The following is a 72,089-nucleotide window of genomic DNA, read 5'->3' on the forward strand; positions in this document are numbered from 1 at the left end:
AACAATGACTTCCAGTACATTGACTCTCCAATGAAAAGGATACGTACATGTAAAACCCAAACATTTTGCAAAATTCATTGAACTTCAGAATTCAACGCCCGTGCAACATTGACACAAGCAACCATCTGTTTCAGGAGATTAAAAGAAGAAAAGAATACTCCGCGCTCTATAAGGAGAGCACACAATCGAATGCATACAGACACAAATTTAGGCCATAGAAACCCTAAAAATTACTCTCCAGGTTCCCCATATATGGTTATTTTCAGTTCCAAAAATGACAAGATGGAAAGGAAGAGAAATTACCTGCTGGCTGTTGGAGTCGGAGATGAGAAAGAGGGAAGGAAGGGCTGAAAAAAATATAGAAGCTGGAAAGGTATATATATCAGCCTGATATGTTGTTGAATATAATAACATGAAAAAATCAACTAGGAAGCTTTTATAGTTTTGCCAAAGTTTTTTTTTTTTTTTTAATCTAAAGGAGACCGTTTACAGAGCTTGACCCAAATGCTGTAATTGCACCTCCCCACAATTTTTGAAAAAAATAGAGATCATAATCATAAGTCTCAACAGTTTGCAATCTTGATCTCACATAGATCAAAATTGCACCTCCGAATTTTACTTATCTCACTCACGTAGCAATGTTAATGGAGAAATAAACCAACAAATTGTTGCCTTTACATACAAACAGTGGACCATAGAGATACAGGGGCATCCATCCAGTAAATAGCAGAGAAAGGGCCAACATTGATATCTTAACTACAGATTCAAGTCTTCACGTTTTTAACATAAGAAAATTAAAGCTAACCATTCACAATCTGGGAAATAGATTGGCCTTCAGTGGATCCTTCATCACCATAGTGAACTCCTGCTTCTCTGACAAATCAACATCATCACCATTCACAGCCTTCCACTGAAAATTCCGTACTAAATTGGCAACAAAGTACTCCAAATGAAGCATTGCCAAACCAAGGCCAGGACAGATCCTCCTCCCAGCCCCAAACGGCATCATCTTAATCTCCCTGCTTCCCGTTATATCAAACACTTCCCCTCCTCCTCCATCACTACCTCTCAAGAATCTCTCTGGCTTGAACGCCATGGGATCTTCCCACACCTTCTGGTCCCAGCCCATTTCTGACACCATGAAATTCAAAGTGGCATTCTTGGGCACCGAGTAGCCTTCCAACACGACATCCTCCGTCACAGCATGTGGCAACACGAAGTGCGCTGGTGGGTGACGCCTTAAGCCCTCCAAAACCACTGCCTTCAAGTACGGCATCTTGTGCAAATCCTCTTCCTTCACCTCCTTTCCTGCATGCCCTCCGACGACCCCTTTTATCTCTGCCCAAAGCTTCTCTTGGACATGGGGGTATTTCACCAAATTCGCCATGATCCACTGTAACGCCGTGGACGTTGTATCCGTGCCCGCGTTGAGAAACTCCGAGCACAAGCTGACCATCTCCTCCGCGCTAAGCTTCCTCTTCCCCTCCGGCAACTCCAAATCCAACAAAGTATCCACGTACGACACCACAAACTCATTATCACCATTATCTTCCAGGGGGGCCTCCTCTTTTGCCTTGCTTAGCCTCTCTTGCTTCACTCTCTTCCTCGCTTCTATCAAAGGCCCTAGTATCGCATTCTGGTCTCTCCGAAGGTTGAACAACTCTTCCCAACGCTTGCGGAATAGTATCTTTCCAAGCCTCGGCCAGAAATTGAGCATGTTAAAGCGACCCAAGCTTAAAAGCAGGCGACGCTGGATGGCTTCGATTTCTTTTATCTGGGTCTCGAGGAGCTTGTCCCCGAAGCACATTAGAACCAGCAGGCAAAACATAGCGTATTGGAAGTGCTCAATCAGGCGGACGGGGTTAACCAAGCCTGATTCGGTCGTGGAGTGAGATTCAAGGCGGTTGAGAAGGATGTCCAATACCCACTTGCGCGCGCGAGAGTAGGACTTGACACGCGAAGGGTGGAGAATCTCGGAGGTGAGGTTTCGGCGGAAAAGTCGCCACGTTGGTCCGTAGAAGGAGGAGCTGATGTTGCACTGGTTGCTGGAGAGGATCTTGCCAGTGGGGAGGGCGGGGGGGCGATCAGCGAAGACGGCGCCGTTCTGGACCAGGGCTTGGTGGGCGATAGAGCGGTTGGCGATGAAGACAGCCAGACGGGAGCCGATATGCAGAGTAACGATGGGGCCATACTTGGTGTGGAGGTTGCGGAGTATGGGCTCGAGCTCGGAGAAGGACCTGCGAAGCAAACAGAAGTTGCCGATGATGGGTATGTTGAAGGGTCCGGGAGGGAGCTGCTTTTTTCCGGAGGATTTCTTGAAGACGAGAAGGTTAAGAAGGGCTGCGATACAGAGGGAGACGATGATGATGAACCAGGTCTCCATTATCGACCTCAACGATAAGATTATGCTCTGTTCAGTTCAGTATTCGACCAATTTTGTGTGGCAACGGTGTACATATACAGGAAAGAAGTACAACGCAAATGGAACTCAGAACAACTCACACCAGTTTTCTGGGCGAATAATACGTCCAAATTTCAATTCAGCTCAATGCAAAAAACGGATTTTAGCAGACCCTCACTCATAGAAATCTGATTTCTGTGAATCTTGTCACATCAACGATCCGTGTGAGTTTCGTATACGACGTCGCGATTAGCATGATTCTTTGTGAAAAAGAAGAAAAATCACGCCAACGGTGAGATTAACGTTATTGTCTTTACTCTTTATAAGGAGAGAGAATAGAATAGAGATCAATCTCCATTTGCAAGGGTTGATGAAACCCGAAGAAAGGAAACAGAGTGATGAGAGAGGTACTTGCTCAGGAATGAGGCATAGTGACGAACGAGGCCGTAGTGGTGGTCACTGGCCCTTGATCTTCGAATGAACGGCCAGGATTTGTCTAATTCCAGGGCTCTGCAATTGCTAGGAATTGCCGGGGACATTGATCCCTCAAATCTTTGCCATCATCTTCTAGAAGAACCACAGTCTGCGAGGTAACTGGGTCTTTGATCGAAACGGTTTGACTTATGTCCATTTTCCTCGTCTCTACTGCTGTCCACTCCTTTTATCCCTATTATTGGGTGTTTTCCTGCATAGCCGACTACTTGTGAAGAACTTCTTGTCGGTTTTGATAGTTCGAGGAGGGGGGTGATGTGTCCTTTTCCATGGAAATACACGGTTAAATGCACCCCAGATGTTTGATAAAAAATCTAAAACACATTTTGAATAAAATATTAACAATTTTAAGTGGGACTTAAAAGTGAGACAAATATATTTTTTTAAGTTTTGTTTTCCATGTACAACTCGCATATTATACGGAGATACTTTCAATATATTGGAGAACTCCACTGATGATGATTAAAGACACTATTATATGCAGAAGCAGGTAATAGATTATGGGTTACAATGAATCATAGACAAATGCAATCTCAAACAAGGAAATAATAAGGCCCCATAAAATTATACGATGACATGAGTGACTGTGATGTGCTTTAAAACCTGAATTGATGATAAATAAATAAAAAGACTGATAGGATGTAAGTCATCGGAGCAAGTAAAGCCACATGTTAAAGAAAACGAAGGCATGTGATGTTGAGATCGAACACGTTTTTTCTGCATCACTAACTAGTAACTACTAGTACACTCGGTTAGTAACATGGGTCTTCAACGGCGAATCAGGAAATATTTTATCACATAACTTAAATACGAGAGCATGTAGATTCTTCTTTTGTTTAGAAACATGGGTCTTCATTGGCGGAACATAAATTTTTTGTCGGTGGCATATTAACCATTAGAGATTTGTTGCCTTAATGGTTAACTTGATTATGGCATAGATGAAACTAACAATTCCAGTCAAAATAAACAAGTGGAAGACTTGGAAGTTTAAAAAAAAAAAAAAAAAAAAAAAATTGGGAAAATGACTTTGCGAATTTACCAGATGGTTTGTTTTCTTGAAAATGTATTGCTTGCATATGTACTGCACACCAAAGTAAAAGAACAAAAAAAGTAGTGAAAAGAGACCAAAAAATATTTTTTGTGAGATGTGAAAAAAAAAACTATAATATGAAATTTTATTAATGACAAAAAATAGTTACAAATATATAAGAAAGAATTATAAGGAAAATAAAAAATATTATAAATCTGAAAAATAAGTAAATAATAAAAGCAAGGATGCTACTACTACTCATGCTTTCTACCAACAGCGCATTTTGCACTTAGCTTTTTTATTTGCTTTTTTTCCAAACAGTTTTTAAGTTTCTTTAATTTTTTTTTTAAAATTTACAAACTCAATAAAATATACTTCATTAACTATTAAATAAAAAATATCAAAAAAATACAAGTAGATAGAAAGCCTTGGTAGAAAACCTCAATGGCTTTATCATTTTCCTAAAAAAACAATGGGCATAAGAAACTTGTTAACGAAATAAAGATATTTCAAAATAAAATTAGTGTGGTGATAGAAGTTTTCAGAAAATGATTTTTCGTTTATTTGGATCACTTAATAAATATAAATTTATAATCTGACGAACCATATCAAATCACATTAATTTGTAATATGAGAAGATCTATTCATAGGCCGGTCGTTTACTCCAACACCACACATCGTGACATGGCAAATCTAATTTGGTCGCCACGTCACAGATTTCCACCTGAATGTCTTCCCCTAATATCTTGATCTCACTTCCCCCTCAGGATCTAGGCTTGAGAATCGACCAAGTTAGAGTTAGTATGACCAACCTCCGACTCTAACTCTGAATCAACTTCGACTTTGTCAGAGGTTGAATTCGACCACCAACTCCAACTTGTCAAAGCGAAGTCGGATTTGAGCTTTTTTCTTTAACCCATTTGAAATTTCAATTTGGCAATTTTGGACTCTTACTAATTGGATTTGGGCTTCTAAATTTTATTTTTTATTTTTTTAAAAACTTACTTTTTCAAATTTCAATTTTATTAAATCATAACCAAAATTGCAAAAATAAATCATTCATACAAATTAATTATACATAACCAAAATTAACAAACTAAATAATTCACTAGAATCACTAAATGTAATACACACACGTATACCTACACATACAAACATACATACATAAATATGAAAATTCAGATTCACCAAAGCATCTACACATATTCATCATTCACCAAAGTATCTACAAAGATTCATCATTCACAACACAGATTCACATCTTTCATTTTCCATTTACACAAATTCACCAAAGCTTCACGCAGGACTTCACATTTTCCATCTCCACTTAGAAATCAAATCAGCAAAAAGAGAGAAATTAAAAAAAATTTAAAAAAAAAAAAAAAAAAAACTCACCCCATACCGTGATGGCACAACACGGATTTTCAAGACTGGAGAAATTTCACAAAGCTTCGTTGAATCGTTAGCACTTAGCCTTTCAAGACCCTAAAAAGATTTAAGAGAAAGTGAAGCTGAAAAGAGAAGAGAGAGAGAAGACGAAGGGTGTCACATGCCAGAAAGCTAAGCTATTGTTGTGGGTCAGTATTTGTATTGGGTTGTGAGTCTAATTATGTTTATTGAGTCCATTTATAATTCTGTTGAGTCAAGTGTGGGTATTAAAGTAGTGTGTTGAGATTTATGGTGGAAAGGGTCTTGGGTAGTTATTAAGCAGTTTCTAGCCACGTTATTTGTGGTCTGTTTAGTCCATTAATTGTTGTTCATATTGTTATTTTTTCTGTTGTATTTAAAGAACTTCCAGTAATGAAAATGGAACTCATTTGCAGTCAATTTGCTTAGTATTGGAGGCTAAGCCTCATCGAAGTGGTTGTATATTTCCAGTGCCTAAATTTTACACTTGAAATAGAAGAGAGAGATAGGCTTACCATGTCTCCGGAAGAGATAGAGGACGCACAGATAGAGGACGTGCGTCGTGTGGTGGGATTCTAAGAGAGAGGTTGTGCCAGGTTAAGCAAAAAGATGATGTTTCAACAAGCAGACACTTCATCACCAATGTCACTTTAATTATCTCATCGCAATCAATCAATGAAAATAAAGGCTGCATCAAATTTCAAATTCAAGATTTTTAAATTCTCCACTTTAATTTTAGAAAATGTTGAAGATAATATCATCATTGATTTGATTATTATCTTGATTTGATTACATAATTATAATTATCAAATCAACTTATTTGAATTCCATAATTATACTGTGAAACAAAATCTTGGCTCTGCCACACCACTAGTAGCAACATTTGTAACCATCTAATACCAAAAATCGCATGTATAACTTTGCCAGTAATTGATAGTATTCATTTGAGAAGGGTGGACCAAATTCTATTTGAGAAATTGCATGCAACACCTTCCTTCATCTCAGTCAGAAAATAAAATAACTGTTTGAAATACCCTAAACACAATATTATTCTTACATTAATGCTAGATAAAATTTTAGAGTGAAAAAATCTTGCACATGCCATTTCGAAAAAAAAAAAAAAGTAATACCCAACATTGAAAAGTGAGTTTTTCTTATGCCAGTCGCAGATTTGCTCACTATATTAAAAAAATAAAAAAATGCACGAAACTTGCACACCCAAATACCGTACAAATTATTTCTCTATTTTTTTTTTCTTTTTTTAAGATCTTGAAGGATCATGTTTTGGAAAATGAGATGGTGAAGAATGGTTAACCAGGACATACAAATTAAATGCCAGTTTCAAGAAAATACTGCCAAAATAAAGATGAAAAACAGATGGTGCAGAATGCAGATCAATGTCTCCCTACAGAAGTAGTACAAATTAAGAAGTTCTAGAATCTTAGACAAAGGAATGAAACACAAACAACCCAACAAATGGAGTTGCTATCAAAGGAAGGTTTAAACAAGATGGCATGACAGAAGCAACTTGGGCTTGCTTGCAAAGTAAGGGTAGATGGAGGTTAAAGCATAATCTTGACAGCCTAAAAATCCGAGCTACTAGATCGGATTTTTCAACGAAAGTATTTTAAAGATTCTTCCTTCTTAAATGCTTAACTGGGTGGCAGACCCTCTTTGATTTGGAAGAGTGTGTAGAAGGCATCAGAATTATTAAAAGAAGGGATGAGGGACGATAGAAGTATTAAAATATGGGGATACAAATGGCTTACATCCGACTTCCTTTTGTGTATAGGCTCCTGTTTCAAGGCTGCAAGAGGATGCAAGGGTGGAGGAACTAATTGTGCAAAAAAGTAAGGAATGGAACAAGACTTTGATAAATGAAATATTTGGGTAGGAGGAGGTGGAACAAATTTTGAGTTTACCTTTGAGTAAATTGAACTTTGGTGATAAAATGGTATGGGGACCTTCTAAGAAGGGAATATTCTTGGTGAGAAGTGCATACTACCTAGAGATGGAGAGAGAGAAAAGATTAAAAGGGGAAACATTGGAGGAATATGACGATGATTAGAGGTGGGTTAGGATCTGCGAGTCGAACATCCCAGAGAAAGTAAAACTGTTTTTATGGAAAGCTGGGAACAATTACCTTGCCACAAGGAGTAATTTGACGTCTAAGAAGATAGTGGACAGTGCCTTATGCCCAGTATGCAAATTTGAGGTGGAATCTACCATGCATGTGTTGTGGCAGTGTTCTGCTACCAATGATGTTTGACTTGAGTCTCTGGATAGAATTCAAAAATGGAGTATTACTGGAGACAACCTGCTGGTTTTAATAGAAAAAAATGATGCAAAAGCTGATTAAAAAGGAAATGGAGGAGGTGGCTATGATTATGGGGGGATTATGGCTGAGAAGAAATCAGTTTGTGTTCAAAAACAACTTCAGAAACCCTGGACAGGTGATTAGAGCAGCAAGGGATGAAATAAGGGATTTTCAGTTGGCTCATAACATGGCTCTCAAAAAGCAATCTAGCAACCCTGTAGAAAGGCAACGAAGGTGGAAGAAACCAAGTAAGGACTATGTAAAGGCTAATTGGGAAGCAGCTATTAACAAAAAACAAAGAAAAATGGGGACAGGAGTAGTTATAAGGAATGAGTGTGGAGAAGTCCTAATAGCTTGTTGTGATTAGAAGAAGTACGTGCAGCAACTAGCTACAGCAGAATGCATGACCCTCTAGAAAGCTATGGAACCGGATAGAGATCTTGGCTTCAATAGAGTGATCTTTGAAGGCGATACATATATATACCATTGTGAAGGCTGTAAATGAGGAAAGTGAAGACTACCCTGCTTATGGAAGTATAGTACAAGATGCAAAGCAGATGCTGCAACATTACAAAAACTGGAAGGTGCAATTTCTTAAGAGTAACTCAAATGAAGTGGCTTACATTTTAGCAAAGAAGGCTCTTAGCTTAGAGTCTAAGATAGTTTGGATGGAAGATATTCCAAGTTGTATTTCAGAAAGTATAAAAACGGATAACGAATGTATAGACAATATTGATTACAGATAAATACAGATCGATTTGATTCAGAAGAAAAAAAAAAAAAAAAAAAAAAAAAAAAAAAAACAAGGTGGCATGACAGGACAGTGCCGAATGGGGAAGAACATAGAAAAAGGAATTAAATGACTTACATATATACATGTTGAATGCATACGCACATGCCAATAAAAGATTACATTTCAACTGTGTAACAAATACCAAGAAAAGAATAAAATATGTATGCAATTGCAGTATAGTTTCCAGTGAAGCCCACAAAAAGTAATTGTTAGGACTTTTTTTTCTAAAAACAATAGACTTAAGCAAGAAAATACATGTAGATGACATTCGTTTACATACACTAACTAGGTTAATCGATATCACATTCACCCATGACCTTACCAATATAAATCTCACCAAAAATAGTTAAAAGTTAAAGCTATAATCTAAAACTGCTGCAGCACCGGCACCATGAATTCAAAGCCCACAAAAATTTGTAAGCCTGAGAGAGACTTGACCCTTTTTTTTAACTTTTATGTGCCCTTTTTGCGAGTAATATTCAACTAATTTTTTATATCAAGGAAATAACTGTAAAACTAAGATTAGTCAAGACTGCAGTGTTCGTTTCTGCTAAAAAAAAAAAACAGCCTCTATTCAGTGAACTTGAAAACTGTAATAACAATGGGTCTGCAACTTGCCGCAAATAATCAGCAAAAATGACTTCCAGTACATTGACTCTCCAATGAAAAGGATATGTACATGTAAAACCAATACATTTTGCAAAATTCATTGAACTTCAGAATTCAATGCCCGTGGAACATTGACACAAGCAACCATCTGTTTCATGAGATTAAAAGAAGAAAAGAATACTTCGTGCTCTATAGGGAAAGCACACAATCGAATGCATACAGACACAAATTTAGGCCATAGAAACCCTAAAAATTACTGTCCAGGTTCCATATATATGGTTATTTTCAGTTCCAAAAATGACAAGATGGAAAGGAAGAGAAATTAACTGCTGACTGTTGGAGTTGGAGACGAGAAAGAGGGAAGGAAGGGCCGAAAAAAATATAGAAGCTGGAAAGGTATTGAATCAGCCTGATCTGTTGTTGAATATAATAACATGAAAAAATCAACTAGGAAGCTTTTATAGTTTTGCCAAAGTTTTTTTTTTTTATCTAAAGGAGACCGTTTACAGAGCTTGACGCGAATGCTGTGATTGCACCTCCCCACAATTTTTGAAAAAAATAGAGATCATAATCATAAGTCTCACCAGTTTGCAATCTTGATCTCACAAAGATCAAAATTGCATCACAGAACTTGTATCTAATTTTACGTATCTCACTCACGTAGCAATGTTAATGGAGAAATAACCCAACAAATTGTTGCCTTTACATACAAACAGTGGACTATAGAGATACAGAGGCATCCATCCAGTAAATAGCAGAGAAAGGGCCAACATGGATATCTTAACTACAGATTCAAGTCTTCACGTTTTTAACATAAGAAAATTAAAGCTAACCATTCACAATCTGGGAAATAGATTGGCCTTCAATGGATCCTTCATCACCATAGTGAACTCCTGCTTCTCTGACAAATCAACATCATCACCATCCACAGCCTTCCATTGAAAATTCCATACGAAATTGGCAACAAAGTACTCCAAATGAAGCATTGCCAAACCAAGGCCAGGACAGATCCTCCTCCCAGCCCCAAACGGCATCATCTTAATCTCCCTGCTTCCCGTTATATCAAACACTTCCCCTCCTCCTCCATCACTACCTCTCAAGAATCTCTCTGGCTTGAACGCCATGGGATCTTCCCACACCTTCTGGTCCCAGCCCATTTCTGCCACCATGAAATTCAAAGTGGCATTCTTGGGCACCGAGTAGCCTTCCAACACGACATCCTCCGTCACAGCATGTGGCAACACGAAGTGCCCTGGTGGGTGACGCCTTAAGCCCTCCAAAACCACTGCCTTCAAGTACGGCATCTTGTGCAAATCCTCTTCCTTCACCTCCTTTTCTGCATGCCCTCCAACGACCCCTTTGATCTCTGCCCAAAGCTTCTCTTGGACATGGGGGTATTTCACCAAATTCGCCATGATCCACTGTAACGCCGTGGACGTTGTATCCGTGCCCGCATGGAGAAACTCCAAGCACAAGCTGACCATCTCCTCCGCGCTAAGCTTCCTCTTCCCCTCCGGCAACTCCAAATCCAACAAAGTATCCACGTACGACACCACAAACTCATTATCACCATTATCTTTCAGGGGGGCGTCCTCTTTTGCCTTGGTTAGCCTCTCTTGCTTCACTCTCTTCCTCGCTTCTATCAAAGGCCCTAGTATAGCATTCTGGTCTCTCCGAAGGTTGATCAACTCTTCCCAACGCTTGCGGAATAGTATCTTTCCAAGCCTCGGCCAGAAATTGAGCATGATAAAGCGACCCAAGCTCAAAAGCAGTCGACGCTGGATGGCTTCGATTTCTTTTATCTGGGTCTCGAGGAGCTTGTCCCCGAAGCACATTAGAACCAGCAGGCAAAACATTGCGTATTGGAAGTGCTCAATCAGGCGGACGGGGTTAACCAAGCCGGATTCGGTCGTGGAGTGAGATTCAAGGCGGTTGAGAAGGATGTCCAATACCCACTTGCGGGCGCGAGAGTAGGACTTGACACGCGAAGGGTGGAGAATCTCGGAGGTGAGGTTTCGGCGGAAAGTCGCCACGTTGGTCCGTAGAAGGAGGAGCTGATGGTGCACTGGTTGCTGGAGAGGATCTTGCTAGTGGGGAGGGCGGGGGGGCGATCAGCGAAGACGGCGCCGTTCTGGACGAGGGCTTGGTGGGCGATAGAGCGGTTGGCGACGTAGATAGCCGGACGGGAGCCGATATGCAGAGTAACGATGGGGCCATACCTGGTGTGGAGTTTGCGGAGTATGGGCTCGAGCTCGGAGGAGGACCTGGGAAGCATATATAAGTTGCCGAAGATGGGTATGTTGAGGGGCCCAGGAGGGAGCTGCTTGTTTCCGGAGGATTTCTTGAAGACGAGAAGGTTAAGGAGGGCTGCGATACAGAGGGAGACGATGATGATGAACCAGGTCTCCATTATCGACCTCAACGATAAGATTATGCTCAGTTCAGTTCAGCATTCGACCAATTTTGTGTGGCAACGGTGTACATATACAGGAAAGAAGTCCAACGCAAATGGAACTCAGAACAACTCCCTCCAGTTTTCTGGGCGAATAATACTTCCAAATTTCAATTAATTTCAATTCAGCTCAACGAAAAAAACGGATCTTAGCAGACCCTCAATCATAGACATCTGATTTCTGTGAATCTTGTCACATCAACGATCCGTGTGAGTTTCGTATGCGACGTCGCGATTAGCATGATTCTTTGTGAAAAAGAAGAAAAATCACGCCAACGGTGAGATTAACGTTATTGTCTTTACTCTTTAAGGAGAGAGAATAGAATAGAGATCAATCTCCATTTGCAAGGGTTGATGAAACCCGAAGAAAGGAAACAGAGTGATGAGAGAGGTACTTGCTCAGGAATGAGGCATAGTGACGAACGAGGCCGTAGTGGTGGTCACTGGCCCTTTTGATCTTCGAATGAACGGACAGGATTTGTCTAATTCCAGGGCTCTGCAATTGCTAGGAATTGCCGGGGACCTTGATCCCTCAAATCTTTGCCATCATCTTCTAGAAGAACCACAGTCTGCGAGGTAACTGGGTCTTTGATCGAAACGGTTTGACTTAATGTCCATTTTCCTCGTTTCTACAGCTGTCCACTCCTTTTATCCCTATTATTGGGTGTTTTCCTGCATAGCCGACTACTTGTGAAGAACTTCTGTTCGGTCTTGATAATTCGAGGAGGGGGTGATGTGTCTTTTCCCTGGAAATACACGATTAAATGCACTCCCGATGTTTGATAAAAAATCTAAAACACATTTTGAATAAAATATTAACAATTTTAAGTGGGAATTAAAAGTGAGACAAATAGTATTTTTTTAAGTTTTGTTTTCCTTGTACAACTCGCATATTATATGGAGATACTTTCAATATATTAGAGAAGGAAAAGTCTGAATGTAGGCACAACGCACACCCATTTGTGCACTACAGTTGATGTGGATTAATGAAACGAAGCGTTTTGATCTATTTCCATCTTCATTGTAAATGAAACGCCTCGTTTTAGTTTTGTACAGAGCGGGAATGAGTCTCTTCATTTTCACTTTGGTTTCAGAATTGAAATTATTCCCCCTTTCTATCGGCTTCACACTTTTCCGAAAAAAACCCCCTACACTCAGTATCGCCGAAGCTGACTGACGAAGACGATCGAAAAGTTTACAGGTAGTTTTTTTTTTCATTTCAATCGCATTTATCTTATGATATATATTCGATCTACTATATATGATATATATTGCAGTTTTTTGTCTTCATTTTGATTTCTGTTGGTCCTGAAATGTTATTGCAGGCGAGATTGATTGTTGGGGAAACCCTAAATCTAGTTTTCACTGATTAACAGCTCTCTCTCTCTCTCTCTCTCTCTCTCTCTCTCTCTCTCTCTCTCTCTCTCTCTCTCTCTCTCTCTCTCTCTCTCTCTCTCTCTCTCTCTCTCTCTCTCTCTCTCTCTCTCTCTCTCGCTTTATGTTATGTTAATCGATCTATCTTTTCTATCGGCTTTTCAATTCCACCTAGTTTTTAGTTCTTACGTTGTAGGAAAGAAAAGAAAGAATAGAAAGAAAAAAAAAAAAAAAAAGACTAAGAAACATCTAAAATTTTATGTGTGGTGGTATTATTAGTTTTTATGTTGTAGATGATTCCATACAACTGGTCATTTTACATGAAAGAAAAGAAAAGGCAGGCCATAACAAATCTTTTTAAAACAAAGAAGCATTCTCGTTCAGACTTGGTAACTTTGTTAGCCCAAGTTTTTTGGTCTGTTTTACCCCAATCTTATTATTTCTAGTGGAATTTCGTAGTTGTTAAAAAGCTTCAGTCCAACCATTTATCTTGACTATATTTAGATCCAGTTTGTGATTTCATATTGCCGAAACAAATATTCAGTATATATTTGTATGAAACCACGTTTTCAAATGAAATCTTGGTCATTGACTTGGTAATTGAGCTGTTAGACCAAGTTTTTTGGTCTGTTTTACCCCAATCTTGTTATTTCTAGTGGAATTTCATAGTTGTTAAAAAGCTTCAGTCCAACCATTTATCCTGACTATATTTAGATCCAGTTTGTGATTTCATATTGCCCAAACATTTATTCAGTATATATTTGTATGAAACCACGTTTTCAAATGAACTCGTGGTCATTGACTTGGTAATTGAGCTGTTAATCCAAGTTTTTTGGTTTGTTTTACCCCAATCTTTGTTATTTCTAGTGGAATTTCTTAGTTCTTAAAAAGCTTCAGTCCAACCATCTATCCTAACTATATTTAGATCCAGTTTGTGATTTCATATTGTCCAAACATTTATTCAGTATATATTTGTATGAAACCAGGTTTTCAAATCAACTCTTGGTCATTGACTTGGTAATTGAGCTGTTAGCCCAAGTTTTTTGGTCTGTTTTACCCCAATTTTGTTATTTCTAGTGGAATTTCTTAGTTCTTAAAAAGCTTCAGTCCTCTCCCCACCAATTTGCCATTTTGTTCAATGAACTATCTTTTGCTCAATTTTTAGAGGTTTGTTTCCTTCCTGTTGTTGCATACAATTACCATTAAATTTTCAAAGAATATGATGTCAGGTTCTTCACATGTCATTGTGACCAAGATGACATCATTGTAGCAATCCATGCCTCTAACCTAGGAACAAGTATGTGAATTGAATTGATGGACCACCCTTCCAAGCAGAGAATATCGGACAAATGGATTCTCCATGGTCCCCGACCATCTGATCTATCTATATATATATATATATATATATATATATATATATATTTTGTGAATAACCCGCTCCTCCTCTCCCCCCTCACTCAATATTTTGGTCTTGGGATGGGGCTTGTTTTGACTACAAGGCAGGATTATTATATATTATGGATGATGAGGTGTCTCATGTTCCTATTTGAACCCCTAACCAACATCTCACATCTCAATACACACAAGCGAGTCTACGGAAAATAGTGGAAAAAGAGGGGCCTTGATTTGTTTCAAAGTAGCTATTGTATTTGCTTCTTCACTATACAATAGAAGACTCCCTCTCCTCCCTCCCTCTCTCTCCGACTTTTTCTGGTCACTTTTGAAACTTGATTTCAACCTCTTGTGACCAAAAATACAAACTTGATTTCAACCTCTCCTACTCGCTTTCTGAGTTTGCCACATATTCCACACTACTCTTGACACAACAAACACATTATTGATTAAATCAGTTTGTACTCCTTGAGATCAGTCGATAGAAAGAAGGGGTCAGAGATACTTTAAACTCGTTGGCTTTGAGATTTATGAAAAATGTAAAGTTTATTGTAAATTTTATTATTAAAATCTCACAAACGTTGTTAATATCATACCATCAATCTAAAAATTTCATTTAACTTTCAATTCTTCCACATTATCCACACACACATATGAGTCTAATTATAAAGGATAGTAGTATTCTTAACATTAATTTTTTGACAGGTAAAAGTAGAAAATATTATTAACATTATAACATGTGACAAATTAAAAATGTCATCGAGAGAGAGTATTCAATAAGTAAAAGTGTTGGGAAATCAGTTTGATAGGTTGCAACATATAGTCTCTGAATTTCTTGAGAGAAAGAAAGAAAACCTCTATCACATATCTTACTACTTCAAAATGTAATCTGGAAAAAATTGAAAATGATGATCTCTAATATGCTAAAATAATCTATGATATGCTACTAAGAGAGAGAAAGAAAACCAACCGGAGCACTTGAGACTTCTTCTTCCTTGCTGTAACATGAAGATCCAACCACTAAGTAAAAGTCTCAGGTTTTCCAGTTTTGATAATTTTTGCAGAATTAAAGTGAGGATTTCGTTTTTCATGAGAATTGATTGTATTCCACTCAAGATGTATATATTCCACTTGTTAAGACATGGTGGTAATATTGTACTTGATTTGTCAGTAGTTTTTGTTGGATCTAATGCATTCTTTGACTTGGTGATAAACCAATTAGTTAAAAAATTACTTTACTACAACATAAATCAGTATATGAAATCATCCATCTTTTTGCTGGATCTATATATTCCATAGTTACTTGGGAACATGATGAGTAAAGAAAAGGTATCATCGCCGATTTTGTCATCTTCTATTGTTAATCATACATTGGAAAACAACCCTTTGTGCACCTGTGTATTCTTTGGGTGTTCAAACTACAATATGAAGGTACAAAAATTTTTATCATTCACTTTAACTTGCAACGGGTTTGACTAAAATTCTTTATATTTTATATTCACAAAATATGCTTCTTGTTTGTTTGTTTATACAGGGGTTACCACATTGCAACTTTTTTAAATGGGCAGATAGCGGTCAAGAAAGAGAACAAGAACTTGTGAAAATAGAAATTGAGCTATTAAGGAAAAAAGATGAGCTTTAGAAAACACAATAGGAGTTTCAGAAAACACGGGAAGAGCTTCGAAAATTAGAGGAAGAGGTTCGTAAAACTATGGAAGAAGTTCGACATTGGATGGAAGAGGTTCGTAAAAGAGATGGCAAAATTGTCAAGATGGAGTTAGAAGTTCGGCGTCAACACACACATCTGCGTATATGTTGGCCAATTTAAATATTACTTTATTTGTTGTATGTACGATCATATTGAATACCCGTAAAGCTAGAATTTTTTGTACTTTTCTGAACACTTGTGAATCACAAAAAAGTAGTAGTTATGGAAATGCCTACAATTTTGTATTAAATATATGTACAATATTTTGGAACTTGTGGGACAACACTTGAAAAAGTAGGCAATGTCTATATCTGAACTTTTTCTATGCAAAGTGGATGTAATTTTTTGCAAATTGTCTAGGGCTGGCCTGGCCAATGCATATAGTTCATACAAACGGACCTATCATGTCTGTTGTTAATCAAAATAACCAATTTATTCTTTACATTGTATTATATAAATCTTAGTTCAAACCTGAACTCCATATACAGACAGGGGACCTATTTTGCTATCACGAGTCTCATTAATTTTGCGATACCCCATTTTTGCCCCTTGTTAATCCTGCCAAGCACTCAATTTGGGCATTCAAGCATCAGGCAGTAATGGCCAACGTCAAAAAATGCCCAGCCTCAAAACGGTGCAAATTTTGGCAGGTTCCATTTATAACTGGAGTTTTCATGCCTGATGAGAAGAAAAATTATATCTTGTAAATTGACTTAATCGGAGAATCATGTAAAATATGCTCAACCGCCTGATCATGGGCAGATTAATGTGTCAAATCTGTTGAATCCAAGAAAACATAGTAGTCTAATGTAAAGAGCAGCATCATTCAAGTAAAAGAATACATAGTAGTTGTTAACTAATGAAAAACAGGGAGTAGAAAAATCATGATAAAAATCTCTACTCCCTGTTTGTGTATCCATTACAACTTCTAGTTCAAACCTGTGGTAATATGAGAACATACAACAGCTGATGCTCTCGTTTAATTACAACTTGGAAAACTACCCATCAAAAAATCATTACATGCGAACTTCCACCCATAAAAAAATAATTACAACAGCTCCACTAATGTTGCAATACACAACCCATCAAAAAATCTGCTCATGCGAACTTCCATCCATAAAAAAATACCTACAGCAGCTCCACTAATGTTGCAATACACAACCCATCAAAAAATCATTACATGCCTACTTCCACCCATAAAAAAATAATTACAACAGCTCCACTAATGTTGCAATACACAACCCATCAAAAAAATACATGTACACCATCAGCATAGATTTTTCCCAACTACTGCTCCACTAATGTTGCAATACATCATCACCCATGGTGGTCGGACGCTGCTTGACTCCCCTTCGTTCTTCTATACAGTACTCTTCCTCTTTTTGTACATAATTGCCATTAATCTATCCATTCTCCAACTGAAATCAAAGCACACCAAATCAAGTATATAAGCTAAATCAATAGCATAAATGAAAATACAACTCATTTAAGTTAATTTAAACCACAAAAAAATAACAAGCACCATGGCTTAGTGCCTAATCCCAAGCTAACACTCGACAATATTTAAAGAAAACTTCATTCTCCACCACATCAACAGGCCAAAGAACATTCCTAAGTATATTTATTGAGAATGAATGATTAATAATTCATTTTAAAACATATTAATATTTTGGCCATAGTCCTTAAAGTCATTTCTTGCCATTACTCCGTAAGCAAGGAAATTTAGAAAGAATAACCAAGTAATAAGCAATATGAAGGTACAAACCCCATAAAAGTGTCTCATTGTGACGGTTGTGTCTCACGCAAGCTATCCGGCTGGGTTCCATCCATCCCAAGCAAAATTTGTGAACATTACAATATCAGTTATATCATTAAAAATACAAACCATCAAAACACTCATTTGGACAAATTTACACAATATCACCAAGTTAAAGAAGACAATTTACACTTTCTTGAGTCTCATTCACTGCAAAGTCAAACTCGGTGGCACTAAAGTCCAACACTTCGATAGTGTTTTGTATCGGCTAACAATACATAAGCGGAATATTAGATCAATACGTAAAGCTATAGACTCGAATTTTCCAAAATGTATTAAAAGCTGAAAAAATTACTCATATCATTAAAAACCCGTAAAGCTACCTCAAGTGGGACATTTTGTTGTGTTCCAACATCTGTTTGGCCAAATAAATTTCTGCACGTTCCAACAATTTTGCCTTCTATTCCATGCGGCTACAAAGCAAAAAAAGATGGTATATATATATATATGAATAAATTTCTAGTTCTATATGTATTTTATAACAGTAAAATACAAAGTATAAAAGCATTAATATTCAGAACAGTGCACTTAGTTAACTTGTTTACGCTTTCCTTTTTTACTAGCCTTCTTCGTCGTGGGTTTCACTTTCTCAATCATTGATTTTTTTTTTCTAAGAGATGGCAGTCTACCTTTTCCTCTGACTACATTAAGACTCAATACTTTCTTAGAACTCGCAGCTGTTGTTGTGTCGGCATTAGTAGTTACAACCTTCGAGGGCGACTTGTTGGTGCGGTAGCTTAAGTCATCGCATCTAGTTTAGCTAGCATATCCTCCGTGTACTCATCACATGAAAATGCATTTGTGGCTACTTCGTAGCATTTCTTGATAATATGTGAATATCTGCTAACTTTAGGCCTTTGATCAACTAAGTCATAACTACTTCGTATAAGAGTGTATGTCTTTTTTATGTCTTTCCTCCATCGATCTAGTATGTACTTTTCATGAACCGAACAGACTTTGTTAACTCTCATAATGCCTAATACATGTCTACACAGTATCCCTCTCATCTCAAACAAGGCACATGAACACTTCACTTCACATTCGACCTCATTAAAGTACACTGTGTAGGTCACCTCCTTGATGAAATCATCAACATCCACTTCATCTTCTACATGGTACGTTACAATTACACCATCATTCTAGTGTAGAGTAGGAAGAGTTGCAAGCATCTCTATTACTTCTTTCTGAACTTCTCTAAATTTATTGCAAGTGTATATCCCTTGAAAAAGGAGAGGGAGAGACGACGGGAATTGTGACGTTGAATGATTGGAAGTCCGCCTTACTTTCACTCTCAATCTTCTTCCTCAATGCATTATCAAACTGATCGACAAACTCTTTTAAGTTTATCTTAGCATAAACATACCCGTCAAAAAAAGCATTCATACTCTCGCTTCGTTGGGTTGTACTCATTCTAGCCTAGAAAACTTGTTTCATGAACACCAGTGCCCAATATGTACGCTCAGCGTATAAACTCTTCAACCAAGCATTCTCCTGCAAGTTGTACTTCATAATCAACACTTCCCAAGAACCCTCAAACTCCTTTATTGTGTGAGAGTTATACATACAATTTAGCAACTGACTTTTCAAACCAATTTTGTATGCACCATATGAACCTAGCTTCTCTGGCAATTTTTTCAATATGTGCCATAAGCAAAATCTGTGTCGGCTGTTTGGAAAGATGAGACTACTGGCATTCTTCATGGCTCTATCTTGATCTGTGATAATAGCCTTGGGAGCTTCACCATCCATACAAGTCAACCAAGTCTGAAATAACCATGTAAACGTTTCTGTATCTTCACTAGAAATTAATCCTGCCCCCAATAGAATTAACTGGTCATGGTGGTTTACACCAACAAACGGTGCAAATGGCATCTCATATTTGTTTGTCAAATATGTCATGTCAAATGTGACATCTCCAAAATATTTGTAGGCTGCCCTACTTCGTGCATCCGCCCAGAATACATTCCCCAGCCGCCCTTTATCATCCATATCCATTAGTGAAAAGAACCTATCATTCTTATATTGCATCCGAGAAAAGTACTCACTGAGGGCTCCAGCGCCACCTTTTCCAAGTCGAAGGTGGCGTGCCTTGTCAATATAGTTACAGCTGTCTTTTTAAGTGAATGACAACTTCTCAAACCCACCCGCTTCTTGCACAAGAGAGGCAAAACTCTTGTTCATTCTGATTTCAACCTGATCATTTATATCTAACACTCTCTTAACAGACTCGTTAACTTCTCTATTGCAGCGAAAGAACCTCGACTTTTGTGGACTTATACCATGATTATGGGAATTGTTAACACTCGACACCTTCAACAATCCTTTTTTGAACATAATATTTATTCTTGCCTTACATTCTATCTTCGATGTCGGACGCGACCTCGCTACATTTGTCATACGGTTCCGTGCCTTCCCACCACGAGCACAACCCAATGTGACATATCTAATGCTCCCATCCTCAAACCTATGACTCCTTTGTGTCATAATCCCAAAACCACATTGTTGCCCATATCGTTTATAATAAGAAAGCAACTCATCTTCATATTTAAACACCATTCCCAACTTTGGGTCTTCAACGATATCGGCCCCATCAGTATGCATAGTATTTGTACTCTCAGACTGATCGGCCGGCATCGTTGGGTTCAACAGTATCCCCGGACTGATCGGCATCACCAAGCTCAACAGATTCATGAATGGAGGGCATAGACATACTTTTTCCAATAGACTCGAGTGATACATATTGGATTTCATCCACATGGCCTGAACTTGTCGACTGTAAACCAACCGGAGAGAAAATTGATGACTGAAATGGGGGCAGTGGATTTCCCTGCAATTACACCCAGCAAATGAATTAAATTGATACACACACAACCCATTGCTAAAATAACCGCAGTACTTAACAAATGAATTTATCACCTGACTAGTTCATGTAGATGGGTTTGCATCAGGACGCTCCACAAATGGTGGAAACCACGCATGTGGCATTGGTGGATGGAAACCATGCATATAGTTTGACAAGTCCAGATAAAATGGTATTAGTATTGCCTAACATATAAAATAAAAATGATTATGAAACAAAGATGTACTCGTGGCAACTATGGAACAACTATGGAACTGATAATGGTTTAAAAGCTGAATATTACAAAAGCGATAAATTCCTACCTGGGACATTGGATTTATTGCTGGATCTACAGTAGGAGGAGTAGAGGAAGATGCATGCTCCTTCCCTTTCTCCATCTATAGAAAATTTTTGCACATTAAAAATCAGCTTATATAAATTATATAAAATGCAATAAAGTCTTCCCTTTGGGGTTTGGCCATAGTTATTACTTTTATGTTAGTTTTCTTTTTTTAAAATCCAACCTCCTTGAAAATTATATTTGTTGAAATGTTTCTCACTTTTTTTTTAACAGAACTAATCACTGCCTCAAGTTGTTTGGGCTGGTAAATCTTGATGATCAATCTCTGATATGCTACTCAAATAAAAATAGCATTTATCATGGAAAACAAATAAAATTAAATTTATATTACGAATATACTATGTCATCTGAGTGATTTGCAAATTATATAATGCAGTCATTGATAGTCCTATACTAATCTTGTAATTTGAAGGTTAGCTTTATATGCCCTATTTCCATTGGTAGCAGTATACAGTAATAGATATTATATATGCTCAGAATAATGTATCATTTTGAAACTAAATTGATATGGCCAAAACTTTATCAAGAGGACTTAATACATACAACCATGCATGGTTGCCAATGTACAGTTTATGTGCAAGCTAGTTCTAGCTAAAATAGATATTAGAAACGAACTAAATATGGGAAATTATGTCTTCCACTAATGTTACTGTTAAGCACATTCAGCTTTTCCTAGTTTGATTAATGTGCACTTCCATTTCAATGCTTTTATGTATGAATAGATGCATTTATAGTTTTTTTCTAAGCAAAATGTATATTAAAAGAAGAGAAATATTTTGGAAAAATGAAAAAGTAAAATTAGCAATAATTAAAAGCATGAAAGAAACAACAACAACAATCATAGCAGCCAATATAATCACACATGAACTCTTATTCAAACCAAACCTTTACCTTTTTTTAGCTAGGAATTTGAAAGCTTGCAAACACCAAAACTAGAAACTACTCGTGCTCCCTCTCTTCCTCCACGTGATCAGAAACAAATGAAGGGATGATCTCACAATAAATCTAAGAGTCATTATGTCCAGCAAAATGTATATTAATATTGAGAAATATTTTGGAAAAATGAAAAAGTAAAATTAGCAATAATTAAAAGCATGAAAGAAACAACAACAACAATCATAGCAGCCAATATAATCACATATGAATTCTGATTCAAACCAAACCTTAACCTTTTTTTACCTAGGAATTTGAAAGCTTGCAAACACCAAAACTAGAAACTACTCGTGAAGACTATCTTCCTCCACGTGATCAGAAACAATTGAAGGTATGATCTTACAATAAATCTAAGAGTCATTATGTCCAGCAAAATGTATATTAAAAGAAGAGAAATATTTTGGAAAAATGAAAAAGTAAAATTAGCAATAATTAAAAGCATGAAAGAAACAACAACAACCATAGTAGCCAATATAATCACACATGAACTCTGATTCAAACCAAACATTTACATATTTTTAGCTAGGAATTTGAAAGCTTGCAAACACCAAAACTAAAAACTACTCGTGAAGACTATCTTCCTCCATGTGATCACACACTCGAACATACCACATGGATTCGAATGGAGACAGAGATCAAGCACAAATAAAACAGAGATACAAAAAAATAGTACAACCGAAAGGAGAAGAAAAATCACTACTTTACGACCAACATGAATTTATTCACTACTTTATGAATAAAATCAATGTGAATTTCCTCTTTTCATGTTCTAAAGCACCACAACAAGTGATTTTTTGCCTGCATATGAGAACAAATTCTAACATCATTTGAAATGTAGCATGTTGGTTCCTAATAATGCCCCTAAGACCATGTATAACACTTCTGTAATGTTTCTGAGATATGAGGGTCGATTATTTCACTACTTTCTACTTGACTAATCAACTATTATAAACTGTATAATCCCTATAAAATCCCAAGTTAGGAAAAATTACCTTGTATTCCAGCAAGCCTCCGACCCTCACTCTGGCCTCAATCTCCCCTGTGTTCAAGATACCAACCAACGCAGCCTCAACCCCCCCTTCTTCTATTGGTTTCCTCGATCAGCAACTATGTACATTATGTTTGGTTGTAAACCAAAATAAATAACACTTTGTAAGGTCAAGGAAAACACTACCTCGTTATACAAGAGCAAAAAATTGGTGAAAAGTTACATGCTTGTTTTCAAATAAACAAGAAAACTAAAAATACCTTTTCGGGAAGCATATTTTTACATGTGAAAGTCGAATGCTAGGTGAGATTCTCCTTCTGAGACTACCATGTACTCTAATGGTAGAAAATGGACCGGAACAGAGACCACTTGAGCAACCTATCAAAAAAACAGAGATCACTTGAGGATCAAAATAGAGAAAGTGAGAGATAGATGAAAGTAGAGTTAACTGATTGAGTACTTCTGTATGCAAGGCTGGTCGCCACACTGAAAATGGTGGAAGAGATCTGAAAATGGATGTGCGTCGTCAGGGAAGAAGCTCTCGCAGGGACTCGGGATGAAACGCTGAAGCTTCTAAAGGAAGCAACTTTCGCATTTCCCTCTTTTTCTCATTTCAGATTCTTTTTTTTCACTTGCCACGTCATCTTTCGTCCGCATTTTTGTCCGCTTGTCCCTGCATATAGAAGTACTCATTAGAGAACTCCACTGATGGTGATTCAAGACACTATTTACTCGGTTTGGTTAAATAAACCATAGAGTCCATAGCAGAAGCAGGTAATAGATTATGGGTTACAATGAATCATAGACAAATGCAATCTCAAACAGACATCATAAGGCCCCACAACATTATACGATGACATGAGTGACTGTGATGTGCTTTAAAACTTGGATTGATAATAAGAAAAGACTGATGGGATGTGAGACGTCGGAGCAGGTAAAGCCACATGTTGAGATCAAACACGTTTTTTCTGCATCACTAACTAGTAACCACGTGGCTAGGCATAACTTAAATATAAAAGCTCGCGTGTTCATTACTAAAAATCTATTCGAAAGTCTTAAAGTGAAAAATCATTACCAGACTCATTCAAAGTCGGATCGAATTAATAAAAAAAAAAAATCAAACAATGTTTCACAAAGCCATATTAACCATTAGAGATTTGTTGCCTTAATGGTTAACTTGATTATGGCATAGATGTAACTAACAAAACCAGTCTAAATAAGCAAGTGGAAGACTTGAAAGTAAAAAAATAATAATAATAATAATAAGAATTTGGGAAAATGACTTTGCGAATTTACCAAATGGTTTGTTTTCTTGAAAATGTATTACTTGCATATGCAGTGTGCACCAAAGCAAAAGAACAAAAAAAGTAGTGAAAAGAGACTAAAATATATTTTTTGCTATGAGATGTGTGAAAAAAAAAAAAAACTATCGAGAGAATATGAAATTTTATTAATGACAAAAAATAGGTACAAATATATAAGAAATAATTCTTAATAAAAGAAAAAAAATCTTATAAATCTGAAAAATAAGTAAATAATAAAAGCAATGACGCTACTACTGATGCTTTCTAGTTTCTACCAACAGTGCATTTTGCACTTTGCTTTTTTATTTGCTTTTTTTCCAAACAGTTTTTAAGTTTCTTTAATTTTTTTTTTTAATTTAAAAACTCAATAAAATATACTTCCTTAACTATTAAATAAAAAATATCAAAAAAATTTAAGTCCATAGAAAGCCTTGGTAGAAAACCTCAATGGCTTTATCATTTTCCTAAAAAAACAAGAGGCATAAGAAACTTGTTAACGAAACAAAGATATTTCAAAATGAAATTAGTGTGGTGACAGTTGTTTTTGGGAAATGATTTTTCGTTTATTTGGATCTACTTAATAAATGTAAATTTATAATTTGACGAACCATATCAAATCATATTAATTTGGGATATGAGAAGATCTACTCCTAAGCCGATCGTTTACTCCAACAGCACACATCGTGACATGGCAAACCCAATCTGGTCGCCATGTCACAGATTTACACCCGAATGTCTTCCCCTAATATCTTGATCTCACTTCCCCCTCAGATCTAGGCCTAAACACCAACCAAGTTGGAGTTAGTATGACCAATCTCCGACTCCAACTCCGAATCAACTTCGACTTTGTCGGAGGTTGAATCCAACCTTCAACTCCAACTTGTCAGAGTGGGGTCGAATTTGAAATTTTTTTTTTTAACCCATTTGAAATTTCAATTTGGTAATTTTGGACTCTCACTAATTGGATTTAGGCTTCCAAATTTTAGTTTTCTTTTTTTTTAAAAAAAAAAAACTACTTTTTCAAATTTCAATTTTATTAAATCATAACCAAAATTGTAAAAATAAATCATTCATACAAATTAATTATACATAACCAAAATTAACAAACTAAATAATTCACTAGAATCACTACACGTATACCTACACATACAAACATACATACATACATATGAAAACTCAAATTCACCAAAGCATCTACCTAGATTCATCATTCACCTAAGTATCTACAAAGATTCATCATTCACAACACAGATTCACATCTTTCATTTTCCATTTACACAAATTCACCAAAGCTTCATGCAGGACTTCACATTTTCCCTCTTCAATTAGAAATCAAATTAGCAAAAAGAGAGAAATTAAAAAATTAAAAAAAAAAACTCACCCTATACCGTGATGGCACAACACGGATTTTCAAGGCTAGAGAAATTTCACAAAGTTTCGTTGAATCATTAGTACTTAGCCTCTCGAGACCCTATGAAGATTTAAGAGAAAGTGAAGCTGACGAGAGAAGAGAGAGAGAAGACGAAGGGTGTCACGTGCCATAAGGTTAAGCTATTGTTGTGGGTCGGTATTTGTATCGGGTTGTGAGTCTAATTATGTTTATTGAGTCCATTTATAATTTTGTTGAGTCAAGTGTAGGTATTAAAGTAGTGTGTTGAGATTTATGATGGAAAGGGTATTGGGTAGTTATTAAGCAGTTTCTAGCCGCGTTATTTGTGGTCTATTTAGTCCATTAATTGTTGTTCATGTTGTTATTTTTTCTGTTGTATTTAAAGAACTTCCATTAATGAAAATGCAACTCATTTGTAGTCAATTTGCTTAGTATTGGAGGCTAAGCCTCCTCAAAGTGGTTGTATATTTCCAGTGCCTAAATTTTACACTTGAAATAGAAGAGAGAGATAGGCTTACCATGTCTCCAGAAGAGATAGAGGACGTCCTTCGTGTGATGGGATTCTAAGAGAGAGGTCGTGCTAGTGTGGATTGCAGGGTTTTTTTTGGGGGGGGGGGGGGGGGGAGGAGCCATGTGGCTAGGGTTAGGATTCGGAGGGTCACATGTCCTCACAGTCTCACAAACAGACTCGTAGGGAGAGAGAGGACTTGCATCGTGTCGATGCAGACTATTCTGGTTGGGGGGTAAGGCTAGGGTTATCGAGACTCACAAGGAGAGAGGCGACCTAGGGGGGCGGGTGAAAATAAAATTGGAAATTGGAAGGATAAGAGGTTAGGCACTTAGGGTTAAGTGACTAAGATGTAAAATGGCACCGTTTTATCCTATAAAGACGACACCGTTTTACATGGAGTGCGAGCTGGGCTGTGATTTTAGCCCTCTTGGGTTGGGCTTTTGGAGTTTTGTTTTGCTAAACCCTAACTCAAACCTTAAACTAAATCTTAAATCAGTTAATCTTTGTTTTAACGGTATTTTTTTATTTATGATTTTTATAGTTCTTTTATCATTAAATTTAATTGTTAGTATTTATTATTAACAATTATTATTTAACTAGTGTCTAATTACATGTTGTTATACTATCGTATTACATGTTATTATAATTTATTTATTTTTTTCAGAAAAAAGACTAATCTTATTAATTGAATACTCTCATCAAAGAGATCTCATAAGAGAGATTATGATATATTACTAGTACATGTTATTCTACTTTAGTTATTGTACATTATTATTATTATATGTTATTATAAATTTATACATTTTTGTTTATACATAATACATTAATATTAAATATTATTATACATTAGTTATTATATATTAATATTACATGTTATTATATAGTTGAGTTTATACATTAGCATTGCATGCTATTTATATATTAGTGTTACATAGTAGTAATAGTATGGTGTTTACATATACTAAATTATTAAAAGTCAATTTAGTCAATTTATATTATTGTATAAGAATATTATTTTATAATAATTTGCTCATACTAGTATATTATTGCATTTAACTAACTATAGAAGTTACAGTTACATAAAATAATGTGATCAATATATAAAAATTACATTTTTTTTTTTATAAAATATGTACAATATAGGAGTTGGAGGGTAAAGACAGAGTTGGAGGCAAATTGAACTCAGAATTGGTACAAAGCCACCTTCGACTCTGACATTTTGGGGGAAAAAACTCCGACTCTGACAGCAATAAGGCTCTGACTTATCAGAGTCAGATTTTTAGATTTTTGCTCAGCTCTACTCAGATCTCTCTCACTTGAAGCAGTTGCCTCCCGTCTAAGTACCCTGGAGCCCTCTCTCCCTCCTGTCTCTCGTCTAAGCTTTTTCCTGCCCGTCTCTCAAACGAGTTTTCTCCCTCCCATACCTCATCTGTGTTTTCCTTTCCTGCAACATCATATCAAATCTCGAAAGAAAATACGTCTAACCAGTTTGTACCAAAGTTGTAGCAAAACCATCCGAAGGCTCATCTTCACTTCAACCGAACCATATATCAGAACCACTTATGACTAAGCCACCTTTTTTCATGTTAGTAGAGACTACATTTTGGTCACTCCGAATCTTGAAATCCTCTAATAAACCATAGTCTTGCTCAATTTCATTCTGCCCAAAGAAAAATCCAAAAAACCCTGATTTACTTTCATCTCTACTTCATTTATTCCCCACATTATGACAAAATTCATTAAAAAAGAACCCAGACAACTTACGAGCAACAAATGCAAAGACTTGAGCATTCCAAGATAACTCATAATTTTTTATATGTACAAAAAAGTCCAAGAATCAACCTCATTAAACCATCGTTTTGTTCTGTTCAAGATGGGATCTTTCTTTCCTACTCCAAAAATTGTGCATATATATATATATATATATATGTACACTTGGTTCCCACGATGTACAACGAGAGAGAGAGAGAGAGAGAGAGAGAGAGAGAGAGAGAGAGAGAGAGAGAGAGAGAGAGAGAGAGAGATGGCAAAAAAGACAGACAAGAAGACTTGTAAAATAATCGTAAAAATAACCCAGTCATGTACAGCGAGAGAGAAAACTTAGGTGTGAGTTTGTTCGGTTGGTCATTTTTGTCGGTGGGGCTAGATAGTCGTGGACATAGTGCAAGTTGGAAAATGTAACCTAAACGCCGTGGGTGAAGGCCGGCGAAGGGAGAATGCATGGGAGGGGAAAAATAAGGATGATTTGGAATATTCAAGTAAAATGCGTGTTTTACTTTTAGGAGGAAAAAACAAAAAAACAAAAGCCACATCACCCATGGGTGTGTGGTGTAGGAGAAGGTACGACAGATGAGTAGAATTACTCTTAAAGGAAATATGCGGGACTTGCATATTCTAATGCCATACAAATCATTTCTCTTTCTTCTTAATATCTTTTAAGAATACAATTTAGGAGGAGGACTCCTCTTACTTGTTGGGACTCCTGAATAAATCTCGAAGAATACAATCTAGAAGAATACAATATCATTTTCTTCAACTTTTCTTGTATATTACAAATGATACTCATGCAATAATCATCGCTTTAGCACGATCTTGTATGTGTGCTTCATTTTCTTCTTAGATTGTATTTCCAAGATTCATTGCATCAAAGTGGATCTCAACATCTAAGATCAACTACAAGTAATTGTTGTTGGAAATATCAAGAGCAACAAATTCTAACTTTGAAAGATTTGACATTATTTATAACAAATATATTAAAAATCTAATAAGTAGGTATTAACAAGAATACAATGACTGTAAAATGTTTCACAAGTATCTTGCCGAAGATCCAAAGAACACAACGGTTGGTTAGTGTCTCATGCTGATAAGAAATGAAAGAGAGAAATAGCAAAGATTGACGTATTGCAAAGAAAAGTAAGAAAATTGAGAGAGATAGAACTATAGACTTGGCTCTTCAGGAACTCAATATCATTATCTTCAATTTTTTTTTGTATACTAAAAATGATGCATTGATGCTCAAGATATTATTTTATAGGCAACTCCATAGTAGTTGTTGTACCAACAAGTCTCATGCACAACAAACTATCAATGCACTAAATCATGTGTTCATCAAACCATCTTATGCACAACAAACTATGTGTTTAACAAAATTTCAAATGCACATGTGCTAACAAATACAATAAGATATAGTTTTCATGGTCATCCACCAAATATATATATATATATATATATATTTATAACAACCCTGAGGGATAGCTCAGTTGGTCAGGCCTTGGGTTTGCTCTCCAATAGTTACTAGTTCGACTCCCCTCAGGGTCACTGGAGGTTTACCTGACCGTTAATTTCAGGGTCTTGTGGGATTAGTCAATATGCGCACAAGCTGGCCCGGACACCCATGGATATTAAAAATAATAAATAAATGTATTCATAACAAAATGTTAGATTACTAGTTTTTTTTTTTATTAATATTCTTGAAAAGAAAAAGGAGGAAGGAGAAGAGAGAACAGTCAGGCTTTGGGGTGAAATGGGCTGGCTTTTTAGTGGATCCAGGGACTGTTAAACCCTCTCTTTCCATCTAAATCCCTCAATTTCTCTGGTTCAGAGAGAGAGAGGGAGGAAATTCATGTGAAAGAGATGATCTTTACCTTCAAAGCCCCATTTTCTTTTATATAAATTAAGGGCTTAATCTCGCCATGCGTTGGAGTCCTCATAAGCTTTGTTAGTCAGCCCCTTCTTTCTTTGGTTCTAATTTTCCTTCCTTAAGCAAAGAATTTACAATAAAAAAAATATGGTTTTTGTAACACTGCAACAATTGTATTGAAAATGTTTCTCCAATTCTAGCCTCCTTTTGAACGGACAAAATATATTTTTGCCTAAAAAATGACTTTTCGTAGAAACAAACAGACTGTTGTTTTGATAGATAATTGTTTGCTTGGTGATGAGTGTTGGCTTTGTTAGCCTTGATCATTTGCAGAGAAACAGAGAGATGAAATGAAAAATGTAGAGAAAAAGTTGGTTGCAAGAAGATACGTTGCTTACACCATTTCATTAATTGTTTACAGTGTACTGCGTTATCTATTTATAGTAAGTATAAAGGAATAGAAGAATAAGAATCCCTAACTAATTTGTACAGTTTGTATGAAATAGAAATACAGCTCATTGCATTCCAAAAGCATCTTTGTTGAGCTGAGGTATCCTTATTGAGCTGGAGCATTCGTCTAAGGTGGCTTGCTGTGGCAACTCTAACATCCCCCCACAAGATGGAGAGTGTATGTCAATAACTCCCATCTTGCGTAATAATGAATAAAACAATGGAGAATGGAGAGCTTTTGTGAGGATATTGGCTAACTGGCAAGAAGAGGGTGTGTATGCAGTTGAGATGATGCCCTCTTGAATTTTATCCCGAATTAGATGAAAATCTAATTCAATGTGTTTGGTCATTTCGTGAAAAACTGGGTTGGAGGCAATGTGTATACAGACTTGCTGTCACAGTGAAGCATGGCTGGTTGAGGATGAGGAACCATGAGTTCAGCAAGTAAGTACTTTAACCAAACAAGCTCACAAGAAATAGCAGCCATAGAACAGTACTCTGCCTCAGCTGAACTATGACAAATGGTAGTTTGCTTCTTATACTTCCATGAAATGAGAGTGACTGCCCAAGGAACACACAATAGCCAGTGGTGGATTTTCTTGTATCTGGGCATTATGCCCAATTGGAATCATAATAAGAGATTAATTGAAAAGAAGATGAAGTAGGGAATAATAAGCCTTGGCCAGGAGATTTTTTTACATAGTGCAGCACTTTGTAAGCTACTTCAAGATGTGGAACCCGAGGGGTACTCATGTATTGACTCAGTAAGTTAACAGAAAATGAAAGATCAGGTCGCGTGATTGTTAAGTAGAGGAGTCTCCCAATGAGCCTTCTAAATTCTGATGGATCATGTAGCAGTTGGCCTTCATCCTTGGCGAGTTTGAGTTTCAAGTCCATGGGAATTAAGCTAGGCTTGCAACCAATTAAGCCAACATCATCAAGTGTCCAGGCAATATTTCTGCATAATTGAATCCTAGTTGAGTTGCGAGCCACCTCCAAACCGAGAAAGTATTTAAGTGGACCAAGATCTTTGATCTTGAATTTTGGTTCTAGGAAGGCCTTGAGAGCTGAAATGCCATGGGGATCATTGGAAGCTACAACAATATGGTCAACATACACAAGTAGTGTTAGAAAGGATGAACCACTTCCTATAAAGAGACTGTAATCAGCTCTTGACTGAGTAAATCCAAATTGTAACAAAGAGGAAGAAAATTTGGCATACTATTGCCGAGATGCATGTTTGAGGCCATACAAGCTCTTGTTGAATTTGCAAACTTTGTTCTTTCCTTGAATTGAGTATCCATGGGGTATTTTCATGTATACTTCTTCTTCCAGTTCTCCATGTAAAAATGCATTATGAACATCGAATTGATGAAGTTTCCACCCTTTGATAGCAGCCACGGCTAGTAAAGTCTTTTTTGTGACAAGTTTTGCTACGAGTGAAAATATTTCATGGTAATCAAGACCCTCCTCTTGGGTGTAACCCTTGGCAACTAAATAGGCTTTGTGCCTTTCAATCTTGCCATCTGAATTGTATTTAATTTTGTAAACCCTTTTTGAACCAATAGTCTTTTTTCCAATAGGCAGATCAATAACATCCCAAGTCTTATTCAATTTTAAGGCAGTAATCTCATTATCCATTGCAATACACCAGTCTAAGCTTTTCACAGCTTGTGCATAAGTAGAAGGTTCAGTGTGATGAAGTATAGAAATGGCAAGAGCAGCATGTTTGGGAGACAATTTAGCATGAGACAAGACAAAATATAAGGGATATAAAAGATTATTTAGTGAATTACCTTTGGTCTCTGAGCTTGAAAAAGAAGTAATGGGTGCAATGACTTGTTGACAGGAATAGTGCTAGAGGTAAGCAGGTGATTTTTTTGGTCTTTTGGATCTGTGGGGAGGGACATGTGTTTGAGGTAGATTAGAAGAAATAGGTAATTGGGATTTCTTGAATGAGGTCAAATTGGTTAATGAGAGGGGTAGGATGTGTTAAAGTGTGTTCTGTGAGAGTGTTAGAGGGAAAGAGAAGAGAAGGTTGCTGTGATGGGAAATTTTCTATGGGAGGGTCGATATGTGATGATAGTTGTGGTGGAGTTAGTGCTGTTTATGTGAAGATAGTTGTGGTGGAGTTGGTGTTGTTGGAGGGTCGAAATGCTGTGATGGTGAATATGCTAAAGGAATGTTAGAATGTAAGGGTGGGAACTAGGTGATGGTATTGGTATTTAGAGATGGAAACTGAGATGTGGGGAGGGATTGTGTAGTGGAATAGGCAGTTTTATAGGGAAAGATGTGTTCATAAAAAGTGACATTTCTGGAATAAAAAATGGATTGGCTGAGTAAATCAAATAATTTGTAGCCTTTGATGCCAAATGGATATCCAAGCATAATGCATTTTCTTGCTCTAGAGTCAAATTTATGTCTGTTTTGTTTTAGAGTTGATGCATAGCAAAGACAACCGAAGGTTCTCAAGTATTAATAGGATGGTTTGGTTTGAAAGAGCAATTGGTATGGGATTTTTTCTTTTGCAAATTGGGGGATGGTGTTCTGTTAATGAGATAGGTAACAGTTAAAACACAATCATTCCAAAAAGATAAGGGAACACCGGATTGAAATTTTAAGGCACGGGCAACATTCAAAATGTGTTGATGCTTTTGTTCTACAACCCCATTTTGTTGCAGGCTTTCGACACAAGTTTTTTGGTGCACAATTCCTTTTTGCATGAAAAAATTAGTCATTGAAAATCCATTTCCATTATCAGATCAAAGGGCTTTAAGTTTTGTTTGGAATTGTGTTTCAATTAATGAATAAAAAGATTGAAGTAAAGGTTGAGTTTGGGATTTATTTTTCATTAAATAGACCCAAGTGGATCTGGTAAAGTCATCAATGATTGTTAAAAAATATTTTTATTCATCATATGTCATTTGGGAACAAAGTCACAATGGATGAGATCAAATGGTTTTTAGGCATGGTTGTTGCTAAGAGGAAAAGGTAGCCTGTGATGTTTTGATAAATGACATGTAGAACATGAAACAATTGAATTCATAGAAGTTAAAAGAGGTAAATATTTCTATAATAAAGATATGCCTAATCAAACATGTGCCCCAGTCTACAATGCCATAAGTTGTGAATGTTTTGTTGAGAAGTAACGGAGGCAGAAACAAGTATTTTATTGGAAGGTAAAGTGGATAAAATGGAGGATAAGGCTGTGGGAGACACTCCTGTTAGCCGAAGGTGGTAAAGACCATTGACAACCTCACCCTTCTCAATTGTGCTCCAAGAAGAAAGGTCCTGCACATAACACTCATTAGCAAAGAAAACAAAGCAAGAATTAATATCCTGAGTTAATTTTTTTTGCGTAGAGGAGATTGAATTTAAAAGATGGACTGCATAAAACATCTTTGAGAGTAATGGCAGAGTTAAGTTTAACAATATCGTTGTGGGTAACATTGGTGTGATTACCATTTGGAAAACTGACTTTAAAGTCAACTATTGTGGGTGAGGAAGTATAAAAGGAGGTGCAGCAGATCATATGATCTGTTGCACTAGTATCTATTATCCAAGGAATATAATGTAAAGATGTTGTATGAGAAACCAAGAAGCAGGAAGCTATACCAAACATGGTTGAAGAAGGGTAGACTGGAGATAGATCGATAGACTGAACCTGATTTGATGTTGGCCGTGTAGCTTGTGACTGGAGTAATGCAATGATATGCTGATATTGCTCCTTAGTTAGACCTGCTTGAGAGTTCTCATTGTTCTGTTCTTGGTAAGAGAGACTAATTTGATTAATAGAAGGGGTCAGACCCTTTGGATTGAGTGGCAAGCTTATGGCTAGGAGGGTAGTCATGCAATTTGTAGCACCTCTCTTCAGTGTAATCAACGAGATTACAATGTGTACACGTAGGTTTCTCAAGGTTTGGATTGGCCTTAAAACACTTTTCCAGAGAATGAACTGAGACGTTGCAAAAAGTGCAAAACAGTTTGTCTCAACGTTGGGAGGTAAAAGGTTTGAGGATGTATCAGTTGGGTAAATATTGAGTTTTGGTAGCCAAGGCCAATGTGTCATGGAGATTGGGAAGATTGGAGATCTGCTTACACTTCTCTTCTTGTTGGACGAGAGCATAAACTTCACTCAAAGATGGGGTGGGTTTAAGAAGAATAATCTGAGCTTTGATGTTGCTGAATGAGTCATTGAGCCCCATGAGGAATCTCATCATCCAGTCACATTGTTGGTTCTCAAGAATAGGTAAGGGTGTAACCGGTCCGGTTTGGTCCGGTTTTACCGGTTTTAATGTACTATATTATATATATTATAATATATATAATATAGTATATAATACTATAGTAATAATATATTATAGTATATTATAATATATATTATAATTGTGTTATAGAATATAATGATATATTATATTATATTATATTATAATATATAGTTATAAAGTATAAATATAACTATTAATATGCACTATATAATATTAGTATAACTATAAATACGATAAGCAAAATAATATAAGATTTTAAAATTTAATATTATATTAATTAGTAATTTATCATATAGTATAAAACTATTTTATATATAGTTATATATTATATATAAATATTATATATAATATAAAAAATTAAAAAAAATATATATAAATCGGTTCGGTCCGGTCCGGTTTTAGAAAAAGAACGGACCGATTTTGACCGGTTGTAAGAAAACTAAAACCGGTACCGGACCTAACCAACCTCGGAACCGGACCGATGCCACCGGTTTGGTCCAGTCCTTTCCGGTTTACCGGTTTATCGGTTTTTTTTTTTACACCCCTAAGAATAGGTTTCATGGCACCACAGGAACATGATGGAATAAATTCAGAATCGAGAAGTTTATCAAACAAACTTTTTAACTTGGAGAAGTAAAGACCGACAGAATCATCACCTTGGGTGAGATTGTGAATAGATTGTTTTAATTCATAGATGCGTGGCCCATTGTTTTGGGCAAAATGTTGCTCAAGTTCAATCCACAAATCATGGGCAATGTCAACATAAACGACACTATTTTTTTATTTCAAGGGACATTGCATTTTGGAACCAAGTTACAACCATATCATCACATTCAAGCCATGGTTCTACCAAGGCATATAGGGAGGAGGGTTCAAGAAAAGTACCATCAATAAAACCCAATTTCTTTTTGATTCACAGTGAACGACGCACGATGCATGCCTAGGAGTGTCAATTTTCAGCAATATGAGGATGATTGGTGAGTAGCGTTGCTGGACCATCATTTGGGTTAAGAAAATAAGGATAGAGGGGTCTTTTGGGTTGTGGGTGATGGAGGGTGGTTTGTCGATATTTTCAGTAGTCATTGAAGAATAGAGAAAAGAAAAAGAAAGAAGAAAGAAGAAAGAAAGAAGAAAAAAAAATAGAGAAGTTGATAGTTTTTCAGTTGGCTCTTGATACATTGTTGGCTTTGGTAGCCTCGATCATTTGCAGAGAAACAGAGAGACAAAATGAAAAATGCAGAGAATAAGTTAGTTGCAAGAAGATACGTTGCTTGCACTATTTCATTAATTATTTACAGTGTACTACACTACCTATTTATAGTAAGTATAAAAGGAATAAAAGAATAAGAATCCCTAACGAATTTATACAGCATGTATGAAACAAAATTATAGCTCATTGCATTCCATAAGCATCTTTGTTGAGTTGAGGTATTCTTTGTTGAGCTAAGGTATCCTTGTACAATGAGAAGAAGAAACTTGATTGTATATGCAAACACGCCTTTGGAACTGTAAAATGAACCCGTAGATAAATATATCACACATTCCGGGCAAATACCCAGCTTCATTGATGGTCTTGCTTTGTTTCTGTTACAGCATTAGTTTTTTTATGACCTATTCTTTGTCTTTGTGCTTCAACTATAAAGGAACATTTTTAAAAACAAATTTATGTCACATTAGTCCAGATTTTTGTTTTGCATGTTTTATGATGGTTTGCATGTTTCTGTGCTATGTTGGCCAGCATGTTATATGTGAATAAAATTCCAGGTCACTTCTACATATTCATTTTGCTGCTTACATTTACTATTTTGTATATTTTCCCCTGTTTAAATCATAAATGCTATATGTTGACTGTAACACACCAGACCTTGAATGGAAATCACTCAGGAATAAGCTCACGGGATAGCCTCCAGAAAAAGAGAAGGAAACGAAGAGAAAAGGGATAGAGAAGGAAATTAGAGTTTCATTACTTTTCAGATGCCCTTACAAACATTATTAATTATTAATATTATTAATAATTATATTATAATTAAATTAATATTAAAAAAAACATATTATCAAAGTTCATTTAATCATTTGGAATGAAAATATAGAATATTTTAATATTTTAATTGATGAAATAAAAATATAAAAATAAAAAAATAATATTTTAATTTTTAGTGAATAAAAGAAGTTTCTCCAATCTAATATGGTTTTTTTTATACAAATAACTCAAATGAGTTTAACTCAAATTTTCGCCCAACTCATTTGAGTTCAATTGAACCAACGAAAGTCAAGACTTTCGAGTTCCACCACACGTGAGTTAGAGTTTCATCCCTAACTTTGTTCCCCGCCGCTTCCCTCCTTCAGCAGCCCCACTCTTCTCCACCTTATCACGGAGTTCCTCGGTGGGCTTGTTACATTGATTGCCCTTGATATATTTTTCACTATGTACTCTCTACACTCTTTGCTCCCAGCAACGTGTTGTTATTCTTGGGCTGTGAAGAACTTACTTTTTGCTTCTACCACGTTTTCAGGCTATGAAACTGAAAGAGTAAGAGTATCCATTGCAAAGGTGTGCACTTTACAGATCCTAGCAATATTAAGAGCTACACTAGCCAGGCTCTAAATCATCCCACTGGAAGAATCTTGAATCAATATGTTCACCCTCTAAAATTTGTGTCTGGTGAAACTTATTCTGTTCTTCAATCAAGTGGTCTTCGGCACTGGTTCAAAAACTGGCAAAAACTAAGGGAGCATAAACTGACAACGAGAACTTTAGCTGCGACTATTGGGTTTTGGCATCGCTGAAGGGTTCAGCTGTGGCTAGAGATAATTAAGGCAATTGAGCCATTTTCTGGAAAACTGGCTACATGTTGGAGCAATGTTAAAAAAGATGAAGCACTTGAAAGATACAAGGTCAAAACTAGTAATATTGTTTTGTTTCCTTAATTTCAGTTCTATAGTGAGAGAAACCGAGAAGATGATTGGCTAGCAGGTTCCCCAGATGGAGTAGTTGATTGGACCAAAGCACATATGTTATGATGGCCCCTAAGTAAGTGAAAGACAAGATGAGCAAGTCATGTACGAGTGATAGAAAATGCATGGAGTCAATCATTCATGCATCAATGTTACTTGTATTGCCATCAATGTGTATGTGTGACGATGTGTGTAAGTTTTCAAAATTAAGCTTAATGTTAAACTCAGTTAAGATTACAGTATGATGTGCTATTACTGAGTCTTCAACTCATTTGTTTGTTTCTCTGTTTTATGATCTAATGTCCAAGACAATGATTTCGTGGATACAGAGCAGGAGTGCTGGGAGTAGAATAAATTCCAGAGACGTAGTGTATGATTTAGACTTTTAAGCAGTGTCAGTATCATAGAGAATTAGTTTATATCATTTCTTTTATGCTTTAGCTTTTATGTTATGAAAGACTGACATATTAAGTTAGTTTTATGATCCAATAGATGAGGCATTTTATGTGATTGACTCTCTTTACAGGGCATTATTTTATAAACATACGTAATATTCCTTACCTATGGGTAGGGGTGTGACATCACTTATACACGTTTATTTTGCTGCTAACATTTACTATTTGGTATATATTTCCCCCTGTTTAAACCATACATGTTATATGTTGGCTGCCCCTTGATATATTTTTCACTATGTACTCTGCACACTTTTTGCTCCCACAAATGTTTTGTTTTTCTTAGGCGATGAAGAACTTACATTTTTCTTCCACCATGTTTTCAGATCAAACTGGAAGAGTAAGAGTATCCATTGCATAGGTTTGCTCTTTACAGATCCTAGCAATAGTAGGAGCTACACCAGCCAGGCTCTAAATCATCCCTCTGGAAGAATATTGCATCAATATGTTCACCCTCTAAAATTTGCGTCTGGTGAAACTTATTCTGTTCTTCAAGCAAGTGGTCTTCAGCACTGGTTCAAAAACTGGCAAAAAGTCAGAAAGCATAAATTGACAGCAAGCACTTTTGCTGCAGCTATTGGGTTTTGGCATCGCCGAAGGGTTCAGTTGTGGTTAGAGAAAATTGGGGCAATTGAGCCATTTTCTGGAAACCTGGCTACCTGTTGGAGCAATATTAAAGAAGAGGAAGCACTTGAAAGATACAAGCTCATAACCGGTAATACTGTTTTGTTTCCTGAATTTCAGGTCTATGGTGAGAGAAACCCGGAAGATGATTGGCTAGCAGGTTCACCAGATGGAGTAGTTGACAGGCTAGTTTATGATTTGCCTTCACAGGGAGTGCTTGAGATAAAGTGTCCATTTTTCAATGGAGATATGAGCCAGGCTGTCCCTTGGTCACGAGTCCCTCTTTACTGTATTCCACAAGCTCAGGGTTTAATGGAAATAATGGACAAGGATTGGATGGATTTCTATGTTTGGACTCCTAAAGGGAGTAGTCTGTTTCGGCTATACAGAGATATAGAATACTGGGATGTATTGAAAATGGCACTCTCTGATTTCTGGTGGAAACATGTCCAACCAGCCAAGGAGTTGTGCGGTAAATCTGTAATCACGAATCCTCTCACTCAATTACGTTCACTTAGGCCAGCTCCTAGGCATGAGTTGTGTAGTTATATAGTTTATGAAAGTAAGCATGTTGTCGATAACTCAAAGTTGGTGATGCGTGAAATTTATGGAATACTCCAAAACTGATGCATCGAATGCATCTATTTTTGGTATTTGAACTTCTATTGCTTTAAGTGGATGGGACTCTTTATCTATGTAGGAGCTAGTAGAAATATTGTTTGCTCGAGTTTTTTTAGCACTTGAAGTAAATTTTTATAGGAACTGTCATCTGCAAAAGGAAGAGGAAAAATAGATTGTTGGTAGAAGCAGAAATTCTCATGCTAGTCATGATTAATCAGATATATGGAAGAGAATGTAGTAATACCATCCTTGGTGTGTGACTATAAGGGTGTGGATATATTTCCCTCTGCGTGGACCATGCAATAGATCACAAATGGGAAGCCCTGAAGATTCATAATTTCATCGTTTACTGACTAGCTAATTTATGTGGTGTCTAGTACATGTAAGCTTTGTTTTTCTTTTACCAATACTCTTGCTTTTGGTTCATGTGAAGTATCCTTATCCAGTATTGAACCTGTAGGGCATAGGCAGCTGCATAGGATGTACCACTGAATATATGCTCTCCAAGCACTTCCTGTGAGCATTGGTTGCAGTGCTTGCTCTGGTTTCTGAGCTATCAGCCACATCCTAAACTAAGGGAAGAGAGTAGAGTAGGTCTTCTGGCTAGGACTAACCCAACTAGGAGGTTTTAGTGTTGAACAAAGCAACTTCCACTTGGACAGCTTGGGTCAGGTTGTAAGTTGACCTAATGGCTGCCAGCAGCTGAACCTAGTATTAAAATGGGATTTGAAGCCTGAAATCAGGCCTGGGTTTTGTAAGGTTTGGGTGGCTCTGGTTATCCCCTTTACTGCATATCTCCCACAATATAACATCAATTTCTATCACTGGGCTTATTGATAAACCTTGATGAACTTTACATCAAAATGGGGTTTGAGGTCTAAAGGCAGGCTTGGGTTTGGTCCAGTTTGTGGTTGTTTAGGTATGAATGGGAGGTGTACCCTTTACCGCATATTTTCAACATTTTAATATCAATTACTCTGTCTCAGTGCTTATTGATAAACTATGTCGTAGAAGCAATTTAGTTTATGATATATGAGTGGAAGGAGACCATTTTGGTGGGATTTATGCTTATAACATTGGATTATGTCTTCTTGTAGTCTTAGTTGTCTGGGGCTGTGCTTATAGTGTTGTGTTATTGTGTACGCAGGATTATACTTTATAGAGTTGTCTTATTATTGTTCCATGGATATGAGAACTTGGGATAGCTTATATGTTATATGTGAGTGTGTATTTTGCCAATGGTCTTTGGACCAAATGGAATCTACTCTCCCATAAGCTAAGTTGGAGGGAGGACATGGCCCATCGGCTAACTCCCTTACCAGTGTAGGAGTTGCATTTAACTACAAAAACAAGGTATAGATCCTTGTGCTCGTGTCCTTGAGCGTTTGTGGAGAGTGGAGTTAAAAGCAGTTAGTTGCTGATGCATTTAGCAGTTTTCAATACGGATTTATATTTAATCATAATGATTTTGTCTTCAATTGAACTAGTCATGGCAGCAAGTTCTTTCCTGTTTTGATTAACCTTCTGCTGCTTCAGCATGTGGTTGATATAGGGTACCATTTGATCATTTAAGTTTCAAATGCAGCCCATCTATCCAAATCTTCATCAAGGGTGATGTCACCAGTGACTGTCAAGTGAATGCTGTCTGGTTAGTGCCATCATTGTGGTGGACTAATAATTGGTAACGAGTTGCTTTCACAAACAAGGTGCCTCCTGCAGCAGCAAAATAGGGCGATCCAACCTCCAAATCAACCGGAGCTCCAAATGGTTAGGATTTTGTTTCCTTTATGTTTTCTGAGGTCTTGTGAAATGTTAAATTTTGTGAATTTCTGTTTTTGTATGTACTTGAACATTTTCATTCCCCTATATGCTTTGTTTCAATGTACTTCTCTTTTGCCACTAATGGGTTATACGTATATTTGTGCATTGGTTGTATAATCGCATTATGAAGGGTTGAAGTGAATTATTAGCTGGATTTGCATTATAATTTATGATAGTAGTTTAAAGATATATTCATCTATACCTACAACGTGAGTTGTTTTGAAGAATGTTGTAAATGGGATGATTTAATTAGTTTATTCGAGATTTAAAAAAGATCTCCAAGCTTGGTAATTCACTGTCTTTGGATTTGTATACTGGAAGCTAGGTTAAAAATATCTGGATTCTATAATAGAGACAGAAACTGGATCGTTATATTTTGTTTGAAGTAGCCACAATGTTATTTTCCCCATTTTTCTGGGTGAATACAACAATTTACAGGCACGAGGCCGGAAGAAAATTGGTGTTTTCTGTATATGGCACTTTAGTATGAATAAATGGTGTGATTTTCTTAAATTTTATGTTGATACATGTGGAACAGTGCGAATTGGAAAGCTATGTGAGTGTGGTTTTTCCAAATATATGAAAGCAGATATAGATACAAACTTACTATGGATTTTGGTGTTTGGAGTCATGTGCCATACCGTGTTGAACTGTTCGGTTTTGTTTTGGATGGCACAACCTTGACATATATACATTCTATATGATATATATATTGGTTGTGTTATAACTGCCACAAAGTGAAAAGCTAATATGCACAAAAAAAATTAAAGAAGAAGATGCAAAAAGTAAATGCTATTTTGATGCTTGAAGTGGGACAGTGGGATCAATTTTTCTGAAATTTGTATTGGAATGGTTGATGTTGTAGTTAGAATTAGATGTTTAACAACTATACTGTGTACATTGCTGTGATAAAGTAAGAAATGTACTTGAATATTTGTGTGTACCACTGCATTTCAGTCTATTCCACTGTGGTAAGCTTTGAGGATTTCTCTTTAGTATTACAAATTCTATGCTCATAAAGCATTTTTAATAACCATACACTGTCCAGATTTTAGTTGTGCTTTGAATTTCTGATGTAAGAAAGTTAGTACCCTTTGTCCTAATTTTTTTCTACATGATGTTGTGCTTCGTTATTTGTCAATGATGTCTGGACTTTCAGTTTTTAGCTATTTGTGCTTAATCTGTGGGTGCTTTATTGGTCAATTTGATAAAGATGCCCATCTTCTAGGGGTGCTGCAAAGGCACCCCTGTATTCGGCCTGCCTGCCCGGCGCCCTAGGGCCTGGAGGGATAACTCACCTGCCCCGGGTGCTGGTGCGGGCTGGGTTATAGAAAATAAAGGCTGTGTGGGCAGGGTTGAGGTTGCCCACCCACCCACCCACATATGTAAATACTAACAATATTAATTTTTAATATATATATATATATAAAAACTTATAACTCAAACCTAATTCATTTTACCCTTCTCCTCTCTCTCTCTTCAGCCGAGTGCCGCTTCCTCCTCCATTCTTCTTCACCCTCCTTTCTTCTTCTTCTCTCTCTTCTTTTCATTTCCTTTTCTTCTTCCCTCTCCTCTCTTATTTACAATTCATCACCTCCAACAGATACACAGCAGTGAGGTCTCTGACGTTCAGATCCATGGTGCTGCCATGGGTCCCATCACCTCCAACAGGACGACCCATGGCTGCAGCTGTGGGTCCTTTTGTCCCAAACCCACATCATGGCCGTGGGTCCCATAGCCTCCAATGAAACGACTCACGGCCACAGTGATGGGTCCTTTTGTTTGCAGACCATTGGGTGTTTGATGCTCACACCCTCGGCTCTGCTGTGGGTCATGAATTTTGAAGATTCAGTCTGTAGTTCATATCTGTTCAGATCTTCAGATTTGGTCTGAGATTTTCAGGTCTGATGAATCTACTAATCCTTCATCTATGGATGCAATCGTTGTTTGTGTTTTTGGGATTTTGTTTGGTTTTGAATGATTTTTGTATTGTTGGTTGGCTTGCGTTTGGTTTTTGGACTTGCGGATCCCGGACAATGCTTTCGAGAATTCATCCACCTTGGCAGCGGGGGCGGACGGACTATGGGTAAGGGCAGAGCTTTGGGTGGGGGCAGAATAGCTGTCCAGGCACGCGCGTACGTGGGTTTTTTTTGGGGGGGGGGGGGGGGCAGGATCCAAGGAGGGTGGCTACCCGTCCGTAGTGGGCAGGGTAGCACCCCTACCGTCTTCATCTTCCACGGCTTGGGCTTGTTAGTTTCTGTACTATAATTGGCAATGCCATTCTGTTCCCTTGGTTTTGGCTTATGACAAGTTAGGTATGAAGAAACTTGACGGGAATTTAATGCATACCAAAATATGTTCTTGCAACAAACATTGAACTTACGTGTCAAAGTGAATGTCCTATTGGATTCTTATTCTTGTGGATATATTTTAACTTGAGTGGTTTCTGATGAAATGCTTCATTATCATGCATGCATTTTGTTCAGAGAAATAATTCATCTAAGAAAGAAGCACAAAAATTTCTTTTGCACACCGGCTTGACTTGATATGATATGTCAAATTATAAAGCTATTTTTTGTCGTAAAGTAGATATGAAGTATCACATCCTATCAGTTTATAAACTTCATTTTGTGATTCTTTCTATTGACCTAGCAATTCTCTTTTTTACATGTGTTGATCAAACTAATTTTATCATCACCTGTGGAGTAAGTTAGCCTCCTTTGGTAGTTTGGTGTACTTCTAGTTGTTTTTTGTTCAGGTAATGGAAAAGAAAATCTTATTATTTGTTCAAACATCATAAGCATGCTGCTGTTTTACTACTACTTAAAGTTGCTTGTGTAGGATAATGTGTCCGGTTGCTTTTTGGGAGATGGAGTAAAACTGCACATCATATAATTAATTAAATTAGCCATATTTTGTTGTATATATTCCATTCCTGTTTTTTGGTTTTCTCAATATAAGTTATGGTCATGTCTTAGGAAGTTTATAATCTACAGTCAAATTTAGTATAGTTTATTTTCAAATTATTTGAACAATGATAAACTAGAATTTGTTTTACTTCAGATGATGTCTTATTCCTGGATCTACCGATCAAAAAGAATGTCTTATTTCCCGGCTTTCTTAAACCCTATGCAGATTACTACCTTACATTTGGTTGCAGACTATGAAGCAGAAGAGGATGATAGGATCATCCTCGATTCTGACACCGCAGGCCAGATGCCCTCTCGATCCCAACAGTGCGGAGTTCACAGCCACATTCGAGAAGCAGGCCCTTGCCTTCAACATAATAATTAATATTCCGCAAACGAGCTTTTGGGGAATTTCAATCTGTTGAGACATTGATGATAGAGCAGGCTCTTCTCCAAGAGGAGAGGCGAGCCATTCTGGATGTAAAAACAGAGATAAGAGTCCAGAGAGAAGGCTGGTCGTGAGGCTCATGAGGCTAAATTGCGAATGGCGGCCATAGTCCAGGCAGAGGAAGCTCGAGCTGAATCGCAGGCTCATGCAGAAATGATGGCCCGAGGCCCAATAAATTAATATGGCTTAACATTGTTGGTCAGATTATCAATTTAGATTATAAATTTATTTTTGTTAGGGAGATCCAAATAAAGGGAAAATCATTTCCCAAAAACAACTCTCACCGCACTAATTTCATTTTGAAATATTTTTGGTTCGTTATCATGTTTTCCCATTATGATGGATTTGTGAAACATTGTTGGATTTTATTTTATTTTATTTTATTTATTTATTTATTATTAATTTGATCTGACTTTGAATGAGTCTGGTAATGATTTTTTAGTTAAGACTTTTGAATAGATCTTTAGTAGTAATGTGCGCATATTTACACAAAGGGAGACCACGCGAATCTACATGCTTTTATATTTAAGTTATGCCAAGCCTCTGTCAAAAGATCTCTGGTTCTGCCAATGAAGACCCATGTTTCTAAACAAAAGAAGAATCTACATGCTCTCGTATTTAAGTTATGTGATAAAATATTTCTGGTTGCGCCGCTAAAGACCCATGTTACTAAACAAATAAGGGTGCTAGTACTGGTTACTAGTTAGTGATGTAGAAAAAAACGTGTTCTCAACGTCAAATGCATTACTTCTCTTCTTCAACATGTGGCTTTACTTGCTCCAACGACTCACATCCTATCAGTCTTTTTTATTATCAATCCAAGTTTTAAAGCACATCGCAGTCACTCCCGTCATCGTATAATGTTGTGGGGACCTTATTAGTTATTACTTCTGTGTTTGAGATTGCATTTGTCTATGATTCATTGAAACCATAATCTATTACCTGCTTCTACTATAGACTCTATGGTTTATTTAATTATGCCTAACATCTAGGATTGTAATAGAGCCGAGCCGGTCTTTGGCTTGCTGAGCTTGACTCGACTCAAAATACTCGAGTTATAGCTTGAGATTTTTTTTTATTCTTTGTTTGAACTCAACTTAATAAACTAAACTTTCAATTCGAGTTTGACCCACAAACGAACTCGAGCTCGATCTCAAATTATTATTATTTTTTAATTTTTTGAATAAGATTTAATAATTAATAAATTAAATAAATAAAATATCTAATATTAAATTTATACAACTAACAAGTAGAAGTTCTATTGAATTATAAAATTTTAAAAAATTTATAAATAATTAATATATAACCAGTTGATATTTATCCAACAATATATTATATACCTATATATATTATTAATACATATACTTAATATGATATGATAGCATATATCTATTTCATATATTGTTCCCATATACTAGTATATGAAATTATTAAATTTTACCGACTAATTATTATACAAATTATAAAATATACCTATGAAGTATATTCACTATATAGACATAAGTAATTAGATTACATATTATATATTTAATTATAAAAGTAGTATGCTTATATTATTAGCTAATACATATACATATATATATATATATATGTATATATACATAGGTTATGAATATATTTATCAATATATGAATGAGTTTGAATCGAGTCGAGCTAATGAGTTGACTCAAGCATAAACGAGGGGGTCTTAACGAGCCTTAGTCAAGTCTAGTCAAATTTTGTCGGGTATGTGTCATTTACAAATCGAGCAAGTATCTGCTTTCACGAACAAACTTTTTTTTTTTTTTTTACGAGTCGAGTTCAACCGAGTGGGCTATCGAACAGACTGGTTCATTTACAGCCATACTAACATCTCCTGAATTTTATGTGCATATCATCTTCACAAATATGCTTCCCAAAAATTTGCTACAAAAATAAGCACAACCTTTCTCAACATTCACATAAAGACTAGACTAACATGGGGATGTTGTTCATCCTCCTCTCTTCTTATGCATGTTTGCGCCCCTCATCATTTTAAATCATAGAAAATCTATTAAAGAACACAACCTCCCTTCTGGCCCTTGGCCATTCCTATACTTGGCAATTTGTCTGGGGCTTAGGTTGAGCCTCTCTTACTCAGGTTGCGTTTAGATGCAGAGACTATTTTTGATAATCTGAGCTTATCCATTAACAGTAGTGTTTGTAGATGTTATTGAGATGTGTTTAAATATAAATACATTAGATGTGTGTTAGAAAATATGAAATAAATTGAGATATGTTTAAACTTTTTATAGAAAGTTGGAAAAGTGGCGAGGTCTATCAAGTTTTGGTTTGAAATGAATTGAGATGATCTTGACATCCAAACATAACCAATCTCCACTGCCCATTATCACCCACAACTGATAGCCCACGATGGGTTTTAAGGCAATACACATACATAATGTTAAGATATTTTAGTCTTCTGGTTGTTAGAATTAACTCTTAAGAATCATAAGTCATATAAAAAATTAAAAGCTCTTCCACAACTATGAACCCTAAAAGAGTTCTAGCACCAATGCTAATATACATCTTAATATCTTGCTGGCTAGCTGGCTGAATCATTAACCTACCAAAGAGTGTAGGGGAGGAGCATTGCTTTGCAAGTTTAAATGGTGTCTTTCATCACCATTAGGACGGAGTTCTCTAAATTTATTAAAAGTATCTCCATATAATATGCAAGTTGTACATGGAAGACACAACTTAAAAAAATATTGTTCGTCTCACTTTTAATTCCTAGTTAGAATTGTTAATATTTTATTCAACATGTGTCTTCGAATTTTTATCAAACATTCGGAGTGCATTTAACCTTTATGTGTATTTCCATGGAAAAGGACACACACCACCCTCTCCTCGAATTATCAAGACTGACAGAAGTTCTTCACACAAGTAGTCGGCTATGAAGGGGAACACCCATTGATAGGGATAAAAGGAGTGGACAACGATATAGATGATGAAAATGAATACAAGACAAACCGCGATCAATGAAAGAAAACAGGACACCTTACTGAGTTACCCTTGCACACTGTGGCTCTTCTAGAAGATAATGACAAAGATTTGAGGGATCAAGGTCCTCGACAATTCCTAACAATTGCAGAGCCCTAGAATTAGACAAATCCTGGCCATTCATTCGTGGATCAAGGGCCAGTGACCACCACTACTACTTCATTCGTCAATCTGCCTCATTAACCCTTGGGTGGAAAAAAAAAATGGTAAACAGGATCAAATCGAATTGGTGGATTTGGTCCGGTATTGGATTTGGTCTGATCTGGTACCGATTTTAATTTTTCTTAAAACTGATCAAAATTGGTCAAATTCTGGTTTTCCTTTTTCTAACACCAAACTGGATCGATTCAGATATATATTTTAAATTTTTTATATTATATAAACTAGTTTTTATATTGTATAAGCTAGTTTTTATATGATTTTTTATATTATATATAATTTGTATAAATAATTTTGTATTATATGATAAATTACTAATTAATATAATATTAATTTTAAATTTCTATGTCACTATAATCTATTATATTAATAGTTATATTAATACTATATCACTATTTATTATAATATACTATAATATATCGTTATAATCTAAAATATAATTATAATATATATTATAATATTATATCACTAGATAATATATATACTTTATCAAGAGCAAAAGTGTGACGCCCCCAAATTCTATTTGGGATCGGACGGACATTTGAAGGGTCGAGACATGCAACACAAGGTTACCTGCCCCCGTTCATGACATATAAAATGCAATGTTCTTAATATACATATAACATTATGCAACATTCATAGCAGATAAATTTTTTTCTTTAGCAATATTATGCACCAAATTGAAAATATCTCAAATGCTTAAAACATACTTCATATATAAAGACTCATTGAACAACTAAGATCACAACACTAGTCCAAAATGCTTATGATCTAAAAAGCACTGAAGATGCAACTCCATCGTACAAGTAGTAATTTACGTTAACTACTATGTTAACATTAACATCGCATCGTCGCTTAGTCAAGTGTATCTAATTGGTCAGCTCCTGATTCTCCTTTAGGTCCTGTAACAAGATCTACCATTTGTGAGGAATGGTAATTGGAACTACCACAGTGAGATTTGATTACAAATTTCAGTAAGTTAACAAATACTTCCACACAGGCTAATGATGCATGGATGACAGTAAAAACATGAATGCATAATCAAATTCATAAGTAATTAAAGCATAACTTGATGTACAACATAGCATAACTGAAATAATTTAAATTAAAACGTGAACTGAACTTGACTTGACATGAATTTGATCTGAAACTTGACTTTAACTGCTTAAATAATACTCCACAGTTGTTGTGGCCTCATATATTTTACGTGTCACAATGTAGTTAATTACATACTCCACAGTTATTGTGACCTCATGTATTCTACGTGTCACAATTGCTGTGTCTCACGTAGTCTATGCGTCACAATTGCTGTGACTCCATACTTCGTGTGCCACAGTTGTTGTGGACCCCACAAAACTTAATGTAACTCAAGATGAAACGTGACTGGAATACTAAAGGACAGAAACCCTTACGTAACATAACGTGACTTGAATATAACTTGAAAGACATGACCAACTTGAAATAGAGTTTTATCGTAATATGACTTAAACATGTAATACACAATATTTTATAACATGATATCACATGTAACGAAAACATAATTAATCTGACATACTTGCAATAGTGAATATGACATGACATACATGTAATAGATGACATATTTAACATTATGTACTTGCAATATATGACAAAATATCTTGTGTAACAGATGAAACTTATGACAGAATAAATTCTATAAAACAGACAAATATATGATAACTTAGCATGGCATGACATATATGACAACACACATACATATACTGTAGTTCCTTTACTTAGCACACATACACAGTAGACTGCTAATAAGTTAAAAGCTAATTTACCTTGATCTCCGCGTTTCTTATGAAAGCTCAAGTACGATCACAAGGAACTGTAATTAGTGATTCTAAAATTTAGACCTAAATCACTAGTAATTTGAAATATGGAAAAATACTAATTTAAGAGTAAAATTTTCATTTTACCCTCTACATGTGAGAAAATGACTATTTTACCCCTAACTTAAGGGTTTTGCATGCTAATTCCAAACGTCACCAAAATTTACATGCCTCATGTAAATTTTATCCTAAACTCAAATATAAATTTAGAAAAATTTAAAAATAATCACAACTATTAAAACTCCATAGGGCCAAAATTCTCATATGTTATTTCTATTGATTTTTATTTCTAACTTATTTTGATCAACCTTTTGATCTATAACTTATAAAGATGTGATCTTCAAACCAAACCATCACATGATTTAAAAAGATTTCTTAAAACATATATAAGCTTCTAATTCAAGATCACATGGTTAAAAATTAACCAAAACATAAATTTAGCCAAGAACATCCACACTTTGGCCTATCTGAATATCTCTTTGCATAAAATTTGATATCTTTGAAACTAACATCAAATATCTTCAAAATAATATTATAACATATATATAAGAGACTTAGGATCCTCCAATAAAATTATCAAAGACATTGGAATAAGTTTAGACTACCAAAGAGTTAAACTTTCTCAAAACAAAAACTGTTTTTCCTCTTCCAATTTCTAAGTTTCTAGATCTAAGAAAATATTTTATCAAAACCTTTAATCATGTAACAAATCCTCAACCAATAATCATATACACATGTTAACAATACTCCATAAAAATTTCGGACCAAGATTTATCCATTAACTTGGTCAAAAACTCCAAAATATAACATATTCTCCAATTTATCTCCCATAATGACATTTCTAGAGTTTAAATAATATTTGAATGACCAAATGATCTTCAAATAGAACAAATAAGCTATCCACGTAAACTAGACTAAAAAAGGAACAACTTGTATGAATGAGACTTTATGATAAAATACTTGTAAAAATTTCGAAATGAGCGTGCAAAAGAATACTTAAAAGCTGTCTGAGAGAGTTTGGTGTTCTTTCAATGAAAGGTGTAAACGAAGATAATGTCGTGGGGAGTAGCTGGAGGTATTTATGGACAAAATATGGGAGAAGATGAGACTGGAGTGAGAGTTGAGTGTAGGTCTCTATTACCCGGATTGAGAGTTGAGTGTAGGTCTCTCTTACCCAGAGTGAGAGTTAAGTGTAAGTCTCTCTTACCTGGAGTGAGAGTTGAGTGTAGGTCTCTCTTACCCAATAATATCTACGAAAATCAGCTTAGGCTATTTTCTAAAAGTAGAGAGTAGACTTAGAAAAGTGCGGTGGCTAAAATATTTCTATGTGTCTAATTAAAACTTTTCTAACTATCTCCAATAATAAAAAACACACTTCTGATATCATAGTGAGTAACAATACTAACTATGTAGTTAGACTAAAACCTATACGATTAATAGATTCGTAAAAACTTATGGGGAGTTCACAAGATTCCTAAAGCCAATAAAAATTTCATCATTAAATTTCTAACGGGCTATTACAAAAAGGATAAAGGAAAAAAAAATATTATATATTATAATATATAACATATATACTATAATATAATATATCGAAAAAATCGTACTGAAATCAATAAAATTGAAAATATCAATTTAAAAATATAACTGATACTTCAAATTTTAAAATTGATATATGACATATCGGTTCTAAAATATGTCCGGATTGTTACACCCCTAAGAGCATCCTCATCCAGTTTTCCATCCTCATCCTTATAATTTAACTCAAAATCATATTTCCTCAAATTTATCCTTAAATTTTATTCATCTTCTAAAAACCTCCTACATCTCATTCCTCATCCCTATTTCTATTCTATTAAATAATATTTCTTTATTTTTTTTTATTACTTTTTTCTCTCTCTTCCATTTACAATCTTAACTACTAATTCTTTTGTCTTATTATCTTCTTTTCATTTTCACTTTCTGCTAAAAAAAAAATACTACGAATCTTATACTTTTAGTGCCAATCAGAAACAAAATAAAATGAGAGATATCCTAAACTCCAATAAATAAACGTAATAGTCACAGTTGAGTCCGAATGCATTTTGATCTTTACGTGATGAATTGAAGTTTCAATCACGTTTAGAAGGATGACAGAATTAAAATGAAAATGACAGGAAGAAGTCCAAACACCACAAAGCAGCGAGATTTTCATCATCTTTTCTATATAAAAAACAAACCTATTAATTTTAATCTCCAGCATTTCATACGAAACCAAACAGTATATTTTCATCTATAAACATTTCATCCGCAACAAAACAGAACACAAAAGAAAACAAAACAAACAAAAAAATTAAATTAAATCAACATGAAATAAAAATAAACTGTAAAAAAAAAAAAAAAAAAAAAACAGGGAGCTCGTTTTACGTCTCCTTTCCCCAACTATGCCTATTGTACCGAGCAAATCAAAAAAATGAAATCGAGGCGCAAAAGAAGGTGCGCACACACACAAAGAGGAGCGGAAAAAGGGGAGAAATTGTACTCGTCATCAAACATGAGTCGTCTCTGGGCGGTGTCCATGCTAGCGTCGGGAGCATTCCCCATGGCGATATTAGAAGTGGAGAGCACCCTCGGGACGATGAGAGAAGAAGAGAGCCTTGACGGGTGGGTGATGAGGTGAGAGACAAAAGCTGAAGAGAAGCCGTGGGATGGAAGGGGAGAATGCTGGAGCCAAATATACGATGTGGATGTACAGTAGATTAACAAAGATGGAGAATTTCTGTACAGACCGGAAACATAGATCGCAAAATGGAGATCCGGATGGGAATGATTTTTTGAGCAAAACCCTAAATAATTCTCTAAATTATAGGAAAAATTCCAATATGTAAACCCGGATGTGAATACTCTAATCCTTACAAATGGAGATTGGTTTCTAGTCTACTCTCTCTCTCCCTCCTTATAAAGGGTAAAGACAACGATTTTTTTTTTTTTCCTAATCGACAACGACATTATTCTCACCATTGACATGATTTTTCCTCTTTTTCACAAATTAGAATCATGCTAATCGCCACGTCGTATAAGAAACTCACGCGGATCGCTGATGTGATGTTACAAAAAATAATAAATTAAGGATCAGATTTCTATAATTGAGGGTTCTATTAAGATATCGAGTTAAATTAAGACGAGTTAAAATTTTTTATAAATAAATTATAAAATTAAATTTTTATAAGTAATAATAAATTGAGATATTAGAGTTAGATTTGTAAGATTTATTTAAGATGAATTTAAATATTAAGATGAGTTCAAATATATTAATAAGAAATTAAAAAAAATTACAAACGTAAAAAAGTATTAAGTTAAAAAAATTATGAGTCTTATATATTAAAAAATTTTAAATTAAGATAAATTTAATAATTTAAAAATAAAGTGAGCTACTCTGCTTTCTTAATAGCACTGCTTTATATGATCACTAGTTATTTTTTTAATATATTTAAAAAATAAAAAAATATATCGATACAATTATAATAATTAAGTATTAAAAAAATTAATAATAATAATAATAATAATTGCCGAGCCGAATGTCTCGGACTCGGAGGCAAGTGGCTTTTTCGTTTAGAGATTGAGTTGATATAAAATAGTGAAATGAGTCTATTCGGAGTTCCATTTGCGTTAACTTCACATGTACACCGTTGCCACACAAAATTGGTCGAATACTGAACTGGACTGAGCTGAGCATAATCTTATCGTTGAGGTCAACAATGGAGACCTGGTTCATCATCATCGTCTCCCTCTGTATCGTAGCCCTCCTTAACCTTCTCGTCTTCAAGAAATCCTCCGGAAAGAAGCAGCTCCCTCCCGGACCCCTCAACATACCCATCATCGGTAACTTCTATTTGCTTCGCAAGTCCTTCTCCGAGCTCGAGCCCATACTCCGCAACCTCCACACCAGGTATGGCCCCATCGTTACTCTGCATATCGGCTCCCGTCCGGCTATCTTCGTCGCCAACCGCTCTATCGCCCACCAAGCCCTCGTCCAGAACGGCGCCGTCTTCGCTGATCGCCCCCCCGCCCTCCCCACTGGCAAGATCCTCTCCAACAACCAGTGCAACATCAGCTCCTCCTTCTACGGACCAACGTGGCGACTTTTCCGCCGAAACCTCACCTCAGAGATTCTCCACCCTTTGCGTGTCAAGTCCTACTCTCGCGCGCGCAAGTGGGTATTGGACATCCTTCTCAACCGCCTTGAATCTCATTCCACGACCGAATCCGGCTTAGTTAACCCCGTCCGCCTGATTGACCACTTCCGGTACGCTATGTTTTGCCTGCTGGTTCTGATGTGCTTCGGGGACAAGCTCCTCGAGAACCAGATAAAAGAAATCGAAACCATCCAGCGTCGCCTGCTTTTGAGCTTTGGTCGCTTTAATATGCTCAATTTCTGGCCGAGGCTTGGAAGGATGCTATTCCGCAAGCGTTGGGAAGAGTTGTTCAACCTTCGGAGAGACCAGAATGCTATACTAGGGCCTTTGATAGAAGCGAGGAAGAGAGTGAAGCAAGAGAGGCTAAGCAAGGCAAAAGAGGACGCCCCCCTAGAAGGTTATCGTGATGATGAGTTTGTGGTGTCGTACGTGGATACGTTGTTGGATTTGGAGTTGCCGGAGGGGAAGAGGAAGCTTAGCGTGGAGGAGATGGTCACCTTGTGCTCGGAGTTTCTCGACGGGGGCACGGATACAACGTCCACGGCGTTACAGTGGATCATGGCGAATTTGGTGAAATACCCCCATGTCCAAGAGAAGCTTTGGGCAGAGATCAAAGGGGTTATGGGAGGGCATGCAGAAAAGGAGGTGAAGGAAGAGGATTTGCACAAGATGCCGTATCTGAAGGCAGTGGTTTTGGAGGGCTTAAGGCGTCACCCACCAGGGCACTTCGTGTTGCCACATGCTGTGACGGAGGATGTCGTGTTGGAAGGCTACTCGGTGCCCAAGAATGCCACTTTGAATTTCATGGTGGCAGAAATGGGCTGGGACCAGAAGGTGTGGGAAGATCCCATGGCGTTCAAGCCAGAGAGATTCTTGAGAGGTAGTGATGGAGGAGGAGGGGAAGTGTTTGACATAACGGGAAGCAGGGAGATTAAGATGATGCCGTTTGGGGCTGGTAGGAGGATCTGTCCTGGCCTTGGTTTGGCAATGCTTCATTTGGAGTACTTTGTTGCCAATTTAGTATGGAATTTTGAGTGGAAGGCTGTGGATGGTGATGATGTTGATTTGTCAGAGAAGCAGGAATTCACTATGGTGATGAAGGATCCATTGAAGGCCAATCTATTTCCTAGATTGTGAATGGATAGCTTTAATTTTCTTATGTTACAAGCATGAAGACTTCATGAATCTGTAGTTAAGATATCAATGTTGGCTCTTTCTCTTCTATTTACAGGATGGTTGCCCCTGTATCTGTGGTCCACTGTTTGTATGTAAAGGGAATAATTTGTTGGGTTATTTCTCCATTATCATTGCTACTTCAGAGTTCAACTGTTGGAGTATATGCTAATCTTTGTCTTAAATTTTGTCATCTACAATTTTACCTGTTGACGTGTCAACTTTGATCGGAAATGACAAATCTACGAAGAAGAATATCATTTATCTTAAGTGTGTTATAAGGTGGTGGGTTTGTGATGCTAACAACTCTGCTCCTTCACTCTATTAAGGAAAATAATAGTGACCAAAAATAGAAGCTGTAAACAGTCAAGCATAAGCATATCCACGATTTCAGCAGTCTGTGACAGCAAAGGAAAATCAATTCATACGTTTCCGTACATTTATTATTTTGTAACTGTTGTATATTAGACTTCATATACTTTCCTAAGATAGAACATGTGTGATGTATATATCTACTCGAAAATTGAATCAATAAAATTATTGAGAATTGTTTTCTATCAAAGGCAGTGTGTTATTCTTCATATGGTATCAGGAGACCTAGCTCTAACGAGGCAAAGATCCAACCATGTCTTCCGCAACAAACCCAAATACTCAACCTATCTTTACCTCTGAAAATCCCTTGGTTGTTCTTAATATCACTGCCCATATTAATGAAAAACTCACCCCCTCCACCTTTCCTCAATTTGAAGCATTGCTCATTGGGTATGATATGATGGACTATGTTCTTGGTGTTTCCCAGTGTCCTCTCTCCAACGGCACAACCACGTCTTCCTCTAGGAAAATCCATTGGGTTAGGCAAGACAAACTTATTTTAAGTGCTATTCTAGCATCTACTTCTTCCACCATAACCCCACTCATTGCCACAACGAAAACTTCTCATGAAGCATGGAAAAAGTTGAGCAATATGTATGCTAGTCGTTCGCGTACCAGCAATGCAGTTAAAGGAAGAGTTCACCTTGGTTCAATTTTTTCTTTTTTTCTTTTTTTTTTTTTTTTTTTGTATTTTTTGTATTTTTTTTGAAAAAATCTCTATAGTCCTGTAGTTTACTTCTTTTGTTTTAAATCAATGAACATTAATGAGAAACACTACAAGTGCAAAATGTTCTTTCAAAACTTATCCTTCATTCTATATAAATCATACCAATTCTTACTGCAATAAATATAACATCCCGGTATTTAAAATCACTTATCAACAAAATATAATACATCATAAATCATGCGATATGATTAGGATTGAAAATAAATCTTTACAAAATAATTTTGCTCAACTACTCCATCAAGATTTTGTATGTCAATTAAACAAAGCAATTTATGGGCTTAAACAAGCCCATCGTGCATGGTATTCAGCCTTGAAGAATGCTCTTGTTCAACTTGGTTTCTATAATTCGAAGGTTAACTCTTCTTTGTTCATATATCGACATGACTCAATCACTTGTTATTTTCTTGTCTATGTTGATGATCTTGTTATTACCGGTAGCGACAAAAAGTTTGTGAACTTGATCATTTCAAAACTTGGGGCTCAGTTTTCATTGAAGGATATGGTTGCTCTGCATTTTTTTCTTGGGGTTGAAGTTATTAATACTTGTGTAGGTTTATTCCTCTTACAACACAAGTACATTTTGGACCTACTCCAAACAACAAATATGAGTGGTGCTAAGGATGTATCCACACCTCTTTCAACCACAACTTCTCTCCATTTGATTGAGGGTATTGTGGCTGTTGATAGTACAGAGTTTAGACGAGTGATAGGCAGCCTCCAAAATCTTTCTTTGACTCGTCTTGACATTTCCTTTGCTGTCAACAAACTCTCACAGTTCATGCACAAGTCGATTGTTACTTATTGGATAGCAATTAAGAGGCTTCTGAGATATCTAAAGCATACAATATTTCATGGCATTCAACTAAAAAAATCAGTTGTTTCATGCTTGACAACATATAGTGATGCTGACTAGGCAGGAAATAAGGATGATTGCACTTCCACTTTGGCATATATTACTTTTCTTGGCTCCAATCATATCTCATGGAGCTTTAAGAAACAAAAAGTTGTTGCCCTCTCCTCCACTGAGGCTGAATACCATGCACTTGCTAATGTAGCGTCGGAAACTATGTGGCTATTAGCTTTTTTTCATGAACTTTGTTTCTCGCTTAAGGCACCACCTCTACTTCTTTGTGACAACCTTGGTGCAACTCACTTGAGTTTCAATCCAGTTCAACATTCAAGGATGAAGGATATTCAAATCGATTTACATTTTGTGCGTGACTTAGTTCAAAAAGGCACACTCCATGTCCGTCATGTTCACACTAAAGATCAGCTTGTGGACTTATTGACAAAGCCACTCTCAAAACAGCATATAGAATTTCTGAGACTCAAGCTTGGTCTAGCCGATGGCAGTCCAATCTTGCAGGAGCGTATTAAGGAAAACAGTAGTGACCAAAAATAGAAGCTGTAAATAGTCAAGCATATCCACGATTTCAGCAATCTGTGACAGCAAAGGAAAATCAATTTATACGTTTCTGTACATTTATTATTTTGTAACTGTTGTATATTTTCAAATTTTAGACTTTATATACCTTCCTAAGATAGAACATGCATGATGTATATATCTACTCGAAAACTGAATCAATAAAATTACTGAGAATTGTTTTCTATCATAAGCAGTGTGTTATTCTTTATACACTCGTCCAAAAAGATTTGTGATTATGATGAAAAATGAGACTAGCATACTCATTCATATTCTCTTGGAGTTGTATTCTACGTGTTGAAATTTCTAGCGTATTCATTTTTTCACCTAATGCAATGGGTGAGTTCAAAATTGCTAGAATCCTAGCACATCTTCCCCCATTTGTTTATGCATTAATTCAAGAGATTCTCTTTTCCTTTCCTTCATGAGTGCACAATTGAAGTTAAGTTTGGGTAGGGGTGTAAACGATCCGGTCCGGTCCAGTTTTGAACAAAATCTAGGACCGAACTAGTAGGCACCTATTTTGTATTTTTCAAAATCGATTATGCACCAGTTACCCTCTTAAACCGGTACTTTGGTTTTATCAGTTTCCGATCTGGTTTGGTTCGGTTTTTCAATTTTAATAAAATACAAATTTGTAGTAAAAAAAAAAATCTATTTATTAAAAAAAAACTAAATTTCAACATATTATCCTTCAAGCTATTAGCAGCTAAGTGAGGCAAAACCATTGCCCCATCCCTTGTTTGTGAAACAATAATTACAAAATTGCACTAAAAACCAGTTGACTCATGCTACCAAAAACCCTCCACAAAATCTCCATCATTAAAATAATACAATCCCCACAAACTGCACCACAAGATCTCCATTACAAAATCTCCACAAAAATCAAATAATGAAGTAAAATCTCAGCTGATGTGCATAGCAGATTGCAGTGATTATCACTATGAGTAGACACAAAATATAAAATCCAGATTGATGTTTCCAACTAAATTTAACTTGATTAAAGTGATCAAAAGCTAAGGAATGCATTGTAAGGAAAATACTCCACTGGATCCAATTAATCAGGTTGAGGTTTGCTTTTCAAAACATACCAAAAAGCCACACCAAATGCCATTGAAACCCAAACAAGCCGAGCAAAAAGTTTTTTAATAGGTAAGAGAAAATCAAGCCATAACACCAGACTCAAACACTTTGGAGTTTTCAATCCAAAGGAACTACATTTATATCGGCACAACCATACCTACGAGACTACATTTATATATGCATCTATTTATATTTTGCATTAACATTAATACGTGACAAATATGACAAGAAAATCGGCAATCAAAAAAGAAGCAATCTACTTTCCCAAATTCAACACCATAAAAAGATTCAAAACTAGACAGAGAGAGAGAGAGAGAGAGAGAGAGAGAGAGAGAGAGAGAGAGAGAGAGAGAGAGAGAGAGAGAGAGTACCAATTAGCAATCAGAAATCAGCAAAAAGAAGCGACAACGAGAATGAAGAGAACTTTGATAGAGTCACAGAGGGGCTAGAGAGGGGGGGATGCAATGAAGGGAGGGAGGGCTAGGGTTTCGCCTTTTGAGGAAGGGGGAAGTGAAAAGGAAAAGTAGAAAGTTGGAAACTGAAAGGAATTGGAGAAGGGGGGGTGAGGAAAACTAACGTTGAAACGGCACCGTTTGGATTGAAATTGGACCCAAACGACGCCGTTTCAAAGCACGGTTTATTTAAAAAAAAAAACAAAAAAAAAAAGAGTTGAGTGAAACAATGCCGTTTCATGCAACTCAATTTCAAAATGCTCCCCCAAGTGGACTTAAACAACGCTGTTTAAATCTAATTTTATACTAAACAACATCATTTCTTGTTTGGCACATAGGATGTATTTTTAACTTGTGATTCTTTATCTTTTTGACACATAAATTAATTATTTAAATTAGTAAAATTAAAATTAAGTAAACTATTTAATGTCGATTTTTTAATTAACTCATTAAAAAATAATTAATTATAATTATAATATGATATTAATTGCTAATTTGTTACTAACTTAGAGACTTAGAGTATGTCAATGTATTATGATACATTGATAATTGTTAATAACTCAATATATTAAACTTTTTAGTTTTTACATTTTGTATATGATTAATAAATAATTGTATATATTATAATACTAAATAACTATAGACTATACCAATACTTATAGTAATACTAATACTATATACTATACTAATAGTGATATTAATACTTCATATAGTTATAGTGTTACTTCTACATTTAGTGTATATATATAATATAATGATATGGTGATGCTAATACTATATGTTATACATTATGGAATATATATTATATAGTATATAATAATATATGGTCATAGTGATAGTCAAAGTAATATTAATACTATATATGGTTATAGTGATTTAGACTTTTAGTTATAGTGAATCAGTGATTAATATAACTATATAATAGTATTAGACTATTAGTATTAGTATAATTATATATTAGTATTAGTTATAGTGATTTAGTAAAAATATTATTTAAATTTATAGTGATTACTGATTAGTATTTGCTATAGTGATTTTAATTTAGTATAACTATATAATAGTATTAGTATTACTATATCATTGATTCACTATAGTATCATATAGACTTCTAGTGATATAGTAAGTATTATTATAACTACTAATACTATAATGATTTATATAGTTATTTATATATAATAACTAATACTAGTAGGCAAAAAATGTAATTAATATACTAATATACATTAGTATGTATTTATCAAATATTCAAAAGGAATTTGTTCATAATTTTAATTTATTAGGCCATAAAACATTATTAATATATATTTTATATTTAAAGCATATGATCAACTAAATTTTCATGTTTAAGATTAAACTTTTATTTTATAAATTATAATTTATATTATTATGTAATATAAAGCATATTATATGTAATATTTAAAAATAAATGAAATATATATTAAATACAACTGGTTCGATATGGGCCAAAAGTGTTCGGAACTGAAACCAGACAGATTTCGACCGGTTTTTTTATTTTCAGAAATCAGTTTCGGACCAAACCGGTCCATTCGGTCCGGTTCGGGCCTGTATGGACCGATTTTCCTGGTTTTTTTTACAGCTCTATGTTTGGGTACTAACATGATTTCAGATATTTTGTGAATAGTAAGAAAAATGTAGTGAAAAAATAATAATAAAATATTAAATAATAATAAATAGAAATACAAAATAATAAAAAGTATGAAAAAAATAATAATAAAATAATAAATAGTAGTAGAGTATGCTGAGAATACTCCACCACCCAAACTGGCAAGACTAGGGCTTAAAATTGATCCTATCGATATGCAAAATCGCACCAATAGTTTTTTAAGACGGTGGTGCTTAAAGAAACCAGTTGACAAGGAGAGAGAGAATTGGCCTGAATCTTACGATCGGTACCAATCAGTTCAACAGTCAGTATCGATCGATTGCTAACCCATCCCCAAATTTACATAACAAATTCAAAACAAATTAAAAAATTCACAACAAAATCACAAATTCAGAACAAAACCTTAGGAGGAGAGATGAATGGGAGAAATGAGAGGAGAACAAGAGAGGTGAACTGTGAAGTGTGAACGATAGAGAGCTCAGAGGGACGTTTTAGAGATGAGAGATGAGAGAGCTTGGAGTGGTGAGGGACAAGCCGAGGATGAGAGATTTCAAAGAGATGAGGGATAGGTTGAGCAGCGTGAAGGAGGAGTAGAGGGGAGGGATGTGCTGCGGGGCAAGAAATGAGAGAGAAGAAAGAAAGAGAATCGGGATGAAGAAGAGGGAGGGAATGAATTATTAAACCCTAGATCTAAACGACGTCATTCGGTGTTTCCCTTATATTTTTTCTTATATATGTCACATATAAAATGACGTTCTTTTACCTAAGATATATATATATATATATATTATATTGACTAATTCGATGGTTTGAACCTAGTTTAGACCGAGACCGAATCGGCTGACGTCATTTTCTTGTTTTTCTGTTGAACCCAAGGTTTCAAACTTAATATAATTTTATATCTACATTTGGATTTTGATGATAAAAAATAAATTCAAGCATAAATGAGTTTCAAGTTTAAACTGTCTACACAATAGAACCAAACACATCAACAAACCAAGTATCAGCAAGAAAGGAAACAAGCTTATAAATAAAGCTCTTAGAGTAAATTTGTACATCTCTTAAAAAAATTTGAAATTGGATTGAGCCTCAAAATGAATCTTTTCTCATAAGTATTAAATTGCATTTTCCACATATACATGATATATTTGAAAACTAAAAGTTTGAAATTTGAATTTTTGAAATATGATTGATTGTTATCTTTTACATGTACATGACATGATTAAAATTTTGAATTTTGAAAATTTGAAAGATGATTAATAGTCTTTTTTTACATGTGCATGTTTTATTTTAAAATATGTTAAAAAGTAATTGATGCTCTTTATGACATATGCAAAAGGTAAATAATTTTGTTTAAAAATTTTGAAAAGTAAATAATGTTCCTTTTGTCATATGTAAAAAATAAAATATTAGATTTGAAAACTTTGAAAAATGATTGATGCTTTTTTTGACATATGTAAAAGGTAGTTAATTTTGTTTAAAAATTTTAAAAAGTAAATAATGCTCATTTTATTATATGCGAAAAGTAAAAGATTAAGTTTAAAAATTTTGAAAAGTAAATTATGTTGTTTTTGACAATTGCAAAAAGGGGATTTTTTTTTTTTTGAAAATTTGAAAAATGCGTGGTGCTCCTTTTTAACATGTGAATCTTTTTAAATTTGAAAATGGAGTCTTATATGCTTATAAATAGTTCAATTGAGATTTTCAAATTTACAACAAGAGTATACACATATCAATTGCAAGTTTTATAATATTCATTCAAAATTTTCAACCTCTATTCTCTAAGCATTAAACCTTACCTTTGTTCATTTTGAGATAGATATAGTTTACGTTGTATTGTTTTAATTTCAATCATTTAGGAGTATTTTCTAATAACCTACCCACTATCAATTCTTATATAAGTAAAATGATGTGTATAACCCTTGTGTATGTAAAAAGTGTTATATATAGAAAATAGTTGAATCACCATGTATAAGATGATTGTAAGTGTAGATGATGTCTTACATAGACTCTTTGTAGTAATACTACTTAAAGGTGTAATAAATTTCTATCTCCAACTAAAATAGGTTGAATAGTAAAATTGGAAATCTTCAAGGAGTAGTTTGAGGCGAGAACATAGACAGTGGGACTGAACTTCATTAAAATATTGAGTTTGCTTCTATCATACATTTACTTTTTATATTTATTGTTGCTTCATATTTTGTTCATTTGTTATATTATGTATTTTATTTATAATTATTTATTTTTAAGTACAACTCAATTCACCCTCTCGTATATTAGTCATCTGGATAACAATTTCCTACCATCAATAGATTGATTTTGACCGGTTCCCGTCGACGACGTTTGTTCCCGTCATTTCTTGTACATCGCTAATTAAGATTGGTATTTAAAATAATGGAACCTGACTAAGGGTAAAAATTCTTGGATTATTATTATTATTTTTTTTTTGTCTATACTGATTCATCAAATGAACTGAACCAAAAATCATGTTCGTTGGTCTCGATCCATGGTAATTGAGAAATTCAATTTTCGATTCGGTCTCGGGGTTTGGTATTTTAGACCATACTGGACTTAATCATACTGAAATGTTTACGCACAAATTTTTTTATATATAATATATTATTTTATATAATAATTATATAAGTTAATTATATAATTTTCGTCTAATCTATCATCATTGATCATATAAAATATAAAATAATATATGCTATTAATTAACTAATATATTATATAATAATATATGTTATTATATGTAATATGTAGATATATACTCTACTATTTACACCTATTTAAAGTAATTAAGTAATTTTTTTAAGACACCTAAATTATAAATAAATATGAATAATTCAAAGATAATATAATTATTTTATATTCATTAATCATATATAAAATATTGAAATTTTTGCATAGGACAATGAGCACAAATCCCATTCTTGGACTCGAGTTGGATTGGAGCCCAATTCTCCACTACCACATTATCAAAGTTGAGGATCGATGGAGTTTAAAACTAGATTACCGAAAAGTCAAAATCACCTATTAAACAAAAAAGGAAAAATAAAAAATAAAAACTCTTCCATCAATAAAAATGCTTTAATCATAAATTTTTTTTATAAAAATAAACTTATAAATAAATACGGTATGTTAAATTTTAAAATTAATTTTATTATAAAATAAATATAATATATCACATAAACCGTATCAATTTTTCAGTTTTATTTTCAATATAGCACTTACAAATAAAAGTAAAAGATTAAAATTTGGGAGAACGTCAAAAATTGCAAATTCTAAGGACCACATTCATCATAGGACCAGTCTAATAACCTCTGCTACCATTTACTTGTAGCTACTGCAACACACATGCAACGTCAAAAGCAAGCCCACATAAAAAAATAAAAATAAAAAATAAAAATAAAAAATGAAATAAAATTTTGTAAAAAAAAGTTGAATTTGGAAAAAAAAAAAAAAAAAGGGGATGGATGACATGTATTCCAAACTTATCACAATATGTCATCTCATTAAAATTGTTTGCAACCTATAATGAGTTAAGAATAATGTGTATTTATATTTTAAAATTATTTAGTTTGTGTTTGAATAGTGAAATAATTTCAGATATTTTATAAATAGTAATAAAAAAATATTAAATAGTAATAAATAGTATTATAAAATAGTAAAAAATAAATATAAAATAATAAATAATAATCAATTATTTACCCCCAAACCATCCCTAAATAATTACTCAAACGTACGAGGATCCATGGGTGCTGGTGTCGTGTGCGATTGTTAGAGAGGGATACGCAAGTGAGACTTTTTCTTTCTTCAATTTATTTAAAAAAAAAAACGCTATTCCATTTTTGGTTGCCCTTCGCGAAGCCAATACAACAAATTGAACAAAAGAATTTAAGTGTGATTCATCGTTCTATCTATAGAACAAATTATCGTTAGGGGTGGAAAAAGAAAAATTGGTGAAGTGGACCGCATTGGTCGGTGGATTTGGTTGGTTTAAAATCAGTTCGGTACTAGTTTCATTATTTTTATTAATATTTAATATTTTATTATTACGTTTTTAACTACCGTTTATAACTCTTCTCAATACCCAAATGTACGTACCATGAATACACACTTCACTGTCACGCACACTTCACTTTCGTCTTCCACTTTTTGTCAGGGGCTCTCTTCACATGCAATAGGGTTTGACTGCCATAGTTCCCTTCTTGCTTCTCGCCGACCACCACTTCCTCCTCCATTTGAGCCGGCGTGTGTTACACTTTTTTGGGGCTGCTATTTGTAAGTTATACCCTAGCTGAAAGTTTTTGCCTTTCTTCATTTCAAATGTTTCTTAGCTTATTTTTACCATTAAATAAAAGATGAGAAATGCTAAAGCCACACATGGCTTTTCCCGACTGAAAATTTAATTTGTGTTTTTTTTTACTTAATGATTAAGGAAGAGTTTATTTAATAATATTGTGAATTTTGTTTTTAAAATACTTAAAATCTTTAAAAAAATACATAAAAAAAGGTTTTTATCTTGACAGGATCCCAATCAAAATCCCGATGTGTAGTTATAGAGCCACTCGTAAAAGATTGTCTTAGCTTTATTTTGTGTGAATTAATCGCATTTATTTAAAAAATTTTGGCCGGCATTTTAATGGAGTAAATTTCGTCTGTTAAGATTGTGTAAGGTTTGTCTATCGTGCTTCTTTTTGTGGATTTTATTGGGTTTTTGTTATACGCAGCTACAAGGACTTGGAAGATTTCAGCATTCTATCTAGGATTATGTTGCTGTCTTTTTGTTATTTAGTTAAGGTTATTTGAGTCATTTGATTTTTGTTATTTTTAAGCTTTTGTCCGAGTCCGACAAAGCCTAAGATAGAGGCCAGTAAATTAGAAGTGGGGTTGTCATTAGTAAGTAGAAGCTTGTAGTACCTGAGTTAGGCATTGGGTTGTGTCCCAACGTGTTGAACATGGGTTGATTAATTTTTATCTATTTATCTCGTCTACATATCTGAAATGAAGGAAACAAATTACATCTCAAGAATTTCTAAAGTGTTGGAGGCCTCTGAACCTCGAATAGCCAATCCCATATTTTTTGTTATTTTTATTTTCATTAAGTGCAAGGCTTATAACAGTGGTATCAGAGCCGCATTCCTGTAATATGACAGAAGGTACTCAACATTCTCAATTAACTAAAGCAATGGCGTCGTTGAAGGGGAGAATATACACCTACAGGAAAAACAAGAAAATCAGAACATGTTAGAAGTTAGAAGTCATACTACAACGAATTAATAATTTGGTATCTAGTTATGAGCAGTTAGCTGTGATAGTTGAAAATCCACATTTAGGTGAAGGTCCTCAAATTTGAATGCTAAGATTAGTAATAATCCATTGTTTGAGAGAAATAGGGAGATACAAGCCAGATCACTTAGGTTAGAATTCTCTAAGTTTGATGGCGCAGAACCAATGGAATGGGTTCTTAAAGCCCAGCAATATTTTGCTTATTATAGTATACCTAATGACCAAAGGCTACAAGTAGCCTTCTTTTACATAGAGGGTAAAGCCCTCTCTTGGTATTGTTGGTTGATAGACTCAAGCCCAGTTCACACTTGGGATGAGTTTGTAATTAACGACCTTGAAGGTTCAGTTTGGGCCCTCAGCATATGAGGATCTAGTTGAAAAATTTACAAAATTAAGACAAACAAGTACAATGGAGGAGTATCAAACTCAATTTGAAGTATTATCAAATAAAATCAATGGGATAACAAAGGAATTTCGAATTAGTATATTTTTTAGTGGACTTTGGGATGGTCTCAGAATTATTGTTACTCTTTCACACTTTTTGTAGTTTTTGGTTTAGCTAGGTCACAAGAGGAGGAGGTATTGCACCCTACCCAAGGAGTCTTACCAGAAACAAAAAACTCAAAACCATATTAGCCCAAATTTCCCACTAAAATTACCTCCACCTGCACCCATATTAAGGATACCACCACCTCCACCACATCGTGAATTGAGAAATTCCCAACCTAACAACCCACCATCTATCTCAAACATAAGATCTACCATACCTATTAAGATAATCTCCCTAAATGCAAGAAAGAATAAAAAAATGACTTTGCTATTACTGTGATGAAAAGTTTTAACTCGGACATCAATGTAATATTCCAAGAATATATTTACTAGATGAAATTGAGGACACATCTCAAGAGGACATGGAAGACAATGCTACATGGAAAGATGGTGGATGAGCTTTTGTAGAAATTTTTGAGACCTTGAGGCCAAAGTCTTTTGAAGGGAAGGCGTTTGTTATGTGTAGCTGCTGATGAAGGACTTGGGATATTTCGACATTCTATCTAGGATTATGTTGCTATGTCTTTTTGTTATTTAGTTAAGGTTATTTGAGTCATTTGCTCTATTTTTTTATCTGTTAAGCTTTTGACCGAGTCTATACCAGTTAGCTTAGATGGGTTTTAACAGAGTCTAAGGTAGTGGGTCAGTAAATTAGAAGTGGGGCTTTTATTAGTAAGTGGGTTAGAAGCTTGTAGGGCGTGGGTTAGGCATTGGGCTGTGTCCCAATGTGTTGAACGTGGGTTGATTAATTTTTATCTATTTATATCCTGTACGTATCTGAAATGAAGGTAACGAATTACATCTCAGGAATTTCTAAAGTGTTGGAAGCCTTGGCACCTCGAATGGCCAATCTCATATTTTTTGTTCTTTTTATTTTCATTAAGTGGAAGGCTCATAACAGTTTTTTTAACCCTTCTTTTTCTGAAATGGTATCAGTCTCATGGCTAAACTTGAAACCCAAGTTGGGTTTTAGTGAAATTAAACGATCGCTCTTTGTTTCTTTGAACTTATATAAAAAGAGGCATTGATTTTTGTTTCTTTTGGTTGATTGTGTTCTTATAGGTTATTTTAATCCTTAGGGTTTGACTATAAGACCATGATGGATTTTTTGTTTGGTTTGTGAAAAAATAATTTTTGTGCGTTTTGGGTTATAAGGAAGATAATGACTTTGATGTGTCTTGCATCTCTGAGACATAGAGAAACATGTACATATAATCTCTAAACTCTGACATACTCTTAAAAAAAGTTTTTTTACCCCATGAAAATGGACATAGATGTGTGGATAATGAGTTGAATTGTAAAGATGAGCATCTTTTTCCTAGTCCTTTAACCCAACTCTCTGTGTAATGCACCTTTGTTCCCCATGAAAATGGACATAAATGTGTGGATATATATGTTTTAGATATATATTCTTTTCGCTTTGATACGATTGAGATTTAAAACATTGCCTAATGATGCGGGAATCTGGGTCAGAATGTATTGTGTGGTAATGTATTGGGTATTGGATGGCTCTATACAATTCTCAACATGCTGACCCAGATTGCAAGAATGTAGGAATCTGGGTCAGGGTCAGAATGCATGAATCTCTGTATTGTGTTTGGGTGTCTCAACACCTCTCAACATACTTCACTACTATTCATTACTTTATTATTATTTTTTACATATTTTTTACTACTATTCATTACTTTTTACTACTATTTAATATTTTATTATTACATTTCATATATTTTTTTACTATTATTCACAACATACCTTAATACTTCTCAACACTCAAATCCTAGTCTCCTACTTTGATTGTGTGGGTATTATTGTAATGGTCTTTTTCATGTCTAAGCTGGTGGTGATGGTTTGTTGTATACTCAGACAACTAGGGCTGACCTAAAGACCTGCTACCCAATATGGGTATTATGATTTTTCATTTTGTTGTCGGTTTGAATTGCTGTACATTTGAGATTTGTGGGGAACATCACCATTAAGCTACTACAGTTTTCATGAAGAATAATACTAGATCCCTCGCTGGGGGATCCCGCTGGGAGCACTTTTTATTTTTTTATTTTCTTTTTCTTTTTATTAGTGATTAAGCAAAATTTATTTAATATTATTGTAAATTTTTTATATTTTTTTAAATATTTAAAAATATTAAAAAAATGATGTGAAAAAAAAAAATTTTTTTGGCCTAGCGGGAGCCCCCAGCGGTAGCCGTAGCAGCGTTCTTTCATGAATTCCATGGCGTATTCATATTGGAAGTGTTGTTTATTTATACACATACAAAGAGAATCAATTCTGTTACAGTAAATCAAAAAAGTGTAACTGAAAGTTAATAGCCTATTTCCAGAACATTCTATTTCTATTTACAGAAAATTACTAATATACTAATATGTTATATGTAAATACACTCCCTTGAGTTCAATGGGGGTGTCAACAATATTGAGACTCACATGAAAAAAAAAAATACTTATTAGAAACTATGGGCTTGGTAAAAAATCAGCAAGCTGTTCTTTGGAGCTATAAAAAGAAACTTTCAGGGCTTGAGCAACAACTCTATCTCTTACAAAATAATAGTCAATGTCCATATGTTTTATCCTTGAATGATAAATTAGGTTTGCATAGAGATATGTGACGCCTATGTTATCACACCAGTGTAAGAGCTTTTGACAACGGAATCCTTAATTTTTTAAATATGGTTTGTAATCATATCAACTTAGCTGCAGTGGAAGAGAGTGACTTGTATTCAGCTTCTGTGCTCGATTGAGCTATAGTCGTTTGCTTCTTGGATGTGATACCTCGTATTTACATATTTTAATTAAATAAATTATTTTATTTATTAAGATTATGGATTTTCTTATTTTAAAATTTAGATGATTTACGTAGTATTATTTTACGATTTCTAACTGTGAAATTTAATTTAAAATGTTTTCTTGTTATTAAATATTATTCATTATTTAAATTGATCTTTGTTTTAAATTATTTTATTGTTGGATTTACTATTTTATTTTATTTAGTTACTATTTTTTAATTTAAGTTATTGTTTTAAACCATTTTCGTTGGAACAGTTTCGAGACCCTGAGTTAAAAAAGACTGGACCTAGATTCTTTCCCTTCCTTTTTCTTTTTCCTTTTTTTTTTTCCTTTTCTTTTTCCCTCTTTTTCTTTTTCTTCTTTCTTTTTCTCCTTTCCTTCCTCTGCTTCTCTCCTCTCACACCCGACCCCCTCCTCTCTCCCTCCATCCATTTTTTAGACCACACACAACGCTACCGTGCACCGTCAATGACTGTCACTATCCCTCTCATTTTCTTTCCCTCTGGGCGATGACCTCACCCACCCATTTTCAGCTCCTTCCTCGCTACCATCAACACCCATGTGCAGCTCCAAGCCGTGGCCCATTTTCATTCCAGTGCCATTGTTTGCCACGAGCTTTTCACTATACCACTGTCGGCCCTCCAACCACCCAAACCACCATTCCTCAGAACCGATCTACCACCGTTGAAGCCCCTCCAATTCAATCTTTGATATGTGCTTTTTGGCCTTCAACCGTCACCCACTCTGCCACCCACAACCACCACTACCATTAACTTCACCAACACCTCTAAGACCTTCCCTAGTCAATCCAAGTTTTCGTTTGTCTCCATTTAAAATTTGGTATTTCAAGACCCATGACCATAACTCGAAATACACTGTTACGTTACTATGCTGCCTCCTTTTACACCTTCTTGATCATTCGAAAATTATATTTTAACATTGTAAGTAGTTTTTTAAAGAACTTATTGAGATTTAAATATATTTGTCCACTAACAAATTGTCTACAATTAGTTGGTTGTGCTGAGCTTGGGGTCTGAGGAGTATGGGAGTCCGGTTGGATTGAGGACAAGTTTGTTTGTGAATTGATTTATACTCGAGTTTTTATATGTTTTGTTTGGTTCCATGACATTCATCATTATGTTCATGCATTTTCATGTGTTAAAGATGAAAACTGGGTTTTCATATTGAAAAATGACTTTGGGTACGTGTGTATTCAAATGGATTGAAAGGAACTGTAGGGATGACGGTAAGAAGAGACGGTGGTAGATTCCTGCCTATGGTGCATGCAGTAAGGATGTGGTAAGCAAGAATGATGCTAGTCTCGCATACGATTCCCGCTTATAGCTGAACTATAGGGATAGTGGTAAGCAGGGATGGTGGTAGTCTCGCCAATTATTCCCTCATACGGTGCACACAGTAGGGATAGTGGTAGTTTTGCCTGTAGTGGAAGCTGTAGGGATGGTGGTAAGTAGGGATGGTAGGAGAGTTCTGCCTGTGATTCCTGCCTACAATAAGTTGATAATTGGTTAATAGACCATTTTCTGATAAAATGACAGGTTCATGATTAATGGATATGTGAACCATTTTCTAGAAAAATTGTGGATCTTATGATTAGGCCATTTTATGAGAAAATGGCTAGTGGTTATTCTTGGGGAATGATTTTGGGTCACATGCATGTTTCATGTGGTGCATGCATACATGTTGGTTGCATGAATGTATTTTCATCTCTTGGGTTGTTTGATTTATTACTTGTTGAAACTCACGATCTCATGGTATTCGATACCCTACGATATTGTTTTATGGTATCGTAAATCTTGATGCAAAAGAAGATGTTGAGTCTGAGGGATCAGCTTCATTGGAAGAGTGACATGTGGTCACTTTGGATCGCGGGTTGTGTGTATCACACTGCGGTTATGTAAATAATGGTCTTTACTTTACTTTTGCTGGATAACTGTATAATATTTTGAAATACTTTTATTTTGGCTTGCGTGTATTAAAAATTTTGGTACTTAGTCGACTTACTTAAATTATCATCTGCTTTTTTATTGTACCCTTTTTGCATGTATATACACTTGACACTTATTGTTGGGATGCGTGACCTGTGTTGTCATCATCCCGATATCATAATTCTCGCGTTTCCATACGTGGGAGTCGGCGTCACATTGGAGCTCCAAGAAATAATGTGATTGCCCAGAAAATAGCAAAACCTCCTGTTGAACGCCTATCATCTAGGCATCATGCCCAATTTGCATCCACGTAGGCTTGAAGAAAAACATTAGATCTTGACTTAAAAAACCCCCGTATTTAAGTGTGGCCTTAAGATAACTTAGTATCCTTTTCACAGCAGTCCAGCTAAAAACTTTTGGACAGTACATAAATTGACATATCCTGTTTACAGCAAAGGCTATGTTAGGTTTTGTGAGGGATAAGTATTGTAACCCTCCCACAATACTTCCAAATAGAGTATTGCCCTCAAATTGAGGTGAATCATGCTAAGAGAGCTTAATGGAAGCTGCAATTGGTCAAGTAACTGATTTTGAAAGAAGCATATTGCTTCTAACCAATTGTTCCTTAATGTATTTCCTTTGAGATAAAAAAGACCATAACCAGAATAGTCCACTTCAAGCCCAAGAAAGAAAGACAAGCGGCCAAGATTTTTAACAGGAAATGCAGTAGACATATCAGAAATTAGAGAATCAACGGCACTTGGTTGTGATGAAGCAACAACTATATCATCAATGTAAATGCGCATGAACATTTTCAAGTCACCATGTAGGGGTGCAACCGGTCTGGTTTGGTCCGGTTTTGGATAAAATCTAAGACCGAACTGGTATGTACCGGTTTTGTATTTTCAAAAATGATTACGCACCAATTACCTCCTTAAACCGCTTAGATCAAAGAAAGAAAACACGACACCTAACCCAGTTACCCTTGTACATTGTGGCTCTTTTAGAAGATAATGACAAAGATTTGAGGGATCAAGGCCCCGACAATTCCTAGCAATTGCACAGCCCTAGAATTAGACAAATCCTGGGCATTCATTCATGGATCAAGGGCCAGTGACCACCGCTACTGCTTTATTCATC

The 72,089-nt window shown here is 35.4% G+C and overlaps 3 protein-coding genes and 1 pseudogene across 12 annotated transcripts; 2 read left to right on the forward strand and 2 right to left on the reverse strand.

Moving 5' to 3' along the window:
* Nucleotides 1–557: 557 nt before the first annotated feature.
* On the reverse strand, nt 558–3,134 carry LOC122310885 (cytochrome P450 89A2-like). Its single transcript, XM_043125120.1, has one exon. The coding sequence runs from the start codon at nt 2,381–2,383 to the stop codon at nt 809–811; it is 1,575 nt and encodes a 524-aa protein (XP_042981054.1). The 5' UTR covers nt 2,384–3,134; the 3' UTR covers nt 558–808.
* A 6,532-nt stretch (nt 3,135–9,666) lies between these two features.
* On the reverse strand, nt 9,667–12,163 carry LOC122310900 (annotated as a pseudogene).
* Nucleotides 12,164–36,697: 24,534 nt separating this feature from the next.
* Nucleotides 36,698–44,717, forward strand: LOC122309286. Of its 10 annotated transcripts, none has more exons than XM_043122702.1 (5): nt 36,698–36,902; nt 36,989–37,026; nt 37,410–37,604; nt 38,209–40,894; nt 44,084–44,717. In XM_043122702.1, the coding sequence occupies exons 3-4, from the start codon at nt 37,552–37,554 to the stop codon at nt 39,131–39,133; spliced, it is 978 nt and encodes a 325-aa protein (XP_042978636.1). In that variant the 5' UTR covers nt 36,698–36,902; nt 36,989–37,026; nt 37,410–37,551; the 3' UTR covers nt 39,134–40,894; nt 44,084–44,717. The 10 variants fall into 10 exon arrangements, with proteins under 10 accessions (XP_042978636.1, XP_042978633.1, XP_042978641.1 ...); XM_043122705.1 differs by having other exon boundaries at nt 36,700–36,859; nt 37,410–37,506; XM_043122699.1 differs by having other exon boundaries at nt 36,698–37,604; nt 38,209–39,509; nt 40,713–40,894.
* Nucleotides 44,718–52,967: 8,250 nt separating this feature from the next.
* Nucleotides 52,968–54,868, forward strand: LOC122309283 (cytochrome P450 89A2-like). Its single transcript, XM_043122689.1, has one exon. The coding sequence runs from the start codon at nt 53,073–53,075 to the stop codon at nt 54,645–54,647; it is 1,575 nt and encodes a 524-aa protein (XP_042978623.1). The 5' UTR covers nt 52,968–53,072; the 3' UTR covers nt 54,648–54,868.
* Nucleotides 54,869–72,089: the final 17,221 nt, after the last annotated feature.

The sequence above is a fragment of the Carya illinoinensis genome, chromosome 5 (genome assembly GCF_018687715.1).
Source record: "Carya illinoinensis cultivar Pawnee chromosome 5, C.illinoinensisPawnee_v1, whole genome shotgun sequence".
Lineage (NCBI taxonomy): Eukaryota > Viridiplantae > Streptophyta > Magnoliopsida > Fagales > Juglandaceae > Carya > Carya illinoinensis.

What these genes read in the sequence shown, in the direction of transcription:
- LOC122309286 (XM_043122698.1), top strand. Translation starts at nt 37,552, where the DNA reads ATGCATGGAGTCAATCATTCATGCATCAATGTTACTTGTATTGCCATC. An exon ending in ACTTGTATTGCCATCAATGT is followed by an intron (nt 37,605 to 38,208) that starts GTATGTGTGACG and finishes CCATGTTTTCAG; the next exon opens with ATCAAACTGGAAGAGTAAGA.
- LOC122309283 (XM_043122689.1), top strand. Translation starts at nt 53,073, where the DNA reads ATGGAGACCTGGTTCATCATCATCGTCTCCCTCTGTATCGTAGCCCTC.
- LOC122310885 (XM_043125120.1), bottom strand. Translation starts at nt 2,383, where the DNA reads ATGGAGACCTGGTTCATCATCATCGTCTCCCTCTGTATCGCAGCCCTT.